At 33.4% G+C, this 69796-nt stretch overlaps 5 protein-coding genes and 1 long non-coding RNA gene across 12 annotated transcripts; 4 read left to right on the plus strand and 2 right to left on the minus strand.

The window, feature by feature from the left end:
* Positions 1-6974: 6974 nt before the first annotated feature.
* On the minus strand, positions 6975-8168 carry LOC129319433 (uncharacterized). The gene is made up of 2 exons (XM_054964498.1): positions 7704-8168; positions 6975-7609 (listed from the first exon to the last, which is right to left on the minus strand). The coding sequence occupies exon 2, from the start codon at positions 7553-7555 to the stop codon at positions 7043-7045; it is 513 nt and encodes a 170-aa protein (XP_054820473.1). The 5' UTR covers positions 7556-7609; positions 7704-8168; the 3' UTR covers positions 6975-7042.
* A 2385-nt stretch (positions 8169-10553) lies between these two features.
* On the plus strand, positions 10554-15787 carry LOC129320370 (inositol transporter 1-like). The gene is made up of 4 exons (XM_054965795.1): positions 10554-10740; positions 12049-12119; positions 13964-14299; positions 15656-15787. Exons 1-4 carry the CDS (start codon positions 10554-10556, stop codon positions 15785-15787), a joined length of 726 nt encoding a protein of 241 aa, XP_054821770.1.
* Positions 15788-24013: 8226 nt separating this feature from the next.
* Positions 24014-31350, minus strand: LOC129320133 (uncharacterized). Of its 4 annotated transcripts, none has more exons than XM_054965350.1 (3): positions 31188-31350; positions 29568-30816; positions 28994-29202 (listed from the first exon to the last, which is right to left on the minus strand). In XM_054965350.1, exon 2 carries the CDS (start codon positions 30442-30444, stop codon positions 29848-29850), a length of 597 nt encoding a protein of 198 aa, XP_054821325.1. In that variant the 5' UTR covers positions 30445-30816; positions 31188-31350; the 3' UTR covers positions 28994-29202; positions 29568-29847. The 4 variants fall into 4 exon arrangements, with proteins under 4 accessions (XP_054821324.1, XP_054821323.1, XP_054821325.1 ...); XM_054965347.1 differs by having other exon boundaries at positions 29568-31103; XM_054965349.1 differs by lacking the exon at positions 28994-29202 and adding an exon at positions 24014-24525 and having other exon boundaries at positions 29568-31350.
* A 5235-nt stretch (positions 31351-36585) lies between these two features.
* Positions 36586-51363, plus strand: LOC129320132 (PTI1-like tyrosine-protein kinase 3). 2 transcript variants are annotated; one of them, XM_054965345.1, is made up of 8 exons: positions 36586-36742; positions 37986-38151; positions 39028-39284; positions 39413-39539; positions 49708-49981; positions 50170-50302; positions 50604-50690; positions 50785-51363. In XM_054965345.1, the coding sequence occupies exons 2-8, from the start codon at positions 38064-38066 to the stop codon at positions 50899-50901; spliced, it is 1083 nt and encodes a 360-aa protein (XP_054821320.1). In that variant the 5' UTR covers positions 36586-36742; positions 37986-38063; the 3' UTR covers positions 50902-51363. The 2 variants fall into 2 exon arrangements, with proteins under 2 accessions (XP_054821320.1, XP_054821321.1); XM_054965346.1 differs by having other exon boundaries at positions 36602-36816.
* On the plus strand, positions 39560-48742 carry LOC129320134 (uncharacterized). Its single transcript, XR_008595678.1, has 2 exons — positions 39560-43077; positions 48247-48742. It is a non-coding gene; the product is annotated as an uncharacterized LOC129320134 (long non-coding RNA).
* A 1455-nt stretch (positions 51364-52818) lies between the features above and the next one.
* LOC129320815 (uncharacterized) lies at positions 52819-57078 on the plus strand. 3 transcript variants are annotated; one of them, XM_054966447.1, is made up of 3 exons: positions 52819-54801; positions 54971-56603; positions 56693-57078. In XM_054966447.1, the coding sequence occupies exons 2-3, from the start codon at positions 55757-55759 to the stop codon at positions 56704-56706; spliced, it is 861 nt and encodes a 286-aa protein (XP_054822422.1). In that variant the 5' UTR covers positions 52819-54801; positions 54971-55756; the 3' UTR covers positions 56707-57078. The 3 variants fall into 3 exon arrangements, with proteins under 3 accessions (XP_054822422.1, XP_054822421.1, XP_054822420.1); XM_054966446.1 differs by having other exon boundaries at positions 52819-53135; positions 54454-54801; positions 54971-57078; XM_054966445.1 differs by having other exon boundaries at positions 54971-57078.
* Positions 57079-69796: the final 12718 nt, after the last annotated feature.

A 69796-nucleotide genomic window follows, 5' to 3' on the forward strand; every position in this document is an offset into this window, starting at 1 on the left:
TCACAATAATGGAACCCTAGAGATTAGTTAATTTTGAACTCATTATCTTCTCATGATTAGGCTAAATTTAGCTTCCCTTTCCTCTTGACTAAAGCTGTCATAACTTAAAAAAATTATCCTAAGCCAATTAACCTAATTTGCTAACTTTCCTAGGTTTTAGATTAAAGTTCCTATTTCAATTAACCAATTAGTGAAGAAATTAGCCAAGTGATTCACACAAAATCTCCTCTCAATAGCCACAGTCAAAACAACAATGTGAGTAACCACAAGATTGTGTCAAGCTACTCAACAATACAAGCATTAACACCACAAGATTATGCAATATTAACACAAATAATTCACTAATTGAAAAACACAAGATTATGTGCCAAATAAAGAGTAGAAAAATTCAGTCATGGCTGTCCAAGGAAGAAATTAAATGAAACAATCCTCTCTCTTTACATCAACATCAAATTCAAATTAGAATTTACAAGATAAGATGATTAAACCTAGATTAAGGAATCTAACCATTTAGTAAAAAGAGAAGAGGATAGGAAACAAAAGAACTTAGCCAATTTGAAGCTCAAGACTCATCCTCCATCTTTATCTCCCTAGGATTCCACTAAAGAAATTAGCCAATCTTCATCATATTCAAGAACCCTAGTGATTGCTTGTGAAGGCCAAACTCTATAGCTCTTGAATAATGGAAATGAGCTTCAATCCTTGTGAAATTGGAAGGGATGGAATGAAAATGAAGAGAGAAGAAGAATGGTATGCATTTTGTGGAGGTTTGATGGCTGAAAATGGAGGTTAGGGTGTTGAAAAATAAAGAACAAAAGAGAAAAAATGAAGAACACTATAAACAAGAGAGAGAAAATGTGGAAGATGAATGAGATGAGTGTTGGATTCGAAAATGAGGTGTATGGACGTGCTCCTAAGTATTTCCCATCAGCTGAATACTCAATTAAAAAATGGAAAAAGAAAATAAAAAGAAAATGAGAGCCTTATCACACTTGCAAGGTGGCATCCTGCTATTGGTTGGTAGATGATTCCAATGTGTGTGTAATTTCCTATATATCATCCACATCATTTAAGCTAATTTAATCTCTCAAATAATCATAATTCACATGCAAACCATCAGCCATTGACCTCAAGGAGTTTTGACCTCAATTGCCTAATTGATGCACAAGTCACATGCCACCTATGTCACATAAATCACATAATTCAATTAAATAGCATGTGATATAATAAAATCTAATTAATGTCCAGAATTAAATTCATAATTAAAAGGGAGAATTTATTAAAATAACCAAGTTTTAGGCTACATAAAATTGTATAAAAAATTTTACACAAAGGCGAACCGAAAACTAGGCCAAACTAAGACATTTAAGAAAGTGATGACTTTTTTTATTTAATTACTCCTAAACTAAAATAAATTTTAAAAATATAATTTTACCATTCATCAACTGGACATAAAATTCACTTTGTCAATTTTTCTTGTACATTTTTTCAAAATTTCATTTTTTAGACCAAAATGCCCTTAATGCACTGAACCTAGAAACTTGGACAAAATTCCAAATCTAATGCAATGAGTGCACTTGAAGGTGATAAATCATTAATAAAAGGGTCCTAATTGACAAAATAAAATTGGGTAATAAATGTGTTCTAATCACATGTCCATGAGTAGAATCACAAGGGGAATCACTTAGAATTAAAGGCTTAAACCTTGCTTCAAGATTTGACAAATTTTCTCACTTTGACACATACACATGCACCCTTCTTTGTCATCAGCATGTAAAGCTTGAAAGCTTCTTTGAGTTTCATCTCCTTACAATAAGCATTAATCAACAAACTAAATGTCACTACATTATACATATACACATACTCTTCAAGGAAATAAAACTAGTGTAGAATTTCATTAAAATTGCATAATCTTCATACATGTTGCCCAAATGACAATCACATATACAACAAACCCATCTCATATACAAAAAAGTCATCCCATTTACAAAATAGCAACCCTTATACATGTTGCCCAAATGATAATCCCATATACAAAAAACCCATTCCATTCAACAAAAAAGCCACCCATATACCAAAAACAAGAATAAAGTCAAATATTTTAAATCAAGGTTGATTGCTCCCTAAAAGTGTTGCATTAATGGACTCCTATGTGGATAAGCCTTGTCTTTTGAGCAGCTTGATCCTTCTTTATACTACTACTAGCATTGCTTGTTTTCTCTTGCTTCTTTCTACCACCTGGATTGCTTGTTAGCTCTTGATTCTTCCCATTACCATTAGGATTGCTTGTTGATGATTCCTTGCAAGTTCATCAATTGTGTGCATGCATTCCACAACCAGAACATCTAAGACTTGTATTTTCTCTCCTTACCTTTGTTGTGTCCTCATCTACTCCTTTTTTATGCTTCTTTTAAGGGCTACCAGGACACTTGTGGTATATTGGAGGATTAATGGGTTCACCATCAATTTTATCCCACATTTTGTCCCTATTAATAGGCTCAATTACAAGGGTATAACAAGCTATAAATGCTAGAAAATTCAAGTAATTATCAACATATTAGTGTGGATCCTCCCTCTTTTTGTATATACAAGCAATTACATGTCTGTAAAGAATTATTTAAGAGACCAAGTTAAGAGACACACAGCAGTAAGACACCTAATTGATTTCACACACAACAATGTTAAAGGATGCACAGTAGTGAAAACAATAAGTTCCAACAACAGCTAACTAATAACAAAGTGATAGACATAGATCATTTCACTATGTAGAAAAATAAATGTGCAACAGAACAAAACAAAACATGAGATATACCTATATGGAATACCATTTAATTGCAACTACATCTTTTGGCAAAGACATTGACTTTGAACTTATGTGTGAGATATGAAACCTCATATCAATTTTGACCTACATATCTAACCAATCACATCCTCGATTCTTGCACTTTTTTGCCCAACCTTTTGCGAGGTCGTGGACACATCGCTCCCTTGTCATGATACTTCTCAGCCTTCACCTAATTTTTACCAAACCTTGCCATGAGATAAGTTCAACCAAGAAATGTCACAATAGGAAACTCTCTAGCCTCTAACAATTTCCCATTGAATGATTATGAGATGTTAGTGACCATATCACATTTACAACACTCTCCAAAATGAGATTTGGTCCAGTAACTTAGAGGAAATCCCATAAAATGGTCATAGGCTTCTTTCAACACATTCTTCAAGTCCTTCATTCGCTCTTCCCATTTAGCCTCATAAGTGGCTTTTGTAGCACAGAGGACTAAATCACAAACTATAGTACCTCCTCTATATTTTCTTTGATATTTTCATAGAAATGCCTCACATAGGTGCTTAGCACCTTCATGTAACTCTTTGAATGTTTGAATTAGACCCTTCCAAAAAAATTAGAGTACAAATCATTAGTTCTTTAACAAAAAAATTCATACAAATATAACATTAGATTAATATATCAATGAAAAAATAAGATACCTTTTGCTAGTCAGAGATGAACACCCATATTTTCTCTTAGATGCTTCTAATGTCATCTAATAGGTTTAGCAAAACCACCTCCATGAGTCTTTGTTCTCTCCCTAAGCCATAGCCTAAGTTAATGGAAAGTATTGGTCATTAGGATCACATGCAACAACTATAAGCAATATCCTTCCATATGGACCTTTCAAAAAGCACACATCCAACCCAATTATAAGCCTGTAGCCTACTAGAAATCCCTATTTCACAACACCTAGGCACTCACATATTCTCCTAAACGCAAGTAGGCCTTCCATATATAGTTTATCAGTCAATAGACAAAAAGTTGTCTCTAAGTTATACTTTTTACTTCATTACAATAGTCCTTCAACTTTTAGTACTGTTCTTTGTAATCACCGTCAATTATTGCCTTCGCCTATTTCCTTGCCTTGTATGCCTTCCAAACCGACACATCAACTATATAATGGTCCCTAAGTGATGCAATAATATCATTCAATTTCATACTTTTGTTTGTTCTCAACAAGCCAACTATCTTTTCAAAATCGAATGATAAGTAGCCATCTTCCCAATAATTGACACCCTACAAGTATGTTTAAACCTAAAAGTCTTCAAACGATATGTTAATTCATGCCTAACTTTACTTGCAAAGATTACCCATTTATATTCCTCAAGGCACACTTAACTCTACACCTCACCTTATCATTTTTGATAAATGCCAATTCATATCCATTAAATAAGGCATATTCTCTCATTGCATCCCTAAATTGACTAATAAAATTAAACTCCATGCCTAACTTAAACTAAAATTCTTTACACATCTCAGAGGAATTGTATTTTTCATACCTACATTCAGCTGCCTTCCCATCCTCATTATCACTACATTCACTATCTTTATGAAGTTCCTCAAATGCATAATCAAATAACAAAGCTAGTATCTCCTCCTCTGTAACCTCAAGTGCATTTCTCTCATCTGAGGATTGATTAGGCTGTGCTATCATCAATTGTGAACTACCTACAACTTCATCTAAGATGTTAGATATACCAACATCAACATATTGATGAAAATAATCATCACTAATATGTTCTTCATCACTATTCTCTCACTCTGATAAAGAATCCTCTGCACTACTTTCACTAAGATTATCCCCTTCATTTTTGTTACTAATCTCATTCTCCATATCCATACTGCACCATACAACAAATTATGAAACCTCAATATTTAAACTCAAACAAGCAAGACATTCCTAAAAATAGAGACAAAAAAATTACCAATCATAAAAACATAGCAATGGTGAAAAAAAATTGACAACAATAACTCAAAAAGATCAAATGAAATGAAATAGAAATGAAATGCACCAAAAACACAGTATGCAAAAAGAAATGGGAGATGGGAGAATGCGAACATAAACTATAGGAATGAATTTCAAACAGCACCTATATAAAATAGAGTATCTATTGATGATTGAGAAAATGTGAACGACAATGCAAACAGAGATGCCAAGAGAAATGTGGAAAAAAAGGGCTCTTCACAAATAGAAAAGGTAGCAACACATACCTCCATTATTGATTAGGATCCGATGATATTGTCTCACGTTCGATGACATCTCTAGCATCTAACTCAACTTCTCGACTGTAAGGGTCTATAAGTAGAGAGCCCTAATCATGAATGGTCTCACTCCAGTTCTGATTTTTATTCCAACTTCCCTTTATTTTATGTTCTTTTCCTTTTTTAAATCATATGCTGATTGAACTCACTCATGTGCCAAGTAGACAACTTAAATGGACAACACATGCTGACTCACCATAAGTTTTAATAGTGTTAATAATAGCTCAATAAATTTAACACCGTTAATGATGAGAGGGACTAACATTATGGACTACAAAAACTATAGGGACTGATAACAATAGAAAGAAAGTATAGGAACTAAAAGCAAAACTCCATCAAACTATAGAGACTAAACATTGTGTTTTCCCTTACAAAAATGACAATTTCAATTTAATTTAACTAAGAACAATCACATGCTACAGTCAAAGTTAGATTTTCTCCTCTACAAAGGAGAGAAGAGGAGAGACCACTGTAAATTTGGACCATTAAATTAGATTTGAAAATTTTAATTTGACAATTTTTTAAAAATATAGATTTAATTTGAATGATTCAAATTTGCAGTGAAAAGGTAATGGATAAAGAAAGTAAAGGAGAGAAACCCTCCCTACTAATGTCATAGTATTTCCTTTTCCAATTAAAACTATTATCCACTAGATTGATTTTAGAAAACGTTTAAAGGTCTACTAGCATATTCATCCAAGTTTATTAAGTACTCCCTCCATCCTAAATTATAGGGCACTTTTGAAGGCATTTCTTCATCCCAAAATATAAAACACTGAGTAGATTAAGATTTCATTAAATGCACCAATTTCAATATTACCCTTTCTCTCTCTACAATTAATTTCTGTCCTTTCTCTTTTTGATATATTAAATGATGGGTATTTTTAGAAGTTTATATTTTTATTTTGAAAAGATAAGATTGTTAAGTGTATTTAATGAGGCTTATTGATATGTGAGATTTTGTCTAAAAGTGTCTTATAATTTGAAACAGAGAGAGTACATATATTTGAAACATAGAATTGCCAACCAACAAAGCCATGTAAATAGTGTAAATTGAAACACAATTACCTAGATTCAAGTTCAACACAATGAACTTGAGGTCTCTTTCTTAACAAAAAGAGGCTCTCACTGTCTACGCATGCACACGACACATATAAATCAATCATGAGAACTAGGTAATCTTGCTTCAAAAGTTAATTTTATTTCAGCCCCTAAGTATTGCAAAGTAATTTCAAAATTCATTGGCCATTTCATAAATTTATCTTGCTTCTAAGCTCCTTTGCACTTTGTTTGTTTGAAGGGAGGGAAGGGGAGGGATTTTAATAGAGGGGAGGGATCTTGTTTAGTTCAGGAAGGGAGGGAAGGGAAAATAATTACATATAGACAATTATACCCTTATTTTATTAAAATTGTTTTTCCCTTACTTTTTTTAAATATTAAATAAAATATAAATGTGAATTTTAAAAAGATAAGACTAAAAATAGAATGTGAGCTAAATTATAATCATAATATATAAATATATATTATTTAAATGTTATAAATATATAAATTATAATCATGATATATAAATATAATTATTATTATTATATAGTTAATATATATTATTTAAATGTTCAAAAATATATATGATAATCAATTAGAAGCTGTAACCATATGCATTGAATATAAATAATAAAATGGGACCAACTAGAACTTGTAATTAATTATATGCATTAGCTATATATATTAATGGCATGATCTACCATAATGATATTTAGTCCACAAAAAGTAGGGAATGCATTGCTCAATCAAAGAGCATACAACAAAATATTAACAAAATATCAAATTCATGACATAAACAAATGTCATGATCAAAAAAAGACACCCTACTTATAGAAGGACTAAATCATGGATCATGCAACAATATATCAACAAAATAATAATTTAAACATGAAACCCCATGCTAATCTAAAAACCAAAGAACATCTTCATAATGATTTGCTTGCGTGCTCTTAGTGGGCAAACAATAACAACTCTAAGCTTGGTAAGATCATTCATGAGGAAGCAATATATATCAGAAATCTTGTTAATGTCACACCCACTTTCTTCAATCATCTTCAAAGCTTTTTCTCCTGAAATTGGTAGGAAATATTTCTCTTTAATGATAGCATTTCCTTCTTTAATTGCATTTGCAACCTCAAGCATGGCTCCTTCAATTCTAGCAAAATGTTCAAGTTCTTTCTCTTTGAGTGTTAATCCTTGTTTGCTCTTATTGTTATTTGCACTGTTTACTTCAGGGGAATGATCCTCAATGAGGAAGTTCTCCAAAGTGACATCATTTTCAGATAAAATGTTGTCAAACTTATCAATAGTTTCTGCCCTTATCTCTGGTTGGATTGATGTATGTGACCATTTCCTCATGTCAGAGGTAGTTAAGGATCCTTTTCTAGAAGCTCTATCACATCCATAAAGTGTAACCATCTTTTGATAATTAGGGAGAGGTGTATCTCTCCAATGTGCTGCTTTTGGTTTAACCTAAAAAAAAGCAAGTTATTAGTAAAAACAAGCATTCAACAACAACAATAACAATAATCAAAGCAAGTAAAACACAAATATAAAGCAATCTCACCTCAATCAAATTATCCCATGCTTAGGGTTCTGCATCCCCTTAATAAGTATTTGAATTCCAAGCAAAGCCACTCATGCCATTCTTGAAGATGTCAAAAACTTCTAAGAAGTTTTTTTTCAATGTCTTCCAATGATTTTTAACTTTCTCCTTGTCAATTTTGTTCCCAAATAAAGCAACCATTTCTTTCACAATATTGTCATAAGCATTAGTAGTAAATGTCCCATTCACTTTGCCTCCATGGTTATGCTCATAAAGAAAACAATCAATCAAATGTTCATCCATATTACTACTCCAAGACAAGTTCTGTCCATTAATGGTAGTGTTTGTTTCTGACATCTTTCTTGGAGCCATTCTACAAATTTCATTGAATAGGCAAAGCAAAATGAGATCCCCAAATCAGTCAGGAGCTGGGTATGCCCTAACTTTGCATAAAAAAACTTCATAGTATAAGGATAACTAAATTAAAACAGGATTAGGATGATCACAATAATATAAGTTATTAAATTTTAGAATCATTGTTTCTAATCAGATCAATCTAGAAAGAAAACATAAAAAAAGACATAATAATTAACTAAACACAGAGCAACTGATCATGATCCTTAACATGTAATTTGTTGCACATAAGCATTATGATCATCCTTCATAGCGTCAACTTCTCGAGAAAAGCTTTTATCATCATCATCATCATCATCATCATCATCATCATCATATGATTCAATTTTATTTATTTAGTTATGAGGCTTTTTTATTGTTAATGTACGAGACTTATCAAGGGTGAGTTTCTTCCTTATAAAAGAGCATCTTTGTATAGCTGATTAAATAATAATTCATCTACATATATCCATTTTGCTGAATTTGAGCATAAGCATCTTTTCATGAAATTAGTCAAGTTCTTCATATCTAACCTCAATGCATCACTTCATGATCAAATGAACTACATAATGAAAGCAAGTAGAGCATTTAAAATGTTAGGTCTGGCTTTTTCACCATGTCAGTCAACCAATCATATAAAAATATTGTGGAATAAAAAAAACTCAACAGAATGCAATAAAACAAGGTTGAATCCAGTGTGTGGGAAGAACGAGAGAGAAATAGCTAATAAGAAAGGCAGTCCTCACTCACGTTGGTGCGTCAAGACTCTTCACCATCATACAAAATTTCATTAAAAAAAAAAGAAAATAACTTAATAGGTTAACCACTGATGGAGGTGACAAAATGGAACAAAGGAAGCAAGAGAAGCAAGAGCAGACAAATTTTTCTTCTAACCACAAACAGAACAGAAGGGGGTGACAAAATAAAACAACGGGAGTGGCGAAACCTGATAGAAAATAGTGACCAAGATAGCAGCAGCTATAGTGGAGGTAGTGGTAATTTTCATGATAGCAACGACTGCAAGTCACAGTTATAAAGGATTGCAAGTCACGATTGGGACTACCACAAAAGCAGCGATACCATCCAAGCCTCCAAGAATCATCAGAATGTAAGGAAAATGAGTTTTATTTGAAGAGGGAATTTTTGGGTTATCAAAATATAACATGGGTAAATTATATCCCTTCCCTCTATAGCCCCCCATTTTGGAGGGAAGGGTTTGGACCTCCCCTCCATTTTCAATATCTAAACAAGGGAAGGGAAGCAAGATCCCTCCTCTCCCCCCCCCCAAACCAAACAAGGGGATAATGAAACTCACACACACACACACACACACTCTCTCTCTCTCTCTCTCTCTCTCTCTCTCTCTCTCTCTCTCTGTGTGTATTTCTGTTTTTTCATTTAATTAACTTGGTGTGGGCGTGTTAATTTAAAATGCTAGTAATTAATATTTTATTTTTTTGAAAAAAGTCTTGTTATTGAGTTGGACTATTTTTCTACCCATACCTTCTCTGGAGGAAATGAACTGTAAAATGAGAGGAAAAAAAAGAGTTGAAACTACTATCCACTTGCAATTAATTAATTAGACAATACATATATAAATATAATACTCCCTTTATTCCAAATTATAAAGTATTTTTAAAAAGTTTCTTCATTTCAAAATACAAGACACTTTGATAGATTAATGTTTCATTAAATGTATAAATTTTAATATTACCCTTTCTTTCTTTATAATTAATTTATGTTCCTTCTCTTTTCAATATATTAAATTATGGATATTTTTAAAATTTTATATTTTTGTTTAAAAAAATAATGTTGTTAAGGATAGAATTTATATTAGTAAATTTTATTTAAAAATATCTTATAATTTAAGATGGAGGGAGTATTAAATATATACTCCCTCCATCCAAAATTATAAGACACCTTTAGATAAAATCTGTCATATCAATAAACCTCATTAAATACACTTAACAACCTTCTCTTTTCAAAACAAAAATATAGATTTTCAAAAATACCCATCATTTAATATATTGAAAAAAATAGAAATTAATTAGAGAGAAAAAGAGTAATATTAGAATTGATGTATTTAATGAAACCTTAATTTATTTAAAATTTTTTATATTTTAGGATGAAGAAACTCTTTAAAAATATTCTATAATTTAGGAAGGAGAAAGTAATATATTTCGTGCCAAACCAATTCAGGTAGGAACAGTAACAGTCTCCATAGTCCTTACGCATCACAGCCGCACACTACATAATATCTTTTAAAAGAAACTTCCAAAATTTTTCTTAGCTTGGCTAATTCAAAGTTTATAAATATTTTGTCCTTTCATGTTTGATATCTCACCAATTTGATTTCAACTTTCAAGTTTCTCACTTCTTTTCTTCCATAGCTTTTATCATCATTTTAGAGAAGAGATGATCAAGCATCTCTAAATATTGAACTCTCTAACTACCTCTTCTCTTACCAACAAACAAGTCATGGTATTTTGTGAAGCGTTTTTGGTAAACGACAATGGTGAGCGAAATGATAATGACAATGAATGCTGGAAGCTCCGAATATTTAGAGAGCATCCTGAAATGAGAATGACCATTTCACAAAAACCTTATCTCGTGGGACTTACCTTCACCGTAGCCATTAGTGGCCTTCTCTATGGCTATGATATCGGTAAATAGCTGCTCTCCTGGAAACTACGAGATATGCCAGAGTCCCTAAGTCTTAAAAAATTAACAAAAGATTCCTAGACTCCTTTGCCACAATTTACTCAGATGTGAAGAAGTTGGAATAATAAGTGCTTGATTAATATAACTGTGCAACATACAAGATCGTAATGGTTACAAAGTTAAAAATGATTATAAGAACTATCTGGAAATGTAGAGAAAAAATGCTGAAAGTATTAATGGGTGTCAATGATTGATTGTTTGTTCTAGCCTTCTCTCTGTGACCTTCTTTTCCTTTTATAATGATCTAGCTGAGATAGTTGCCCCCACAAATCTAGAGGTCATTCATGAAATAATAGGGATTTAATAGCATGGCCCATGAGATTCATGGTATGATACACCATATTCCCTTGACGGTCTCATACATCTATATATCTTGAGTCTTAAGGATTAAGTTCAGCTCGTGCGTGGCACGTTCTTCTTTCCCGTAGTAGACCGAGTTATGTTCTTAGGCTCATTATGTCTTTAACCTTAGTTCTTCTTATTTACAACGTGCACAGGACATCATTAGTTGTTTATAGCTACTAGCTCATGTCCCTGAAATATTCACTGATGAGGGTGACAATCTTATGAGATTCGAGGCTTGTTGGGATCAATATCTCGTGTGAGGCAACAATCTATATAGTGGTTCCAAGTCTTAAGGGATTCAAAGACCCGAGCTAACATAATTAAGTCATTTCATCATGATGTTAACCGGTCTTATCATTATTAGATATCTTGCTGGGCCTGAAGCTTCATTCACATGACCTATTTGTCGCTTTACCCGTTATGTCCTTTTGAATAGGCGTCATCATAGTTTTAACCAAAACAATAGCTTTCTTTTATTATTTCATTCATTCCAAATTATAAGACACTTTTAATAAAGGTTCAATATCCCAAAATTGAAAATACTTTAGAAAAATTAAGGTTTTAGTATATAAGCTTATTTTAATATTATTCTTTCTCTCTCTATTCAATTTACATCCCTTTATCTTTTCAATATATTAAATAAAGCACATATTTGTAAATTTATTTTTTGTAAAAAAATAATATTATTAAGTATATTTAATGAGGTTTATTGTTAAGTGAGATTTTGTCTAAAGTCCTTTTATAATTTGAGATAAAGGGAGTATTATATTAAATAGTTAGATTCATTTTTTTTATTTATGAGATTGGTCACAATGTTTATAACTTATAAATATTAAGTGATATATAATATATTGATATATTATTTTGACGAAATTAACATGAAAGTTAACTTCGTTCAATATTTCAGGTTTTATACCAGAGGCCCTCCTCTATATTAAAGAGGATTTTGAGTCTATCAATAACAGTAGTGTTCTTCAGGTATGTATTCAATTCAAGCGGACCAAAAAAATAGTGATAATGATAAAAAGTGCAAATAAAATACATAGTTCAGTCATTCATTAAACTGTTTAGTTTCATTTTTCAGTAATTAAATTAATTCATGCTCACAATATAATTCGGAAATAAATCAAAGACAACAGTGGAAGGATTTGTATGTTTTTTTTTTAAATAAAACATAGTACTTGTATAATGTTTCAATTCTCATTAGAAGAGATGCCCACATTTAATATCCAACCATACCTTGAGCTAAATTACACCAATTGTCAATTTAAAAAAAAAACTTGGGTAATTTTATACTATATATATATATATATACACACACTCCTGCATGTGTTCAAATCAAATTAGAACATGCACCTTAAATTTTTTTTTTTTGTTTCATATCAAACATTTTGATATTTGATTATAAATTTTAAATTAAAATTTAAAGAAATCATAAAAAATTAAAAGTACAATTTTCCTTCAACATATATTCTACTTATGTTATCAATATATAGCAATTAGGTGAAGTGGGAAGGACTCATCACACGCTTGCAAAACTCTAATCTAAATATTTAAGTAAGTAAGATAAATATTTAAACCCAAGCACAAATAAAAATAACCATATACATACATACATACATACATACATACATATATTTAAACCCAAGCACAAATAGAAATAACCACACACACACACACACATATATGAGTTATATAGCACAAAGTTTTTGATTTTTTTTTTGGCATGGAAGGTCTGTATTTTTTGTCATTTTCACTGCCTGATAGAACTAGCTAACTTGTCAGTTTTGCCAATTTCTCCCGATTTATAGTCAATCTTGCCGATTTTGTCTTGATCCGCATTTTGACCAATTCAAATAGTGTTTCGGACCAAACACATAGCCAGTTCTCAATCCGACCGGTTGAACCGGCCAGTCCAGTCTAAGTTTTGATAACACTGCACTGTCAATTTGGGTTGATTTAGCCCAAAAGGGCCTGCCCTTGGAGGGTAAGGGCTTAAATAAATTGGCCCTTTTAAGCCCTATTACACTTCAAAGTTTCATTTTACACAACTTAGCCCTGATCCTCAAAGTTGAAGGGCTAGCCTTGAAGGTCACGGCTCTATTTTTTTCAATTTTTCAATTTAAAAATATAAAAAAACATATTTAAAATTTTAAAAAAATTATTATGCAAAACATTAAGTGTAGAAAAATAACTTTAAGTTAATCCACTCAACGTCAAGTTTAAGTCTAATAAAAAAATAGCAACATCACAAAATCAACCCTGATAACAATAAGGCTTTGCTAGAATCATTAATTAGGTCTTGATGGATGATGGATGGAGGAAAGGAGGGTGGCTGGCTGTGTGCTTGGTTAGTTGGCTAATTGATGGATAAGGGAGAAGGAATAAGAATGACTAAATGAGACTAGAGTTTTCTTATAGTGTATAACTATATGTAATATTTAATTTTTTTCATATTAAAATTTTAAAAAAATATATAAAAAGGCTTAAAGGGGCTGGCACTAGCCCTAAAGGGGCAGTCTTTTTATTTTTGGGCTTCAAATTATTAATTTATACTCCAAAGTAGTGGCTTAGCTTTTAATATTTTTGAGTTTAAAAGGACTAGCTCAACAGACTCAATCCTAATTGACAACTCTAGAGTTACATTCATTTAAGTTTATTAATACTTAAATTCACAAATCAACTAATGGGGATTGGGTCTAATGAAGAGGCTAATCCCTCACAATCTAGTAAATCAATATTCAAATTCTTATTGAAAGAAATGCCTATATTTAATGCCTAATCATGTCTCAAATAAATCACTAATTGTGTCATTTTTATAGGAATTAATTGCCGGCACGGCATTGATCGGAGCTATCTATGGGTTGATTGTGGGAGGTGTAGTAAATGACGGGTGGGGGAGGAAGAAGGCGACGTTGATGGCTGAATGCAACTTCATGATAGGATCATTGGTGATGGCTTTAGCACCAATCCCTTGTGTGATCATGTTTGGACGCTTTTTGGTGCGACTTAATGTTGGTGCTGCCTCTGTAACAGTTCCTGTCTACATTGTTGAAGTTTCTCCTTCTGAAGTCCGAGCAGGGTTAGCTAGTGCCAATGTCCTCTTGATTACCAGTGGACAGTTCCTTTCTTATCTCATCAAATATGCCCTAACAGAGGTAATTAATCTGCTATGCTTATTGTTAGAATATTTGATTATAAGGATTTTCCTTTAGTTTTGTTGAAATTATCTGTAAAGAGAAAATTAATCATTTAGTCTTATAGTTTTGATTTGATTATAACTCAATCCTTTTAATTTTATATAACTTAATGCAACTTAATCTCTAATTTTGACTCGAATGTAAGTCAGACCCTTAACTTTATGGACTATTATTTTTAAGGGTTAATGAGCATCCTAAATCCTAAACTAATGTAGAAATAGTATCCTACCCCCTAAACTCCTAAAATATACAAAAACTCCCCTCAACTTTTAAATTCTAAGTGTATGAAACCTACTGTTAGGGACTTAATTGTACACTAATGTAGCACTCATCTTGACCCTTAAAAATAGCAGTCATTTTTTCTAACTTAACAGCAAGGTCTCAGGCGTTTGGAATTTAGAAGTTGAAAAGAATTTTTACACATTTTAGGAGTTCAAATTTCAAGATATTATTTGCACAATAGTTTAGGATTTAGGATATTTTTTAACCCTATTTTAAATGGTTAAAACTATTGGAAATGAGTTGCAACAAGTTAAAGTTTAAAATTTGAGTTACAATCTAGTCAAAACTATAAGGATTGAGTTATAACAATTAAATCAAAATTATAGGGACCAAATGATTAAATTCCTTCTTTTTTAAAACTTAAACATAAATTAGAATGATCTCTGTTGAAATTTGCTAAATTGTATAAATGTCAATTATATTTTTATGTGCAACTTGAGTTTTCTTGCAAATGAAGAATGTATTACACAAATGTCCTCTAAAGTTTTCTAGATTACACAAGATGGTTTTCTACTTTCAATGAAGGCTTGTGTGTTATTTTAAAACTTTAGAAATTTTATCAATTACTCACTTAACCCTTTCTTCTATCTTCAAGATTGATGATATAAATGTCACTCTGAACTTAGCAATATATTATATGAATATTTTATTACCAAAAAAATTATATAAATATCTCTTAATTTTCCTTTAAAAATGAAATTAAAACACACAAGTAAACTGTCATTCTATTTTCATGGGAGGCTTGTGCCGCTTTAAAAATAGAAGGAAAAGTTTTTGCCATTTCAACAAAATATAAAGAAAATTTATACAATTTTGTTTTCGAAGAAATTTGAGCTTACATTTGAAAATAGAAATGCAGAGCATGTACTTAAGTGAAATGACAAAATAAAAAGTTCATATTGGTTTTGAAAATTGAGAAGACAAAATTCACGAAATTTAATTCTTTATAATTTACTTTATTTCAATTTTAATTGTGACATGATACTAAGTACTCTCTTTAATTGGTAATTTCTAATCATTCCACACATGCAGGTTCCTGGGACATGGAGCTGGATGCTTGGACTTGCAGGTTCATCTGCTCTCTTTCAGCTTGTTCTCATTCTCTTTCTTCCTAAGTCTCCCAGATGGCTTTATCTGAAGGGGGGTGTGTGTGTAAAAGAGTAAAAGAATAAATTTACCCCTAAACTGTAGTTCTAGTTCAGAAAAAGTCAGAGATCCTAAAATTTTTTATGCATTGTTCCCCTTTAGCTTTTGGAAATGGTGCAATCTAACCATTATCGTTAACAAAAGTTAACTTTGATCATTAGTTAAAAATTTGATTAAAAAAAAGAATATAAAAGTTACAGAAAAGGACCAAAAATGACATTAAAGGATCCAAAAATTACAAAAAAGTACCAAGAAAATATTTTTGATAATAAAGTCCAAGAAAATTTTATTGATCCTTTGTAATTTTTAAGGTCTTTTTCAATTATTTTTTGATCAACTAACAATCAAGTTTAACTTTTGTTAACTGCAGAGTCTAAATTGTACCATTTTTAAAAGTTGAAAGAAATATTGTACAAAAAATGAGTTTAGAATCCTAGATGTCCCTAAATCTATAGTTTATGGGTCAATTTGCTCTTTTACCCTATATAGAAAAGAATAAGTATACACCAATTTTCTCTTTAATTGTTTCTCTTCTTGTTACTTTATTTTAATTATCACTTTAGATTATCCATGGACTCATATATCTTCTTTAGCACTCAAGTATCAAAGAGTTTTAATTAATATATATAGGATAGAAAAGAAGAAATGGCTTAGAAACTGAATGAAAGAACTCTCGTTTTATTCTTTGAAGATTTTCTGTCCTTACATTGAAACAAGGCTATACTTACATTGTCATATGGGCAAATGAAAACAAAAAACATAGAACAAAGGTTACACACGTTATAACTGGGTTTTGAATGTTATTAACTTGGGACATTTCTAAACCTTCATTTCCAGCATGGCTGCTCTGGCTTCCGTTTCATCCATTTCATCCTCCTCGAGTTTAATGGAACTCGCCCTCGAGTTAAACTCAACATCATCATCAATGTAAGGAGATAGATCAGCAACATTGAAGGTGGCAGACACTCCATAAGAACCAAGCAATTTCACCTTATAAGCATTGTTGTTGATCTTTTACACAGTCTTGAATGGACTATCAGCGCTTGAAGATAGCTTGGTGTTTAGTTGTTTAGGAAATTTTTCCTTTTGCATATGTATCCAAATCAAGCCTCCCACATTAAAAGTTTGATACTTTCGATGCTTGTCACGTTGAGTCTTGTATCTCAAGTTCTACTTTTGTATTTGTGTACAAACTTGTTCATGCAACTTCTTGATTTCCTTAGCCCTTTAATCAACATCAAAACTATATTACTGCTTATCAAGTAAAAAGGTCAAGTCTAATGGACTAAGGGGACGAGTACCATAAACAACTTCAAACAAGCCCTTCCCAATTGCTTGGTTGACAGAGTTATTGTAGACAAATTCAACTTGAGAAAAAATGAGATCTCACTGCTTCAAATTCTTCCCCATGAAACTGCAAAGAAGATTGCTAAGAACCTTATTTATAGCTTTAGTTTGACCGTCCGTCTAGGGATGACTAGCATTACTAAATTGAAGCTTATTTTCCATCTTCTTCCATAGCTTCTGCCAAAAGTGGCTGAGAAACTTCACATCATCATTAAAAGTGATAGTCTTGGGAATGCCATAAAGATGAACAATCTCTTTAAAGTACAAATCTGCTACTTGAAAAAACATCATTAGTCCTCTGGCATGGAATGAAATGGGCCATTTTTTATAAACATCATTGCCTCTAAGTCCATGGTAAACCTAGAACAAATCTATGCTCCCATCTTCTTAAGGTGCTTTTGGACTTGGCAAAGGCATGTATAACCAAGTATTCTAACCTTTAGACTTGGCCAAGTGGCAAATTTTGCATTTTTATATATGATTGTTTACATCCTGTTGAAGTCGAGGCCAGTAAAAATTTTCCTTCACTAGGTCAACTATTTTATCTTATCAAAAATGTCCGACTAATCTATCGTCATGTGCTTCTCAAATTATGGCCTCTCTTAAAGAACCTTGTGGAATGCATAGGGTTTTTGCCTTGAAATAGAAACCTGTCATGTTTGTAGAACTAGTTAAAAGATTGATTTACAGTTACTTCTCATACTCCTCAAAAATCAAGATCATCCTGGTACAGCTATTTAACAAATTCAAACCCAACAACTTTGGCCTACATTGTTGTAAGCAACCAATGGTTAAGAGTATCAACTATAGAGGTCAAAGTGAATCATATTCTTTAGGTAGACCTTTAAAGATAAAGTCAGAAATTGGTTATCCGATTGTAGCAAGTAAGTTAGTAATTCAATTAATCTTTAAGAGGTATTCATTTGCAGAAAGATTTCCTTTCTTGGTACCTTTGAGTTGTGCCTTCAATTGATGCGCCTTAGCTCAAATCTGAGAAGGGAAGTGATGCTGAATGTGCTCCTAGATCTGTAATGATGTCTCGCATTTGACAACTCTAGTAAGGAGACCATCGATCATAGAGCAAAACATCCAGGATATAAGCAATTGATCCTATTTTTGTTGGAATTTTATTATGGATTAACATTAATTAATGAATTCAAGCAAATTGGTCCTTATGATCTTGTGTGGACTGTGATAGGTGGACCACACAAGTGAGCCCAATGGGTAGAGGCCCAACCGACAATCCAGTAGCCGTCAATTATTTCCTATCTCTTTAACTGACTGAGTCAAAGATAATAGATAATATAATTATTTAATTATTTAATAAGGCAATTAGAAATCTGATCAATATAAGTCGATCAGTTGATAACCGAAAACACACGACTCATTTTTTTCTTCTACTCTATTATCTCTGAACTCTCTAAAGGCTCTAGGGACCTGTGGGTTGTGCACCTGTCTACACTCAAGGTAATTGAGATTTCTCAAGCGCTCATGGATTCTTTAGGTATGCATACATTAATTTACTTATTTATTTGAATTGAGATATACAAAGTTAATACGTGGAGCGTTGATTTCCAACGAGCAAACGGAGAAAACGCTTGAGTATGGATTTCTGACAAGCAAACGGCGCATTAGCAACCAAAAAAAATTATTTTTTCAGTTAATTGCGTTTCGACCTCAGTTTAAATTACCTCCTTTGGCCCATAATGTCTTGAATTTACTCTATGACCCCATGAAATTTTTAGAAATTATAAATAAGTCCCTTAACTTTCAGAATTGCAATTTTGACCTAAATCTCTTTCAAAATTACTTATTAGCCCCTGATTACCTTTCAAAATTTCATTTAAGTGCTAAATTTGTTCCCTAATTCCCAAAAGACCCCAAGAACTTTTGAAATTATTTTGTTTTGTCCTAAGGTCATAAAATTTGTGACTTTGTGAATTATTGATGATGCTTTGGATCTTGTAGCATTGATAATAGACATACCTTATAAGTGTGACATTATTAATGTGATTTTTTGATGGTTGGTTTTGAGGATAGGCTAATAGCTCTCCTTTAATGTGTTAGATATTTGTTGTACCCTATAGGTATGGAAATGTTTAATGCATTATTTTGTATGAACTTTTGTATGAGCTAAATCTTTATGGTATTTGAGCCTTCTTGGTGCATGATTATAGTTGCATAATTGATAATCGCTTGCTGGGGAATTCTGTTTTATAATTATGTTATGCACACATAATTAATATTTCCCATTTTCTATTTTGCAATTTCAGTTTCTGCTTTTATGCAACTATCCTTTATGAAGGCTCTCAATGGGACTAACTATGATGACTGAAAAGAATCTCTAAATATGTATCTGACCATCTCTAAGAAAGATTTAACTTGAGAGAGCCCAAGCCTGCAGATCTCTCTTCTGAGTCCAGTACTTCTGAAATGGCATTCCATAAGCAATAGAGTGAGTCCAACCGGATCTGTCTAGCAATCATCAAGTACACAATTGAAAAGAAAATTAGGACAGCATTCCTAAAAAGGATACTGCGGTGGAGTACTTGAAAGCTATTAGTAACAAACACAAGAAGCTTGACAAGACTCAAAAGAACTACTATTTGTCACTTCTTGACAATACTCGATATGACGGAGTTTCTGGTGTTAGGGAGCACATTTTGAAGCTTGTTCATTATTATAACAAACTTAAATTATATGGGATTGATTTGGGTGAAAGTACATTGATTTACCGTGTTTTTCAATCACTGCCATCAGAGTATGCATTCTTGAGGGCCTCATACAACTCACAAGAAGCTGAATGGTCTATTAACCAGATGATATCAATAGTCATTCAAGAAGAGAAAGTTATAAAGAAGAATTCCTCTCACTCAATAAACTATGTTTCTCATGGTTCTAACAGCAAATCTAGAGGGTTATATAAGAAAAAGAAGAAGAAGCATGAGGCCCCTAAGCCTAATAATCCAACTTTTAAGAAGATGGTGATAAGAGTGAGAAGTCAAGGAAGAAACCCTTTAAGGGGTTATGCAATTATTGCAAGAAATCGGGTCACATTAAAGCTAATTGCTTCAAATTGAAAAACAAACAAGAAAGTGAAGGTAAAATTCTTCAAACTACTCCTCTAGCTCTAGTTTGTTTTGAATCTAACACCATTGAAACTTCCTTTGACTTATGGTGGCTGGATTCTGGTGCCACTGTACATGTTGTGAATTTTCTACAGGGGCTAAGAAACTGAAAGGTTTCAAGTGAGGCACAGAAGTCAGTCTTTGGTATAGCAGGGAGCAAGGTATCAATTAAATGCATTAAAACTATTTCTTTGTATTTAAATTCTGGTCATGTTTTACATTTGAACAATGTTGTTTATGTACCTTCTGCGAAGAGGAACTTAATTTTAACTTCTGCATTGGATATTTGTGGCTATTCATTCTTCCAAGAAAATGAGAAAATTGACATTTGTTTTGATTCTATTAATGTTGGTTTCACTTCCTTGATATACGATTTATATCATTGAATAATTTGGTCACTTGAATTTCCTAATCTCCATATCAGTGCTGCCATTGGGCATAAACGTTAAAGGCCTAATGATAATTCCTCCATGTTATGGCATCGTCGTTTAGGTCATATCTCTAGAGAAAGATTGGAGCGCATAGCCAAGCAAGGTGTCTTATAAAACCTTGATTTCTCAGATTTTGAGATTTGTGTTGATTGCATAAGGGAAAATTCCTACTAGAGCTAGAATCAAAGGGGCAAAGAGGTCTAAAAACACTTTAGACCTAATCCATACTGATATCTGTGGACTTATAACACCTCCGACTATAGGTAGTTTCAGATATTTCATCACCTTCACATATAATTACTCTCGTCATGGATGGATTGAACTCTTGCGTGAAAAGGGCGAGTCTCTTAATGCATTCAAGACCTTTAAAGCAGCAGTCGAATTGAAATCTAGCAAGTTGATCAAATGTGTGAGATCTGATAGAGGAGGAGAATTTTGTGGGAGATATACTGAAACTGGTAGGAACCCTGGGTCATTTGCTTTGTACCTTCAAGAGCATGGCATTGAAGCTCAGTATACTATGCTTGGCACCCCGCAGCAAAATGGGGTTGCAGAAAGGCGAAATCATACTCTCATGGATATAGTTAGAAGCATGATTAGTCACTCCTCACTGTCGGAATTCTTGTGGGGTGATGCACTTAAAACTTCTGTTTATATTTTGAATCAAGTTCCTAGCAAGTCAATTCTAAAGACTTCATACGAGTTGTATTTTAGAAGGACTCTTGCACTGAAGCATATGCGAGTTTAGGTTTGTAAAGCATAAGTAAAACCTTACAATTCACAACAGATGAAGCTTGATGTTAAAACTATTGATGGTTTCTTTATTGGCTATTGCATCGGATCTTGTGGGTACAGATTCTATTGTCCAAATCACACTACTAGGGTAATTGAATCTGACTGAGCTTATTTCTTTAAGATGCCTTAGACAGTGGGAGCTCTATACCTAGGCATATTACTTTGCATGACGAAAGCAGTATTTTGCCTATGCCTATCTTGACAACCCCTTATGTTGACAGAAATAATGTCGTGAATTAGGATGAAGCTCGAGATGAACCACCTTTAGAGGGTAATAGGGATCCGGTTGTTAAACCAAGATGGTCCCAAAGGGTTCATAGGTCTGCTATTCTAGATGATTACATGGTGTTTCTATAGGAATTTGATTCAAATGCTATTGATATTTTAGACCCAATATCTTACCAAGAGGCTATTTTTAGCTCCATTCTTCTAAATGGCTAAAGGCTGTGAGTAAAAAAATCACCTCGATGTACCGCAATCATGTATAGGAGCTTGTAGAGCTACTAAAGTGTTTTAAACCAGTAGGTTACAAGTAGGTCTTTAAAACAAAATGAGGAGGTAGAGGTGAAATTGATAGATACAAAGCCAGACTTGTAGCTAAAGGCTACAACCAGAAAGAAGGTATTAATTACACAGAGACCTTCTCTCCAGTATCCACCAAAGATGCCTTTAAAGTGGTAATGGCTTTAGTTGCACAGTTTGATCTTGATCTTTACCAAATGAATGTCAAGACTACATTCTTGAATGGTGATTTATATGAAGAGGTCTACATGACACAACCTGATGGTTTTGTTGAATCTAGTAAAGAACATCTAGTGTGCAGATTGAAGAAATCCATCTATGGGCTAAAACAGGCCTCTAGGCAGTGGTATCTGAAGTTTGATGAAGTTATCACCTCGCTCAGTTTTGTTAAGAATGTCTCAAATCAGTGTATCTATCAGAAGTTTGAGGGGAACAATTTTGCCATTCTTGTTCTCTATATTGATGATATCTTGTTATCCAACAATTCAATAAATTTCCTCAATGAGATAAAGCACCTATTATCTTGCCATTTTGATATAAAGGACATGGGTGAAGCCTCCTTCATTCTTGGGATACAGATTCATCGTGATAGATCTTGTGGTATTCTTGGTTTATCACAGACCACTTATATTGAGCAAGTACTTAAGAGATTCAAAATGGATTCATGTTTTTCCTCACCTACTCCTGTACAGAAAGGTGAGTTGTTGTCAAAGTTACAATGTCCCAAGGATGATAAGAAGAGGGCTAAAATGAAAAAGATACCATGCGCTTCCACTGTTGGCAGCCTTATATATGTTCAAGTGTGTACTCGACCAGATATAGCCTTTGCTATTGGAGTGCTGGGTCGATATTTAAATAATTCAGGTCCGGATCATTGGAAGGCTGCTAAGAAAGTTATGAGGTATCTTCAGGGTACGAAGAATTATATGTTGACTCACAAAAGGTCAAATTCTCTTGAGGTTATTGGGTATTCTAATTATGACTTTAAGGGATCAGAAGATCTTGAAATTATTGGCTTTTCAGTTTCAGATTTTGCCTCTTGTCTAGATGATTGTAAATCCACAACCGGCTACATTTTCATTTTGTCTGGAGGAATTGTCTCTTGAAAAAGTGTGAAACAGACACTTACAACAGTTTCATCTATAGAAGCTGAGTATATTGCTTGTTTTGAGACTACTCGTCACACTATATGGCTGAGGAAGTTGATATCTGGCATGCGCCTAGTTGAGTCAATATCACGTCCTCTAACCATTTACTGTGATAACAAATCTACAATATACTATGCTAATAATCACAGAAAATCCAGTCGTACAAAGCATTTTGATATCAAACTTATGTTTGTGAAAAAAAATTGTTAAGTCTCAAACTTGTGTGGTACACATTACTGGCACACAGATGTTTGCAGATCCATTTACTAAGGGCTTACCTGTAAAAGTTTTTCAAAATCATGTAACTTGTATGAGTATTGTGAATTCTTTTGATGTCCTGGTTTAGTAGGAGTTTGAAAACCCTTTATGTTACAATTTCTCTTTGGGCTTTTGTTTTCTTCTTTGAGTTATGTTCAGTTTAGTTAGATACATCTATATCATTTGTATCCTCATAGATTCAATGATCTTATTGTGATACGCTATGCATGTCACTTGTTTCCCCATAGGAATTAGTGATTTATGTTGTTATCTTACTGAGCTGTATTTGAAATAAAATTTCATATTTTATTCAGATTATGAGACATCATATCACTTATTTTTCCCATAGGATCCAGTGATTTTGTGGAGTTTTATTTTCTAAATTTTGTTTGTGGTTTATTTATACAACTTACTTAATTAATACAATCCAGGTGGGAGATTGTTGGAATTTTATTATAATCAACATTAATTAATGAGCCCAAGCAAATTAGTCCTTATGATCTTGTGTGGATCGTGATAAGTAGACCACATAAGTAAGCCCAATGAATAGAGACCCAACCCACAACACAGTAGCCGTCGGTTATTTCCTATCTCTTTAACTGACTGAGTCAGAGATAATAGATAATATAATTATTTAATTATTTAATAAGGCGATTACAAATCTGATCAATATAAGTTGATTAGTCGATAACTGAAAATACACGACTCAATTTTTTTTTCTTCTACTCTATAATCTCTGAATTCTTTGAAAACTCTGGAGACCTGTGGGTTGTGCACCTATCTACACTTGAGATAATCGAGATTTCTCAAGCGCTTATGAATTCTTAAGGTACGCATACATTACTTTATTTATTCATTTGACTTGAGATGTACAGAGTTAACAGTTTTTGCCAAAGATGAAACTCAAGATTAACAGTGAATCCATCCGCATTATCGCTCACCAGTTATTTGACTGGTTGCTATGCTGATCTGTTAATATAACTTCTCAAGTTCATGACCTCATATAGCATAAACAATTTGGTGTTTCCAGATCAACTAGTTGCTCTCGCCAAGTTTGACGGAGACGAGATGAGTAATGTGACAACATCCTTCTTGAGAGAACCAGACGAACCAGCAAAAGTGATAGACTGAGAAGATGTCGACATGGGTCAGAGATCAGAGTTGCTCTGATACCTTAAAGTGATTCAGGGAAAAGTAAACAGAGAGAAGGAAGAAGACAAAAGTGTATGAATGATCTAATTGATATTACTTCCATAAAGTACAAAAGTACGCGCGCGCGCGCATAAGACAAAAGCATGCATAGTAAGCTAAGATGTTACAGAAAGTTATAAAATTAGTTAGAAACTAATGCTAACAATAACTTTAATTATTATCTAATACTTTCCTAATCATTTAAGAAATATAACAAATACATGTACTTTACATATCATCTCTAAGCTTGGGACAAAATCCTCAAGTATAATGAAATTGTACATTTAATTCTATTTATTTATGTAAATGACATATCAATGAAACAAGACCATCCATCATAAAAATTTTGAGTCGTTCGATGAAATTCTCAAAGCCCAAGATTTGAGAGCTCATCGTTTTAAAATTCTCAAAGCACATGGTTTGAGAGCACATTATTTTGATAGTTCATTGTTTTGGTCATCAATTGCTTTCTCTACCAAACCTAATCATTCACGTATAAAATTAGCCGAGATATATTGAGCAACAGACTCGCAAATCAATTTTCATATCAAATTTTATTTTCTCTGGCTTCTTGCAAGAAATTGTCCATGAAATTTGATGTAGATAAATGACAAAAGTGACGACAATAGCACCACTGCTTAGAGGGTTTGATGTTAAAAGACAAAAATCAAATCAACTACATACCATAAGGTATGAAAGTAAATGCTTGTCATTAATTGTTTGATAGGATTATCTACTTTTATTTTATTTAAATAATGGTTTTCAAGTTTTTTTTCATGTAAATTTTTAACTAAAGTATACGAATACTTATTGTTGCCATTTTTCCATTTGAATATATTTACATTTGGGTTGTTATTTTTTTCCTCTCAAGGATAGGAAAAGATATCAAAATCACCCATGTCTATTTCTTTCTTTGTTGGGTAAATGTGTATTTTTGCATCTAAAGTATTCTCTAAAGAACACTCAGTATCCTAAACTATTGGTTATAAAACAAAGCATGTATTTTCCAATGAATGGTAAGTTTAGGCTGTTATAAAACCTCTCCCTTCTTGCTAGGTACAAGTGGAAGTAAATTTGACTCATAAGAAGAACATAGTCACTTTTGACAATGTAGCAAAGCATTTGGAGTTTGGAGACAAATGTCTTGAGGTTTATAAATCCTCTAAACAAGCATGTATAACTAATTAAGGAAGTCAATCCTTTCAACACCCATCTTGAGTTCCACAAGGGCAAGAAATTTCATAAGAAGGATAAGAAGAATTGCTCAAATTTCAAGCATGATAAGAAGTCATTCAAGAAAAAAGGCAAGAAGAAAGCTGACCTAAGCTAGTCAAATGCTACACCTGCCAGAAAATGGGCCTTTGCAAAGAATTGTCTTGAGAAAAATAGGCAAGATAAGGTACTAGTGAATTGAGGCAATTCACATATTTTCAAATGTGATTAATACTATTTTTCTAATAGAATATGTTTATTCTTCTTGAATTGTAGACTCAAGCCCCAATGACAAAAATGAACAGAGATTGAGAATCCCTCACAGAGTACTGTAGGTTACTAAATTAAAAGCAAGTGACTTTATATTGGCAACAAAGCAAAAATCTAGGAATTTTCTTTGCATGGTGAAAAAGATCAAAACTCTCTATAATGTCTTTATGATCGTTTTAACTCTAATATTAATGTAAGTAATTGACATGTTAGACTAAGACATGTAAATTAGAAAATAATGAGTATAACTAGCTAAATCAGAAATGCTAGGCTTAATTTCTAATATGAAAATGTCCTTATGCAAGAACTATCTAGCTAATAAAGCAACGAGAAAACCTTTCAGATAAGGGAACTAAAGTAAGTATTGATTATAATTCTTCCATTTTAGTTTATGTGATGTATGAGTGTGAGGGCAAATCACAAGTTTGGTAATTAACCAATAATTATTTGTGATATGGTCATGTATACGTGATTTCACAAAGCTGAATCTTTTAGGTGCTTTAGATGGTACCTAAGTGAGGTACAAAATCAAACGATCAAATAGTTAAACTTTTAGAATGTTTGCTAACTGATTGAGGTCATGAATATTTGTTTAATCAAAGGAAATAGCTTTGTGGAAAAAAAAATAGGGATAATTAAGTTGTTAAATATCCCAGGCACTTTACAATAGTGTGAAGTCGCTAAAATAAAATACTTATGACATGGTTAAATCAATAATGGCTTACTAATAGCCGCTGTTAGACTCAACCATGTGGCCTCAAAGTTAGTCACATCCACATCTTTTATGTTTTGAAAAAAAAAATGCAAATCAAATGTGAGTATCCTCAGATTATGTGTTAGCAGCATATGTTCATGATAATTCCAACCAATATGGAAAACAAATTTCATAAGGGAAGAAATTTATCTTTATTAAATACTCTATGCAATCAAAGGGTTATGTTTTCATAAGTGAAAACAAAGTTGTAATTGTGAATGAATTTGAATTCAAAGACATCACATTTCTTGATGAATGACTGTTCGAGAAGAAAATTTTTGTACTACATCTCTTCATGAGACATAGAAATAAGGCAATACAGAACAAAATAAAGACCTCAATTATCACAGCATATGTTGATATTTGTAGGAGCTATGAAAGTAATAGAGAGAATGTCCCTAAGAGCTATGAGACCTCAATTCCCCAAATATGTTGTTTAAGTTTTTAACCTATGGTTAGGATTTTAGAATAATAATGTGTCTAGGTTTGTTGATTGACCAAACTCTATCTAGGAAATTGATAATGTGAAGGTTAAGTGATTGTAAAATGGGTTTAGTTAGGCATCATTGAAGTCTGATGAGGTTAACAAAACCAACGAATAAATCAAATTTATATAGTAAAAATGAATTTTCAGGATTTTTGAGTGAGTTGGGTGGGAGGGAAATTATGATTATGGTTAGTGGATTGACAATTAGTGCCCCTTTTGATAAGTCAAGCAATGGAGGTAACAAGAAATTTAAATTCCCTCATATGCTTTTCTAAACATTTTCAGTTATGTGAAAATATGAAATATATGTTAATATATGGATGAAAAATACTATTTTTATGTTTTAGAAAAAATGTTGTAACCACTACGTGAATGATTTGGGGAATATAAAATGTGATTTGACAAATATACATTTGTTTGTGAAATCAATGAGTATAATGATTGAAAAGCATGATTTTAATGGCAATGTGAATACATATATATATATATATATATATATATAAACATCTCTCTCTCTCTCTCTCTGTGTGCACACGTGTGATTGGATATGTGAACATGATGGCATAATCTTAAAATGAAATTGGTGGGAGTTTATCCTAGAAGAAGAAAGTGGTAAAAATAAACAACATAGCATTGTCAACACTTGAGAGTGGCTCCAGTGTTACATAACAGCCATGTTCACCATTCTTTCTAACAGGAGTTTGATGTAATTCCAGCATATAGCCGTATTATTTTCCGATGAAGATTTGGTAAGCAGCAAGGGAAAGAACTCGAGGGTAGCCATTAATTATAACTATATGCATATTGTGTGGAGGATTAGTAAATATTGCCAACTAGGGGACAGTTACGTATTTTACATGTATTTTAGATTATGATTGGATGTATACACATCTACCCATTTTGGGAATTGAGCTCGTGAGGGCTTACGTTGAGGCTAGAAAATATATTGACTGGAATAGATGAATGCGACGATGAGTGCTTGTGTTGAGGCCAGAAAATATATTGACTGGAATAGATGAATGTGACAATGAGTGTAAATGATTGGTTGAGAATTAGGAATGTTAATTGACTCCGACGATGTATGCATAATTCATGGAATGCGATGATTTGTACGAGTGGGTCTAGGTCCTTGGAGTGTCAAAATCACATCGAACCAATGCAACTGATTCATTTAGACTATTGAACTGTATTTTAACACACACACACACACACTCTCTCTCTCTCTCTAAACACACACACACACACACACAAGTTCCTTGAAAAGCTGTCATTTAACCTTTAACGGAACTGATGATAGAAATTTTTAATCCATTCGCAGTCCAAGGAATTTTGCTGAGGCTCTCATGGTTAGTGTTGTGAATACACACACACGCACTAACATCTCCCTGCCAAAAAGATTCAAGGTCCTCAAATCGTTGGATCCCACACTAACTGTTCCGTGGCCGATTACTCTGAGGTCGCTCGGTTTTATGTCAAGGATACTGAATATAACAATCGATGAACCCACAAAAAAAGCACATGCTTGAATTTGTTGATTGCTTCAACCTCCAAGTTGTGATGTATGTATGTACGTACGTACGTATATATACTGAATATAAAGCTTTGACTATTGAGTTCCATGATAAGTTCAGCATTTTATTTTTTAAACACACAAGAATTTTTAGATCAGGATGAGAAGAAATTTTATAAATCCCAATTTTTTTAATTGCATGGCATCATCTGTGCCCTTCAATCAATAAACGATTCAGATCTTCTAACTTCAGAGAAAATTTACTCAACAGACATTTAAAGGATCTTCATACAAAGTAGATTATCCTAATCAATAATGATGTTGGGAGCAATATGTTTTCTGCAATAAAATTGATTTGAGAAGCTTTTCCGCAACTTCATCTACCACAAGCAAAAAATAAAACGAAAGATATTAATTTAAAAATTAAGATATAGACAGTAAATGAGAAAATATAACTAGTTTGATTATCTTTACCACTAGCAGAAGCCATCCTAAAAAATATAATTAATCCTACCAGATAAAACAGATTCAATTCATGAATTCGACATCAACAAGCCAGAGTTCAGCGAAGAGATTCAATACAACTACATATTTTTAATTATTCAGTATAACCAGCCAGTAGGCAGAGTATGCAGGTTAGTCATCAAACTAACTATAATCAAATTTCAAACTAAGCATTCAGTATAACCAGCCAGGAGACTTGCAGTAAACTAAGCATTCAAGCGCTGAGATTTGATAATAATACCTGGAAGTGTGAAGTCTGGAAGTGCAAAGTCGAAGATGAACTATAAGTTCAAGTGAAAAGGCCACGCGAGCCCACATGCAAAGTTGAAGAGACAAAGACGAACTCAAATGAGATCACTCTGAATCAGACAAAGGAGATCACTCAACTCAGACTCAAAGGAGATTAGAAGCCACCATTCCACGAATTGAGTGTATGTTCAATGCTCAAATTGAATTAACCTTATTTATGGTAGGCTTAGTTGGACAAGTATAGATCCAAAGCAACAAACACTCAACCCTCTTCATTCCTCAGTATCATCAGATATAACAGATTGCTCAAAATCAGAATCCATAATAACACCGTTCATAATATGCACAACAATCTTCCTTTTCCTAACATCCATTATTTCCGATCGAATCCTGTTCACAACTAGCATTCTATCTTTGGCTTTCGCAATGTATAATTGGAACCCTGATAGAGAATCATAGGACACTAGCTCATCAAAAGCCAAATCAACTGAAGATAGCTCCCGAGGGACAGCTGAAAATCCCATTATGCGAGTGAGAATTGCATAGGTATCGTTAAATTTCTCCGGTACCAAGCTGTCATTCACAGATAAATGTAAATCACGCTTGAAAGCTTCCTCTGAAGGAATAAAAATTGTAAAGGCAAGATCTTGAGGCAACATTTCAACCATCATTTCTCCAAATTTACCTAATTTGAAATTCTGAGGCACTTTCCTGGATTTGAATGCTGGATGGTAAATCCCCATTTCCCTATTTTTAGGTGACGCCTCTGGAAGCTTAAGAACAGTACCGATCACAATCAAAAGGCAACTAACACACACTAGCATGCCCACAAGAGCAAATGAATGCTTTAAAACCAGCCTCCTACTCATTTTCCTTAATAAATTCACGATCTTGCTGTCTTAATGGATGCAATTTTCCTTGATTTTCAGAATGCATGAACAAGAAAACGGAGAATATGAGCTTCAAATGTTGAAGGTGAAGACGACTGGGACTAATTTTAAGCCAAATCACAGTTGTGTCGTGTCTTCGGTGTCAAAGATAATCTATATGAGACCATTAAACTCCGAGTTAGGAAGTAAAAAAAATGCATACTTAGAAATCGAGACTGCATGAATCCTTGAAGAGAAAAATGAGGTCCCATGAGTCCCGTCCGATTCTGGATTGATTGATTCATGAATAGGATGCGTGTAACAATAAACTTACAGCATCCGAAGCGAAAACCAGAGATCGAGCGGAAGCCGCTGCTGGCAAGAAAGAAACAGTATTATATCTCGCTTTCCATTTCTTGGATGTTCGAAGGTCAGTTTTTTGCTAACGTCCAAAAATATGTCCTCTCTCTTGGCCCTAGGTTAATTCAGAGAAAGAAATTTCACAGTCCAACAACCTTCATCTCTGTTGGTGCTAATTTAGGTCTTTGGAGGAAGAAATTGTTGAATGGTGGTATAAAATTTTCAGGGTTTAAATACGGATTCACAAAATCAAAGCTCCCATTGAACAACCCCAATGTTCCAATACGGATTCACAACAACTACATATATATAGAAACACATCAATTCAAGAAAATCCCAAACCTTGATTGGAATTGAATCAAAGCAACAGAAGAAAATTTTACCGAAATGAAGAGAACCAAGGTGACTGATAGTAGATCTGTTGCGTCAAAACGGCGATCTCTGGCTCTCTGCTACCTACGATCTGTTTCCGACGATGGGAAGGAAAGGAACAAAACACAATCGACTTCTTTGCTCTCTTCGGCCTTGCTTAACAAAATTTGAGGATTCCCGAAGCAGAAAGAAGAAGAATTTTATATTATAAATCCCAATTTTATAAATTTATTAAATTATCAGTGTCCTTCGATCAATTCAATATTTAATAGACAGTCCAGATCTTCTAAATTTGGAGAATTTGTTGTAAATATTAAGATATTACGTAACTGTCAATTATTTTACATTCTTTAACTTTTTTATTATTATAATATTTTTTAATTATTATTATCTTATATATTTTATTTATTTTAATTAATATATTTATGTTTATAAGTAGAAAATACATCAATTATATTTTACACATTAAAATAATAAAATTCTCTATTCTATTATTCTTTTAATATAATTTTTTCTCTTCTCTCCTTTTCTTAATTTAACATCACTATATAAGTAACCTTATAATTATTAGATTAGATATTAACACTCATGCCATGAACCTTTAATAAAGATGGAGGTATGCTTCGTTGAATACTAAATAAATCTCTATCACATTGCAGAGAATCATAAAGTTATTCATATAAAAAATATAAGGTGAATTTCAAAGATATTCACATAGAATATAAAGTAAATCATAAAGTTATTTATTTATTATTATGAATACTAAAGTTATCCAAATAAAATATAAAATAAATTCTAAAAATATTCACAAAACTTAAAACTGGATCTTAAAATTATATATCTACATAATATAATATAAATTCTGAAGATATCTATATTCAATTATTTATTTATCATATGTGCATTCAATTTCTTCTTTTTAATTTATTATTTACACATATAATTTATTTATCTATCTACATATATAATTTTTAAAAAAGTAAATCATAAAAATATCTATATTTAAATATTATTTTTATTTATTCAAAAATTTTATAACTGATCAAGAATCGTAACTAGTATATCTCAATTTATTTACTTTATCTGTGATAATCATATCTCAATTTCCTATCTATCATTGTATAATTTGAGATTACCAACGTCTTATTTATATCCATGTGGGTCGTGTTGTTCTCCGTTTTTTTTTTTTTTTTTTGTTAACAATTCTCCGTAATTTCATATATATATATATATATATATATATACACATAATATAAAGCAACGTTTACAAAATTGCAATAGATACATTATCCGTTGATATTTCCTTCTTGTTTATATTTATTATAGACACAATTTTTTTTGGCCAAAATGGTTATGTGTGTGTGGGGGGGTTTGTGTGTGTCTATATATATATATTTTATTTCCTTTTATTTGTTCTTTTTAATACTCTTACAATAAAATTATTAATAGTCATATTATTTTATTTTATAAATGATCAATTTATGATCATGATAAATTATATGACCAAAAGTCATATTTAACTTTATTATTATATAGCTAGAAGCTATATTTAATTTTATTATCACATGATTAGAAGTCATATTTAATTTTATTATTGAAAGGCCAAAATCCTTTTTGTAATTTTGTCATTATATAGCCAAATATTATTTGTGATTTTATGATTAAATAGCCAAAAGCCACATTTGATTTATTTATGATTATATGGCTAAAAATAATAGTTGATTTTGTTGTTATATGGTAAGAAGCCATCTCTGTTTTTATTATAACTATTATGTGAAAGAATAATATTATAAACCTAATGATTTGTATATAAACTTTGTGAAATTTTGATGGGCATCTTGATTATTAATTTAATTATCTCAACTACCATAGCATTGAAACCTAATGATTTGTATATAAACTTTGTGAAATTTTGATGGGCATCTTGATTATTAATTTAATTATCTCAACTACCATAGCATTGAAGGCTAATGTTTCATGAAAAATTATCAAGTTTAAGAGATTATTTTTCTATAATCTTGAATATTATAATCAATAGATTTTGTGTTTAAAAAAATGGCCTACAACCATATAAACACAATGCCTATTGTTTATTAAACTTGAGGAATGCCAATTTAATTTTGAAAGAAAATATCAAAGAATGATTATGCTGGTTTAAAAAAATTTATTTACAAAGTATTACAACCAAATATTCAATTGTTATTGTATTTGCATATTGAAGCAAGCCTTGATGATATGTAAATACTCACAAAAATGAGTAAGTTATTTTTCTCTTCCAATGCATATGCATATTTGAAATTTGAAAACATATTTAATATTAAAATTGTTTTTCTCATGGCATATGAAGATCTATTTGATAACTTTTATATATGTATATGTGCGCGCACATGCAAGATATTATATATATGATGCATTTTGATTAATGACAAAGTTTTTATGAAAATATATCATATTTAGGATTGAAATAAAAGCACTTATTGTAGGCATACAAGCCACACAAGATGTAAAGCAATAAAAATAATGAATATATAAAAGTGATTATATGTGAATAATTTTCATATATTACTTTGTTGAGTGCCTTTTAAGGAAATTTTTGAGTCATTTTAAGAGTTCTTAGAAGATCAATTTTGAAAGAAATTTTGATAAAAACAATCTTTTCTCAAAAGGATTTTCTAAATACACGTATATATATTCTTCAAAGTCTTTATAGTTAACAAGTTGATTTCTAATTAGAATGGTAATATGTAATAAGTTATCATGAAAAATATGATTTGCTAAACACTTATTTTCTATCAAATAAGAATATTTTTCATAAGTGATTTGTTGTCATTAAAAAGGGGAGGTTGTTGGACATAATAACTTATGACATTATGTTTAGTTTTAGTTTTGATGATGACAAATATAAATGATTAACTATACTTATACCTAATTATTTATATATATATAATAGTTAACCATAACTGTGGAACGAGTGCTTTAAAGTATTTTTATTTATATTGGTCCATATTACATGACATTGGAAAAAATGATTTGTGTTCATCAAAGTTATTTTATACTATTATATTTTTTCTTATTTTAAATTGATTTTATATTTAAGAGTGTTCATAGTATCATCATTCGTAACTTGAATATATGCGTGCTGATAATTGAACTAACCATTTTATTCATGACATATCATTTAAGATTGTTCAAAATAAAGAAAAGAGTGAGCATGAAGAAGAAGAAATCAAAGTTATCATTAATATGCATACCACACTCAAGATGAAAGAACATAAAGAGAAGGATAATCGAAGAAGAGCTTTAAAAAAATTATTACATTCATACAAGTTTGAATACACTTTGAAAGTTTTAAACTTAATAGGTATAATATCATTACACTATAAGTCTTTATGTTATACTTATTTTTTAGGATTGTTGGGTATCTTAAGCTCTTAAGCGAAGCAATCTCTTGAATTATTTTTTAGCACAATTGCCCTTCCATTAATATATAGTTTGTTTTCTCATTTGTGCTTATGTGTTATGGTGGGGGCCTATTATCTTCTTACTTAACATCCAACATCTGCCTTGTCTTTGACCTTTTAACATGATTTTTTTAATGAGATTTTTTTTTAAAAAAGAACTCTATAGATGAACCTAGAATCTTGTTTGATGATGGAAATTTTTTTTTTAGTTTTATAACAAGGATTAAGGTGCATTTTTGCCCCTAAAATATTTCTCGAGGAGCACTTAACATCCTAATATTTTTGTTCGAACAATTTTATCGCTAAAGTTATTAAAACAGAGTATTTTTGTCTTTTCTGTCAAAATTTTAATGTTGATATCAAATGTTGACTATTAAAAATATTTGATGGAAAGAAAAAAAAAATCTTCGTTTTAATAATTTTGGAGGCAAAATTGCTCCAACAAAAACATTAGGATGTTAGATGCTTCTCTGAAAATATTTCAAGAGCAAAAATACACCTTAACCTTGTTATAAAGCTAAGGGTTTTTCCTTTTCCATCATCAAACAAGATTTGAGGTTCATCTATAGAGTTCTTTTTTTTTAAAAAAAAATCTCATTAAAAAAATCATGTTAAAAAGTCAAAGACAGTTGGATATTAAGTAAGAAGATAATGGGCCCCCACCATGACACATAAGCACAAAATGAAAAAATAAATTATATATTAATAGAAGGATAATTTTGCTGAAAAACAGTTCAAGAGATTGTCCCATTTAAAAATTTAAAGTGCGTAACATTCTTAAAAAATAAGTATATAAGTAAAATTAGACATTAACTCTATTAGAGAAATATGATGTTATAGCTCACGATGACTTAGAGCTTCTAAAATGTTTCAATTTTCCCCATACAAGTCTCCCATTCTAGTTTTCTTGTGCCTCCCTTAATATTAGTAGTACAACGTTCGTAATGTAATATTTTCATTTCATTTTGTTAATATATATAGATTGATCTTTTTTTGAAAAAAAAAACAAAATGTAATTAACATATTATGGCCATAATTGCACTATATATGTTCAAATGAGTCTTTTGATAGGAAGTACTTTGGTCCAAACCATTTAATTTGATGTCTCAAAGCATAATATATGTTCAGCAGCACAAGTTTCAGTCCAAATCAAGTTACTGAATTTTCAGCATTTTTGTTAAGATTTATTCATGTAATATCGTAGTCAAAGTTTCTCGAACAAGTTCGTTCAAAGTCCTTATTTCTTTTAGCTCTTGCTTTTGTGATTAGATCATTTGAAATTTGAAAACGATCTCTCGTAATGTAAACAACTTGCTCTTTTGAAATGAAGCAATTATTAATTTACTTTGTTTCTTGAAATAACTTTTTGATCAATATCTAGTAAACTGCTTTTTGACCGTGTCTTTAAACTTATGAAATCTGGCTGATCATTTGGGGATCATACTAAGCTTGAAGTGTCAACAGTAAAAAATAGAGAAGTTAAAGCATATCACATTTGTCTTAGTGTAATACAAACGCATACAAACGTATATATAGTGAATGAATTTTATATTTATATTCTATATATTAATTTTTTTTTACCTAATATAAGTTATAGTGACCGATGATTTATCATTCAATTCTCGTTATGAAAATTTCATTGTATTTCCACAATTTGTTGTATAGTAAAATATATCATCCAAAAAATAAAAATATAAATTATTTATAATGATAAAAATGATATAAAGTTATATAATAAAGTGAAATTATCTATTAATTAATAAATATAACATAATTTTTAAAATTTTAAATAAAAAATAAATAAAAATTATTTCATAAAGATATAATGTTAATTGTTTTAATTTATAAAATTTAATTAAAGATTAAAATAAAATAAAATAAAATATAATTGTTTTCCAATTATGTATTATTACGCGTCAGCTATTAATGCCCTCTTGTCCAGTTAGCTCTCCGTGTTTCTGCCTTGTCTCTCTTCCTCACGCCTCAAACCCAAATCAAACGTTCAAATCCATCTCTTTCTGTCATTATTCTTTCTTGCAATCAACCTATACCTACTGTGCATGAACGAATCTTAGAGAGAGAAAGAGAGGAGCGAGGGACGAAAGGTATTTTCCATTTCTGTTTCGTAATTCTGTAAATTTTGGGCTAGGATCTAGGGCTGTATTCAGTTCCCCAATCAGTTATTCCTTTTCTCTTTTCATTTCATTCCTTTTTCTCATTTCTGCCACCTTGTTCTTCATTTTTGTTTCATATTTTGGTTTTAATTTGATCATTTGGTATCTGATGTCTTCAAGCTAAAGTTGGTTTTTTAATTTTCGTGCTTAGTCATGTGAATTTTGAATCTTTTTATATTCTTTGGGCATTTTGCTTCTGTTTGTTTATTTGGAAGAATTTTTTTCTTCCCCAGTAATATGTTTTCTTGTGGTTTCATCTATAGTTTGTTTTCAATTTTATGTTTTTCCTTTTGATGGCCGGCGAGATTCTCATCATCGTCATCATTTGGTGATAATTAATTATGACGTTTTCCTGTATTTAATTGCTCATCTGAGTTGTACACGTCTGACGAGAAATTTTCATATTTTATCAGCTTTTTCTGTAAAAAGGTTTTTGTATTGTGAAGTTCGACTTCTGTGAATTCCTTCGTCCAATATCCCTATCTGGAATCCTTTAAGTGATGAATGATTTTAGTCAATGTAAGATTTTGAGGTAGTTCTGTGCATGCATATCTCATTCTGCATTCTATATGATTGATAGTGGATGTTGAGTTCGACTTGATATCTTTCAAACCAAGTGGGGGTTCTCGTAAATGGAAAACGCCACACGAGAGAGCTATTTCCTATTTGGGCCTGACCATGTTTAAATGTGGATTAGTTGATAGTAAATTGTATTCTTGTATGAACTTTTTGGGCAGTGGACCCTCTTTTTTGTATTTTTTAATTCTATATTAAAACAGTTCGAAAGTTATAAGATAACACAGACAAGGGATGAACATGGAATTTAGAAAAGATGTGTCTTCTTTGTAAATATTAAAATCTTTATGATGTAGGTGGTAGATCAAGTTTAGGGTTTGAACTGTGAAGATCATCCTGTTTTAAAAGCCAAAGAGCCATTACATGCGGAAGACAATCTTCATCATTAAAGATTACATTTATGAAGCAATTATGGTCAAATAAGTAGTAGATACATCTTAGTTTGTATCCCTTTTATTATTGGTAGTGGATATATTATACTTGATTTGTTCAGTTCCCTAGTGATTTTCCAAGATTGATTGATTATTTATCCATAATGCCATTGTTCTTTGGTATTTATACATTTCCCCCCTTTTGTTTTGCTCTCAACCCTCTATAGGCACATGCTTCTCTTCCTTGTGACTTTGCCTCAATAATATAACTTCTAAAGACATTATATTTGAGGAAGAGGACAAGGATGCGTCGGTGGCTTTGTTGTTCTCGTCATGTGGAAGATTCTTACCCGCCACATGAAAGTGAGCATCTGAAAAGCCCTTATGGAGATGGTAAGTTTCTGTAGACCTCGCTGTGTAACTTTGATAGCAATTTGTTTGGTGCAAGAAATGGAAAAATGGAGGGTAATAGATTGTATTCCAGAACAGAACATCTGATGGCTTTTTCTGTCAAAGCATTTCAATTCTACTAGTTGTATATGCTACACTTGATTAAGGGTTGTACTTGAATGTTTGTAAAAGAAGGATGTGGTAGCATGGGCATGATTAGTTCTTTGTAATTTGTGCAGTACCTTGTAACTCAATGATATTGGCCTGTGAGTAATGATATATATATTTTTTTTCAAGATGGTATTATTGCCGCTCTATCATCATTTGCCTTGAGTACCCTTATTTAAAATTTCAAATTTATTCACGTCCTTTTCCATAATTTGACAGTTACAAGCACTTTTTCCCCTGAAATATTTATCAAAAAAAAACTGGGTCTCAAATATTGATAACAGCAGTCACCAAATGATTCTACCAAACACAGATTGCTTCTCTCTCCATCACTTCATTTTGAAATTTCATTTGAAAAGTAAAGTTGTGCCAAAATAATTATCAATCATGTGGGGTACCCTTCTTTTGTTTAGGCGATTTATTTTTCCTTAATATTACATTATAATGAATTGATTTTTCTCATATTGCTTATTGCTTTAAAACAAAGTCATGTATTAGGAATGAAAGGCATCGATAGAATATTTAATTACAAAGTATCCTGGATTCTTTTACTGTTTAGGGTCTTGTTTTCTGTCCCTCATATCTTTTGACTTAATTATGTACATTACGGGTTAGTCCAAATCATTTTTTTGTGCAGAGTTCAGTATCTAAGGTAGCAGTTTTTTTTTTCCCCTTGTAAAGATTCCTCACATTGTATTTTATGCATTTTAGATGACCAAAGAGACTCAAGAATGTCAGCCCCTGTCAAACGTGAAGCACCAAAGTCTGCACCACCACCTATTGAAGTACCACCACTATCTTTAGAAGAGCTAAAGGAAAAGACTGACAACTTTGGGTCAAAGGCTTTGATTGGTGAAGGATCTTATGGAAGAGTGTATTATGCAACCTTAAATAATGGAAAAGCTGTTGCTGTGAAAAAGCTAGATGTTTCGTCTGAAGATGAATCAAATGTTGAGTTTTTGAGCCAGGTATGTGTTAGCTTATGATTTTCACTTTCAGGTGCTCGTTATTCTTTTTCTTTTTTTCTTCTGTCCTCCTTTATGTTTACTGTCAATTTTTCATTGTTAGCTTTCATATTTGATGTTCCTTATTATAGGTTTCCATGGTCTCAAGATTGAAGCATGAGAATTTTGTTGAGTTGCTTGGTTACTGTGTTGAGGGAAATATGCGTGTACTGGCATATGAGTTTGCAACTATGGGCTCACTTCATGACATATTGCACGGTATGTATGGTTTGGTTTCTTATAATCAGTATTTTATTGGAAGCCCGGATCCCATATTTATTTATTTTTTCATCTACTTGAATCTCATCATTTAAGTTTTAATTAGTTGAAATGTAAGATTAATTTAGGCGGTTGATAGGGGTTCTTGTAATAATAGCTAGTGCTATGTAGTTAGCTTCATTTATTTGGATATCCTCTACAAATATACAAATAGGCATGCACTACCTCTGCTATAGGATATTTGCTATCAGCTAGTGTTGGTTCAAAATTTAGGACACTTTGCAAAAAGTCAATAGTTTTAAATTCTTCTTTTCTGCAAATGCCCTTATTAATTGTATTATAGAGAGAGATTATATAAGAAAGAATTTGAAGGTAATTAAGATTGTTATTAATTGGGGGGTAATCTTAGAAAGTAGGGATAATTTTTTATCATTTCAATGATTCAATCCATCCACTTTTAACTACTTCTCTTGGTTCATGTGAAGTAATTACAAGTATCCTATATTTTGGACTGCAAGGAGTATGTTATTATGTCCTTCTTTGAAATTCACATATATATTTTATTGTCAAACAATGAAATTTTTAAATGGTATTAGAGCCATGGGACCTAATCTTTCCAAATGTCCAAAATCTAGCTCAGGAGAAAACGTTATGGTGGTTCTAACTGAGCCTTGTCTAGTTTCTGGACAACAAAAATAAGTGGAGAATTAATTTCAAGATTTGTATCGCTTTTATCCAGTTTACCTTGCAATTCGTATCTTATTCATGTTGCTAAGTTTTACGTTGCTGGCTGTCTTGGGATTTGGATGCATTAAGGTAATTTGCAATGATAGAGGTTCATGAGCTATATCTCCTTGATGGAGCTGGGATTCTGGAATAATTGATTCATGCTACTAATGCTACTCCTCTTTAGTGAAACCGCGCTGTGGCACTAGGTCAGGGCAGCCCAAATTTCTTTTCTATCTTTCTTTTATCCTTTTCTTTTTCTTTTTCTTTTCTTCTGTTTTGTTTTTGATTACTAGGGCCCCAACTTTCAGTACATGAAATGAGTATATTCAGAATTATGCAAAAACAAATAATATTATTTTCCAATGTGAAGTATCCCAACTTTCCAAGCACACGAAAATTTCTATCCTTCACACGAAGACATACCCCTTTGGTTTAATTCATTTTAATTTATATGGGACCAGATGGTTTATTACCTTTGATAATAATACAAGACTTTAGACTTACCTTGGTTTACCTCATGAGGGAGAAATAGAGAACACCAGATTTTCAAACAATTCACTGCCTTTGATCTAAAACAATTTCAAGCTAAAAGACTCCAAGGTCTGGCAATGTTAAAGATTGTATCAGCAAACCTTGTTGACCGTCTTACCTAGCAAGGGATTGTCCGCTGAAGTTTGTGTTGATACCCCCACCAACAAAATGAAGTGGTTTAGTGAAAAGATACTCCTAGATCTCTAATGATTATCACCAATGTTCTTAAATACTGTTGGGGACAGGCCATTCTCACTAGTCACTGGCATATACCTTGTCAATAGAATGTCATGTAAAACCATAGAATTCTAAACTCCTTATTAGAAACTTATTACAGCCCAGCCCAAAATATTAAGAAACTACAGAGTAATGAATGCAAAGAAGACAATGAACGGGGAAATACTCAGGTTTTGCTATTAATGCTTGAAGAACCAAATTAGCATTACAAAAGGAGCAGTAGTGATTCTGGCCAAAACCCTGTTCCCACTACACCATACAAGGAAAATAAAACAGAACAGAACAAGAAGGTTGTTTGCTGTTGTTTGAGGGACCAGTACTCTTTTCGCTGCTTTCTAATGTCACAAAAACATAACTGAGAGCACCCAAAACCAGATACAAAGTATTAGCAGCAGCCAAAAATTGACTCACATGGCTAGCCTGAGTCTAAAGCCACTCTATTGTATTATTGCCTATCCCTTGTAACCTAGACCTGTAGGATAATGACCTGAACCTGTCACATCTTTCTGCCCTAACCCTTGTTTTTCCTTCATTTCCTTTTATATGTTTGAGTAAAACCAGCAGCTATATCAAAACTCCTTACATTTCTTCAAACTATTCAAACATTGAAGAAATACTATATAAAATTGTGTAACAATTATATTTAACAGATGATTACATTAAATCATTGTAGAATGTTCACCAAAATTTGACATGATGGTAAAATTTCTAGTTTGGTTTTGTTTATTGATGACATTGTTGTTACAAATGATTAAATTGATGACATGATAGAGCCCTCTACTCTAACAAGCTTAAAACAAGCAAAAACCAGAAAATAGGCTACAAATGGGACTGAAAATACTGTTGCTGAATAATTAAGTTGGATTACAAGGGAAATAATGTGTAATGACTCAAGTCAATCCTATATCCCTCATACATCCTGATACAGAGGTTACAAAAACATAACAAAATACAAGGACAAAACAAAATACACAGACAAGGCAGTGCTTCTGGCTTTCAAGAGGCCCATCTCTCCCAATCCTCACTTTTCTTCAAAAGACTGAACTCCTCTCTCTCTGGCTGAATCAGAGAATCTAAAACCCAAGAAGTTATGAAATCACTGCCACTACCCTTAGCTGCATCTAATCCCTACTCCTGTAACACTTCTTTCCCCTTACGGCCACAACCCATTGATAGAAAATATGGCAGATGTTATTCTAGAAAGAAATAATTGTTTTTTTGCATTATTTAGTATTTTGTAAGTTTCCTTATAAGGAAGGAAATCTGACTTGCTTTTGCTTTTATTCTTTATATATTTTAATTTGCAAGTTGGTTGAGCTTGCTTAAGGGGAAGGAAAGCTTAGTCTATAAATAGACTAAGTTATCACTTGTACTGGACGCTTTTGAATGAGGAATGAATATTAGAATCTGAAAGCTCTCTCTTTCTCTCTCCCCTCTTCATCCGCCTCCTTCCCCCTCCACTGCTCTGCCTTCATCTTCTCATTTCTTCTTCTCTCTGTATTCTATCTTTCTCTCCCTCTCTAATCTCGATCTCCCACTCTGTTTCTGCTATGTCTCTCTTTTCCAACTTTGTTCAAATCAATATGAGCGTGTGTGTGTGTGTGTGTTTTGCATCAACTTGGTATCAGAGCAAGGCTTTGAACGTTCCTAGACTGTTTTCGCGGCTGGAGATCAGAGAAAACTCACAGGGAAGCTCAGCATACTCTGTGTTCACGCTGCCAGCGCCCAGAGCCACTTTTGTCGACGTCAGATTCGAAAACGGACGCCACCATTGTGCTCAGGAGGAGAAATCCGCTCAGAACGAGAAAAACCACCTCCGCCTACAGGCACACGCGCCAGAGGAGTTTTTGCTCGTGGTCATCGCACGCCTCACACGCTGTCGCATGCACCGTCCGTATAGTTTCACCAGGACCTGATTTTCAGCGTTTTCTTGCGTTTTCACGAAATTTCTTCAACTCTGAAGAAGCTGAGGGGCACAAGTCATCGTTTAAAACTTATTTGGGGGTAAAACTTTTTGTTTTATGCTCCTAAAGCAACGCTGGTAAGGCTGACGACCCTCTCATTTAACTGGCTTATTTGGTTATTAAAGGGAGGTGTTTTATTCATAGTTAATTCTGAAATTTTTGTTGTGCGGTACTTTAGTTTCTTTGAACAGTGCAATTTTTATTTTTTTTAATCGTGTTTTAATTTAATATTTTGAAATATATATATATATATATATAAAGGAATTTACATTGATCATTATGTTGTTAATTTGTGACTTTTGATAGCAGTATTTGTATAACCTAGGACACCTACCTCACACAATTTGGCCCTATACCTGGGTCCAAAAATTACCCTAGGTTAGTTGAAGTTTCTAACAGTTTTCTTGAAAGGTTTTTAAACCTTTGGAGAGTTCTATGAAGACTTCACTCGAGCTGTTACCTATTTAGCATATGATCCCTGTGAAATTTTTGAATTCTCAGAGGATTAGTGTTGTTAAAAAGGGACTTCACCTATTTAGGTGAGGGCAACTTGGGGGCCTTTCTTCCTTAGATTATTAAATCTACTCCAAACTTGCACTTTACTATACCATTTTTGTCATTTTATGACCATTCGTGATTTATACGATAAGCAAGCTTTATTAGACTAAGAAATTACTACCCTAAAATTTGCCACGGCCAATAACTCCCAAATCACCCAAAATCATCTTGAGGAATCTGAAAGGACTCAAAGGGCATATGTGGACCAGCGGCTAGATGAAATTAAATGAACAATAAATTTGAAGAGATAATGGGTGCAATTCAGTTAACATACAGACAAGATACAGGGAAAACAATTAGAGGAGAGTCAAGTCTTAGAAATGAGCAATTCCCAGTCCACAATCAACTTAGAGGTAATTCCCTTAGGATTGGTCATTCTCTAGAGCTATGGGGGAAAGACACAATAGACCATCTCCTTATGAATTTACCAATCATCATTCTGATAACATAGATGATACTTGGGATGGACAGGGGCCTGAAGAACAACATTATAGACCATACCAGCTAGTCCATAGGAATGGTGGAGGAGGCCTTAGAAGGACACATACTGATGACATCACCAAAAAGGTTAAAGTTGAAGCTCCTGAGTTTGATGGATGATTGAATCCTAGTGCGTTCCTAGATTGGTTAGCCAGTATGGAAGATTATTTTGAATGGTATGACATGAGAGATATTCAACGAGTTCGGTTTACGAAGAGGAAGCTCGTGGGATTTGCTAGAAAATATTGGAAAAATGTCCAAAGGAACATTGAGCAACAAGGTTATCCACTGATTGAGACGTGGGACGAAATGAAGGCAAGCTGAAAGAAAAATATGTGCCAACTCATTATAAGAGTCAACTGTATGACAAATACCTTAATTTGAGGCAAGTCTCCACAGCTTCAGAGCATATTTCCCGATTCGATAACCTTATGATTAGATGTGACGTGAATGAAGAGGAATGGCACACCATTACCAAGTTTGGTAATGGACTCAAGCCATATATACAGAAGGAACTCAAGTTAAACTTTTCAGAGTCTCTCGAAGAAGCTTATCATAAGACTTTGGAAGTAGAGTCTCTGTCACAGTACTCGTTTGCAAAGCGTATCAACATGCAGAGCAATTAGTTTAGACAAGCACGAACTTCTAGTTTGTCTGAATGACCAACAAGAGCACTTACATCTAGGCCTAGCTCGTCTTTTACACCTATTCAAGCAATTGGGTTGAAGGGTAATACTTCTAAGCCTAGTGAGGCTATAGTTCCTGCTTGCTACCCTAACAATTCTTTTGTCGAGTGTTTTTGCTGTCACTCAAAGGGACACATTGCGTCGAAATGCCCATAGCATACTCCAGTTATTGACTAACAATGTGAGGGTGAGGAAGACAATGCAAATGCTGATATTGTCATAGATCTGATTGAGTGTCCTTCAGATGTCAATGAGGACATCATCATTGATGAACATAGGTGTGAGACATGTCGAGTTGGAGTTATGCGATGCATTCTATCTATCCCTCTGCCTGGTGATTCATGGAAGTGAACAAGTATTTTCCACACTTTTGTGAAGTGTGGAGATAAAGCTTGCAAATTATTGATTGATGGAGGGAGTTCTAGAAATGTTATTTCTCGTCAAGGAGTAGCCCGACTCGGCCTCAAGACAGAACCTCACCCAGAATCTTTTCGTGTTGCATGGGTCGACAAGACTTTACCAGTCACCCAACAGTGTCGCGTTCCTCTTCACTTAGGTGACTATAAAGAAGAGATTATTTGTGATGTTCTTCCAATGGATGTTGCTCACATTTTACTTGGTCGACCATGGCTTTATGATCACAATGTTATGAATCATGGTCGTGAGAATACCTATGTGTTTAAGCATGGAGGCAAGACAATCCTGTTATGTCCTGCTAAGCCTGACAACGAAGGCAAATGCTCAAGTAAATCAAAAGGCACATAACCCAAAACTCACAACTTGCATCTTCTGATAGAAAAACAATTTGTACAAGAAAGGAAAGAAAGTACGATTGTGTTTGTTTTGGTATTCAAGATCTCACAACGAATTGCTACTACTTCAGAAATGCCAGAAAAGGTGCAACAGCTCTTACAACAATTCCGGGATATCACTCCAGATGAGCTTCCATCTGAATTACCACCAATGAGAGATATCCAACATGCAATTGATTTCATTCCAGGTTCACACCTCCCTAATCTACCGTACTACAGGATGAACCCTAAAGATAGGGCAGAGCTTAACCGACAAGTCAATGGATTGCTTGAAAGGGGTTATATCTAGCATAGTATGAGTCCTTGTGCAGTACTTGCTCTTTTAGTCCCAAAGAAAGACGGCTCTTGGAGAATGTGTGTAGACAGCAGAGCCATCAATAAGATCACCATCAAGTATAGGTTTCCCATTCCTAGACTTGATGACATGCTTGATTTAGTGTCTGGATCTAGTTGGTTTTCAAAGATTGACCTCAGAAGTGGTTATCATCAGATCAAGATTAGACCTGGAGATGAGTGGAAGACTGCTTTTAAAATGCAAGATGGGTTGTTTGAATGGCTTGTCATGCCTTTTGGGTTATCAAATGTCCCAAGTACATTCATGAGAGTAATGACTCACCTCCTTCGCTCATACTTAGGAAAATTTTTGGTGGTATACTTTGATGACATACTAGTTTTTAGCAAGTGAAAAGAAGAACACTTGGAACATCTCGAGTTAATTTTTCTCACTTGCGTCGAGAACAGTTTTATATTAACTTGCCTAAGTGTTCATTTCTTCAAAATCAAGTCATCTTCCTGGGTTTTATAGTTTACGAAAGGGGTTTAGTAGCTGACCTTGAGCAAGTCCAAGCCATTCGAGAATGGCCTAAGCCACAATCTCTCCATGAAGTACAAAGTTTTCATGGCCTTGCTTCTTTCTATAGACGCTTCATTTGAAACTTAAGTACCATTATGGCTCCTATCACTGATTGCTTAAAACAAGATAAGTTCTAGTGGACTTCTACAGCTTTCATGGCTTTCCAAGATATTAAGAAGAAGCTTTCTCAAGCTCCAGTCTTGTCTTTACCGGATTTTACAAAGTGTTTTGAAGTTGCTTGTGATGTGTCTGGGACAGGAATCGGAGATGTACTAAGCCAAGAAGGTCACCTTGTGGCTTTCTTTAGCGAAAAGCTTAATGATGCCCAACAAAAGTATTCTACTTATGACAAGGAATTTTATGTGATTGTGAGATCCCTTGAGCATTAAAAGTACTATTTTCTTTCGTAGCAATTTGTTCCTTACACTGATCATCAGGCGCTTAGGTTTATCAACTTAGCGGCACTTAAATGCTAAACATGCTAAATGGGTTGAGTATATTCAGTGATTCACTTTTGTGGTCAAGCATCGTTCAGGAACAGAAAATACAGTGGCTGACGCCCTGAGCCGACGGATCAACTTGTTGCACACTATGAGTGTTAGTGTTGGTTTTGAAAACTTGAAGGAAGACTATGCTTCATGTCCAGATTTTGGATAATATACCAAGAAGTTTGTAGTGGTAACTGTCATGAGCATGTTGATTTCATCCTTAAAGATGGTCATCTCTTTCGTGGAAGCAAGCTGTGCATCCCACATACTTCTATGCGAGATTTTCTTATATAGGAGTTACACGCTGGAGGTTTAGCTGGTCATTTCGGGGTTAATAAGACAATGGCATTAGTTAAAGATAGGTTCTACTGGCCTTCACTCAAGCGTGATGTAGCTCGCATAGTGTCTCAATGTCGGAATTGTCAAACTTCTAAAGCTAGGGGACAGAATACCGGTTGGTATGTTCCTTTGCCGATTCTCGAGGCATCTTAGAAAGACTTGAGTATGGATTTTGTCTTAGGATTGCCTTGCACAGCTAGAGGTCATGACTTTGTATTAGTTGTTGTGGACAGGTTTTCAAAGTTGGCTCACTTTATTCCTTGTAGCAAAACTACGGATGCTTTACAGCTGGCAAAGTTGTTATTTAAGGAGATTGTGCATCTGCATGGGTTACTTATCAATATTGTATCCGATAGGGATGTTAAGCTTGTTAGTTACTTTTGGAAGACCCTATGAAAACTTTTTGGTACCCAATTGAAGTTCTCTTCTGCTTTCCATCCCCAAATTAATGGGCAAACTGAAGTCACTAATCGTAGTTTGGGTAATTTGCTTCGGAGTTTAGTTGGAGATAGGCCGAAGAACTGGGATTTGGTTCTACCCATTGCAGAGTTTGCATATAATAATTCAGTGAATAGGTCTATAGGCATGAGTCCCTTCCAGATTGTTCAAGGTTTTAATCTTAAACAGCCTGTTCACCTCCTGCCAATCCCGTTGACATTTCGCATCTCTGAATCTGCAAAATCCTTTGCCAATCGCCTTCATGAATTACATGTTAAAATTAGTCGCACATTAGTGACGAGTAATGATCAATATAAAGTATTTGCTAATACGCATCGCCAATTTCAAAGCTTCAATATAGGTGATTGTGTTATGGCTCGCATTTGTCCAGAATGTTACCCTAAACACACTTTTAAAAAGTTGTATGCTTGAGCTTTGGGACCTTTTTGCATAACAAAGAAATTAGGACCTAATGCTTATTTTTTAGAATTACCTTCTGATTTGGCCGTAAGTCTAGTTTTTAACGTGGAGGATCTTATGCTTTATTGGGGAACTTTGGAACCTTCCCCTTTGCTTTCTGATGATTCTGCAGGTACTTAGCCTTCACAGGTGCCAATTCCATCATTGCCTGCTGTCTCACCATCAGTTGACGAAATTGAGACCATTATGGATGATCAAATGGTCTTTACCTCTAAAGGGCCCCTCCGTCGTTATTTGGTTTGTTGTAGAGGTCGATTTGATGAAGATGTCACCTGGATTTCAGAAGATGAATTCCAACAACTTAATCCGGCCTTGCTAGAAGCCTAACAACTCTCTACCTCTCCGGAGGAGAGTTCTTTGCAGCAGGGAGAATTGATAGAAAATATGGCAGATGTTATTTTAGGAAGAAATAATTGTTTTTTTGCATTATTTAGTATTTTGTAAGTTTCCTTCTAAGGAAGGAAATCTGACTTACTTTTGCTTTTACTCCTTATATATTTTAATTTGCAAGTTGTTGGGCTTGCTTAAGGGGAAGGAAAGCTTAGTTTATAAATAGATTAAGTTATCACTTGTACTGGATACTTTTGAATGAGGAATGAATATTAGAATCTGAAAGCTCTCACTTTCTCTCTCCCCTCTTCGTCTGCCGCCTTCTCCCTCCACTACTCTGCCTTCATCTTCTCATTTCTTCTTCTCTCTGTATTCTGTCTTTCTCTCCCCCTCTGTTCTTGATCTCCCACTTTGTTTCTGCTATATCTCTCTTTTCCAACTCTGTTCAAATTAATATGAGCGTGTGTGCGTGTGTTTTGCATCACCCATAGTATAATCTTTGACCCAGCGGATTTTGTTTTGCCCCCATCTATCTTTTTCTTCTTAATTTGCTCTTATAGCCATAGCCACTGATCAGCTCTATCATGAAACAAGGAGGCTAAAGTGTCCTCTTGGCTGAGAATTTGGAACTAAGGTTTAGGAATGATGCAAATAGGAGTCTTGAGGTTTATATATGCATTTTGTGTCGGTTCAGTTACTGATAGGAGATCTACCAAGTTATTGCATATTTGTGTGGCAACCTTAGTAATGTGGAAAAGTAAAAAGCCAATCTGTTGTGTTTAGGAGTAGTACTGATGTTTAGGAGTAGTACTGAAGAAGAGTTTAAGGCCCTTTCCACAAGGTGTTTGTGAAAGAATTTGGTCCAAAGACTTATCAGAGAATTTGGAATCACCATAGAGGTATGTGTTAGTATTTATGGCAACAATTCTGCTACCAACACTGAGAAATCTATTCATTATGAGAAGATAAAGAACGTGGAGATTGATTGCCGGTTCATCAAAGAAAAGTTGGAATCTCGTGTAAATGAAAGTTAATATTTGTAATTATTTAGGTAGTTTATATGTGTTCACCTTGTAATAATCACCAGTGATTTGCAGTTAGCTTCACGTATTATGACATCCACTATAAATAAGCATGAATACCCTTCTTTTAAATTCAGATCAATGCATTATCCTCTAACATTTGAAATTCTTACTATGTATAAGAAATTATTTCAATGATTTTGATAGCTTGTGCGCTACAGGTAGAAAGGGAGTTCAGGGGGCACAACCGGGGCCAACTCTTGACTGGATGCAGCGGGTTAGAATTGCAGTGGATGCAGCCAAAGGATTGGAATATTTGCATGAGAAAGTTCAACCATCAATTATACATAGAGATATAAGATCGAGCAACGTGCTTATTTTTGAAGATTACAAGGCAAAGGTAGCTGATTTTAACCTTTCCAATCAGGCACCTGACATGGCTGCACGTCTTCATTCTACTCGAGTTTTGGGAACCTTTGGTTATCATGCCCCAGAGTAAATTTCTGAACCTGCAAGATTTTTCTTTCTGTATCTGTATTACCAGCATGTTGTTGGATTCATGGATATGTATGATGTATTAAAAGAAGGAATAGTTATATGTTTTAGGGCCTTGTGTATGTTATGGTCTTTTTTGTTTTATTGGTTCTCCGTTCTTAGCATCCATTGTCCTGTCCAAATTACAGGTACGCAATGACTGGCCAATTGACACAAAAAAGTGATGTCTACAGTTTTGGTGTTGTTCTTCTTGAGCTTCTCACAGGAAGAAAACCTGTTGATCATACCATGCCTCGTGGACAGCAGAGTCTTGTTACATGGGTGAGTGAACTTCAAGGTTTACTGTGCGCAGGCAAGCATGAAGCATATGTTATATTTATAATGCTGTTCAAGGTTTACTTGTTGATAAACTAATTTAGAATGTTACGTAACTAATTTTTTTAATTAAAGTTTGGGTTTCTTGTACTTCAAATGAACAAGTTTGAGCATACTAGAGCTTGTCTTCGATTACAGCCCCTTTTTTCCCCAAAAGGGGGGGAACGTAGGAAACCAGTTTGCTGTTATCTGTGTCGATGGTTTTGATTTGGATTTCCAAGTGTTGATGTAGATATTTTTTCCGCAGGCTACACCAAGACTGAGTGAAGATAAAGTTAAACAATGTGTGGACCCAAAATTGAAGGGAGAATACCCCCCCAAAGGGGTCGCTAAGGTCCCCCCCCCCTCTCCTGTCTCTCCTGTCTTAACACTCTTTGGGTCTTGAGGTTGGAACTTAAGGCTGACCATGCTTAATTTTGACTATGTAGCTCGCGGCGGTTGCAGCACTGTGTGTGCAGTACGAATCTGAGTTTAGGCCGAACATGAGCATCGTTGTTAAAGCCCTTCAACCACTTCTGAAAACTCCTCCTGCCCCAGAATCTTGAAGCAAAGAAGCTTTAGCAAATGCAATCTCTCCTCTTGGGGTTCTGCTTTTGTGCACAGTTTGATTTCTACAACTTCGTGATTACTCCAGATACTGCAAATATATATCTATATCTATTTATATATATATATATATATAATATTTTTTTTATCCCATGAGTTTGAATTTGTAGGGTTGGGTTGGCCTGTTTTACATCTCTGCTAGATTTCCATGTATTTCTCCTGGTCATGAAACTTGAGAGCTGACGTTTATAGATACAAAATGCTGAGAACAGGTTTGGGTTTTGTGGTAGAATTGCCTCTAAATCTTGATGTACTTCTCATTCAAGGATGATCCACCCCTTGTTCTTCTTTATCATTTCAATTATTACCATGTTATAATTTTTTTAGCCCTCATGAATTCTGTAGTTTTTACTAGAACTAGTGGGGGGCCCCTAACTATGCAATAATCAGAATTTGATTCATGTGCCTGTGCATTCATTTATTTTGGTCGACTCCACTTTGTGAGATAAAGTTTGTTGTTTTGAATTTGATTTTCTCTTAAATTTGAATAATTTTATTTTGATATAGTAAGAGGTAAAATAAGAACATTAATTGCTTAATTATCAATCTATAGAAGGGAAAATACAATAAAAAAGCTCATTTGTTGAAAGTGCATTTGGTAAAAGTTAATTAAGTGAAAGTCAATTGTTATAACAATTTATATTTGGATGTATTTTTTTAAAAGTTAGTCTGATAAATTAAAAATTATTTGGATTAATGATGATTTGTACTTTTAAAATATTTTTTGAATATGTCATAATCAAAAAGAACATTAATTTATAATAATTTGAAATTTTTATTATAAAAATGTCTTATATTAAAAATGTTTAAAAAATGTGAAAAAATTAAAATAATATAAATTTAATATTTTAAATAATAAGAATAAAAAATATACTCCTTCCGTTAAAAATGTAAAGCATTTTTAATGTAATACCATCTCTCAATAAAGTAGTTATTTGTTATAAAATTAATTCTATAATTTTACATTGATTCTTATGTAATAGGGTGGTTCACCTTAAAAAGTAAACATAAAATGATTTATTAATATGAGTATTTTTGATAAAAAAAAGTAATGATTATGTTTTGAAAGATTAAAAATGTATTAACTTTTTGAATATTCAATCTCTCAGAAAGTGCCTTATATTTTTGAATAAAAAGAGTAGATATTATTATCATTTATAAAAGCAGGCACAAAATTATTTATAAGGGTACCATGGTCATTTATAAAATTAAGTACAAAATTATTTCTCTCATAATTGTTCTCAACTTTCATTTGCAATTTGAAATCCACTAGAAAATAGAGTTTTCAAATTTACATTTAAACCCATCTCAATTTGCATTTAAAAAGTCATTTTGCTTACTTAAAAATCACTTAAACAATTTCAAATGCTAAATGTTGATTATCCAAATGCACACTTAGTTTTGTTTTTATTCTCTGTAGTTTTTTTTTTAGTATTTTCAATCTCTATGGTTCTAACAAGATTGAGTGATATTTTCTATTCAAGTTCTTACAAGGATTAAACACATTGAAAAATATTACAAGGATTAAAAACAAAATTTAATAAAATTATAGGGATTAATGATTGTATTTTTCTTTTATAAAAATGATTTAAATTTTTAAACAAAATAAAAGTGAAAAAAATGCATAAGTCAAATATGAACAATCTTTTGACCCTTAATGTAAATAAAAGAAAGAAATAATAATTATTAGAGTAAAATATCTTAACTTTCCTTCTATTTTTCATACTTATATGAACTTCTTCTAGTATGATTAATTACAAGACACAAATATCCTTTCTATTTTTATGATTTTATTTAAATCCATCCAATTGTTAGTTAATTATTTGTGCTTAAAAATCATTTAAATTACCCAAAAAATATGCAGATAAAAACAAAATAGTATGATGTTGATTGTTAAACTTAATGGATTGGGAAATGTTGATTTTTTTTAGGGAGAATGGCATTAAAGGCCCTAAAAACAGAGTTTATCTCACTTAGGGCCTAAATGAATTTGAAATTTCTCTGCAGGCCTTGAAGCCTCAAGTGCAATTTTTTTTAGAGCGAAAATACTTTTTTGCCCTTAATGGACAGAAATGAAATCCAACATAGAGAAAGAATGACAAACATGGGGATGGGTATTCAGCTGGAGAATGGGAAGGTTTCTGATCTCTAATGGAGAGGAGTAACTTTCAAGGTGCATAGATTTCGATATCTCTCCATCTTAAGCAGTGCTTTGATGATTTCATGGTTTGAGGTGGAGGTTTCCTGGTTTCTGACAGTGTTGCAGCAGAAATGAGCTGAGATTTTTACTATTCTTAATGTAGAAATGAGAGGCATCCATTGTTGCTGCATAAATCATTTAAGGGTAGAAATAATTTAAGATTTTCCATTACTGGATGTGAGTTACTGGTGAAGTGGCGATAGAGATGATCTTCACTCATTTAATATATAGTGGTTCATTTAATGGAAGCATTTAAGGGGGTTTTACATGAGATAGTAGGGTGCATATGAGATGGATTTTTTATTGTACAAAGTTAAATATGATATTGTTGAAATTGAAATTTTATTTGTGATTCTACTGCTGATATGAGGTAAAGGTTGCTGAACCATTTTGGCCATGATAGATGAACTTTTTGTTTCACAATGATGATGGTTGACTTATTTATATTGGAGTTTTACACATGAATTGAATGAAATATGATCCAATATGAAGAAAATCTTCTGCCAAAAATGTTGGAGTATTTGTTGTGCAAAAATGAACTTTGAGCTGTTTTTTTTTTGGATGTTGAGATGTGCATTATGTTAAGCGTAGTCTAATGATAAATTGGAATCACATGACGTTTAGGTGAGAATATATGAACTTCGTGTTATACATAGTGGATATTATGTTATGCCTTGTTTTCCTACCTTGATCATTCCTTTCGTTAAGCTTAGCCTAATGATAACAAACAAACAACAACAACAAGCCTTTATCCCACTAGGTGGGGTCGGCTTAGCTTAGCCTAATGATAAATTGAAATAATATGATCTTTCAAGTGAGAATAAATAAACCTTATATTGTGCATAGTGAATATTGTGTTATACATGATTTGCCTACTTGTGCAATTTGTTGAGGAAGCCTAAGCTACTGATATAAGCTAAAGGTTGCTGAACCATTAAGTTAGTTCAGGTAAGAATATATGAACTCTGTGTCGTGCATAGTGGATATTATGTTGTGCTATATTTGCCTAATTTGAGCATTCTATTAAAGCTTAGCCTAATGATAAACTTGAATAACATGGACTTTTAGGTGAAAATATATGTACAATATCTATGGTTGACTTGTTAATATTGAATTTTGACATGCGAATTGAATACAATATGACTCCCAATGTGAAGAAAATTTGCTGTCAAAGATGTTGGAGTATCTATTGTGTGAAAATAAACTTTAAGTTGTATCTGTTGAACTTTGTGTTGTGTAAAATTGGGCTTTTGTATGTGAACATTTAAGTAGATTAATTTCTTCATTGCAGGTTATTATAAGAGATGGAAAGTAATTCTAGAGAAAAATTGTTTTGTTTCTTCCACTGTGGCGGTGAATTTGTGAGGAGTGCTGATAGTGGTATGAAGTATGAGGGTGGAAATGTAATTGCAAGAACCATAACAAAAGGAATGAAATATACAAAGCTAAGATCATTTATATCTTCAGAAGTTTGCCATGGTGATAATGGAAATGACGTAAAGTTCACTGTTAAGATTGATTCAAGCACATTCATAGATCTGCTTGATGATATTAGAGTTGAACAATTGTTTGAATACAATGGAAAAACTGCTCATGTGTATGTTGCTAGATGGGCTGCACTTGAAGATGATCCTGAAGAGTAAGTACTGACATTCATGTCATTTGGGTCAAAAAATGCATTGTCAGGAACACTGGATTATATAATATGCAAACATGAATATTTACTTGTTTATATTGAATAGTTAGTTGTTTAAAATATAAGTTATTAATACAAAGCACTAATAATGTGGTAACTTTTGTAAATGCAGGATAGACCAATTTTTACCATTTTCAGATGGAAGTTCGCGATCTCCTTAGCATTGGGATATTGATTTGGAAGGCTTCAGCTTATGCAACTCTAGAGGAGGCATTCCAACAGAAAGTGGAGAAGATAATTTAGCTATCCAATGCATTCCTACCCCTATTTCAAAGATGAATGCTAGCAAGTAGAAGGATTTGCTTGTTGGAGTAGGACAAATTTTTGCTCATGCTGTGGCGTTTAGGAAGGCATTATACAAGTATAGCCTAGCACACAAGTTCGAATACAAATTTTTGAAGAACAAACTAGGTCAAGTTATTGTGAAGTGTACAGTTGGGGGATGTCCATGGTATATTGGAGTATACAAGTTAAGTCCCATAAAAGTAGATCAACACTAACGTCATCCATAATAATTGATGATTTGAGGGCTTCCATAAGCAAGTCTCCTAATGATATTAGATGAGACATTTATAGGGAGTATGGTTTGAAACTTAGTTATTATCAAGCATATAAAGGCAAGGAGAAAGCTTTGGCTAAAATACATGGTCAACCGGATCAATTATATATGTTAATTCCCTGGATGTGTCAAAGGCTAATTGAAAGTGATCCGACCACAGTTGCAAAATGGATAGCTGGGCCGTGCAATAGATTTCAATGTTTGTTCATTACATATGGATGTAGCATAAAAGGTTTCATGGAAGGTGCTTGACCCATACTATATATAGATGGGTCTTTCTTGAGTGGACCATATAAGGGAACTCTACTATCAGCATGTGCATATGATGCAGATAATAAGATGTTTCCTATGGCATATGCCGTGGTAGGTGGTGAGACAGTTGAGGAGTGGTCATGGTTTCTTCAAAATATTAAGAACATAACAAAATTGCGAGAGATAGCACTAGTGTCTAACAGACATAATTCAATCATTAAGGCTGTACAAGCAATATATGGTTGTGACAGGCATGCTTTCTGTTATCATCATGTGAAAGAAAACTTTGGGTTAGAGTTTTTGAAAGTCACAAGAGGTAAGAGAAAGAATGGAGTGACAAAGGATGCAGCATTCAAGCTCCTAGATGCAATAGCTTATGCAAGACTCCCTAGTGAGTTTAATGTTACAATGTCAAATATGATGAATTTTTCTTCGGATTTATTGCAATGGCTTGAAACACACAGTGACATAGATAGATGGGTACTTAGCAAGTTTCCCTATAGGAGGTGGGATAACATAACGACCAACATTACTGAGTCCTTTAATTCTTGGGTTGTCAAGGAAATGAAATATAATATTGCTGTTTTTATGTACGAGCATAGGGAGAAATTAGCGAAGAAGCTACACAACAGCAAAGTGGCATTGGAAAAATGGACAAATGGTATTGGACCAAATGTGGAGACCAAGCTAAAGGAAAATGTGTTAAGAGGTGATACATTGCAAGTTGATTTTTATGCATTGAACACTGTTAGGGTGAAAACATTAAATGGAGATGTGCGAGTAAATCTTGAATTACGTGAATGCTCTTGCCTGGCATGGCAGATGTCTGGACTACCATATCCTCATGCATGTGCTGCCATAAAGCTTTCATATGGCAATATATATCAATATGTTGAGGAATGGTATCATTTAAGTTGTCAAGAAAAAATCTATGGTAATAATATGATCTCGATTGAGACTTTTGACATTCCAAAGCCTGATACAGCAACATTAACAGATAACTTATCACAAACTTTCTTGCAGCCGCCTTTAGCTAGCCGTCCTCTCGGGAGGCCAAGAACAAGGAGGATAGTCTCAATTCCAAGATAAAAAGATTTATCATTGTTCAAGATATGGGGAGGCTGGATACAGTCACAAGACATGCAAGAATCCTAACCCATCATGACAAGTAGTTACATTATACTTCTTTAGTGTGCATAGCTAGCTATAATTATGTATATGGAAGCATTCTCAATTAATATTTTTTTGGGTAACTGGGAATGACATATATTTTTTGTCTGTATATAGAGAAGCAATTGTTAGATGTTTTGCATACAGTGGGTAACTTTTTATGTATGTCAAACTTGAAATATGATGTCAAATTTCATTTGGCTAGTACCAACATGAAATTCTTATCTGATGTAATTGTCCTTATTAATATTAAAAGTGCATGGACTTTTCATTGTCCATTCACGAACAGTGTCTTATGTATACTAGGTGGTCTTCTGTGTATGGTCTGTGTAGCCATTTTAGCAACAGAATTTCTAAAAATGTATGGACATTTCATTATGCATACATGGCCATCGTATAGTTCATAGTGGGTATTCTGCCGTGCATGGTTTTGCATAACCTGTCTCCAGGTAGTGAATTACTGAAAAATCATGGATTTTTAGTTGTGCATGTATGGACATGGTCTTGTGCATAGTGGGCCTTTTGCCATGCATGGTCTGCGTAACTTTTCATTTTCTCCAGGCTAGTGAATTATTGAAAAATCATAGATTTATAGTTGTGCATGCATGGACATAGTTGTGCATAGCTGAATTCTCAACATCATGGATTTATAGTTGTGCATGCATGGATATCGTCTTGTGCATAGGGGGTGTTGTCCTATACATAATGGAAAGGTTGAGACTATAGCTTTCATTTTCTTTTTGTGCAAATATATACATAATTCCAATTACAAACAAAAAAATATTTCCAAATTACAAAAAAATCTTCAAATATGTACACAATCTTTGTCGAAGAACCTAATTATACAATCCTACATTTGTCTTTTCATGTGCTTATTTCTACAAGTGAAAGTGGACGGTCATGGATGACATTGTTGGGATGCTTCACTAGCCAACATAATATGTCACACCTCATGGCTAATAGTTCTTGTGTTATGTATTTAGGCATGGTAAATGGAGGATGATCAACATTAACAGTATTGTTCCAGAATTTGAGCCACGTAATGAGATGAATTCCACAATCATCACTGCACAATGAAGGCAATAGAGTGAGATATGAATGAAGGAAATAGTGAAAAAGATTATAACATTATACCAGCATAACTTACTTGTTCTCTTGCTTGAGGACTCGCGGATAGAGCATGTCAGTACTGTATTCGACCTGAGATAATTTTGGCTTCACCTTAAGCAAAATTGATCTAAAATGCTCCCCCTGTAAAGGTAAATGGTCAGCCAACAAACACTAAAAAGGTGACAAATTCAAAAGCAAGTGTTCATAATTTAAAGCGTACAATATTTGCACCCATCATTATTTGGCCCTTGTATATTGGATCCTTCAGGCATTTTTTTTGCCAACTTCCCTTTCCCTTTTCTTCCTGCTTTTCTCATATCTTCCTCCTCAGCCTCTAATTGCTCATGATCAACCATAGAATCAAGAATATACAATTTCATTATCTTTGGCTCCAGGACAAAGCAGAACCAATGGTTTCCAACAACCGTAGGCCTAAATATGAAATCACAGTCACCTAAGTTATATCCCAAATGCTCGGGATAATATGCTTTGCATTCTCATCTATATTCCACCGTGATGGATTCTTTGTCATCCTAGCCATGAATTCAGCATAAAAAATATGACATGTGACATGAGATGACTGCTCCTTCTGATCACCTACAAGAGTCCTGTTGACCATAGTAATTACCTACATGGACATATATAGACATTTAGTTGTTCATCTATGAACATGCAGTTGTACATATATGGACTTCCATTGTTAAATAAAGGTTTAAAATTTTTTTATCCAATTGCTTATCCATTGTGCTGGTCCAAGAGAAACGTAGCTCACTCCGTGTAAGATAGTAGTCATACATTTGGACCAATATCTTGCAGCATCCAACCAAAACAAATAGTTACGATGCTTTGTAGTAAAGAACATTTTTTTTCAATTTCTTATGACAGTAATTTTTCACTTACTCTCCACCATCATCTGTTATACACCAATCTGTGCACAATTTATATAGCCGTTGCTTGTCACTAACTTTTCTCTTCTTCTGGTAACAAGTGGCGTCCACGAAGATTTAACAACAGCCTTCTTCTTCCTCTTAGATCTCCTCACTGGAAGTTTCCCTTTCTCTTCGATAGCCACTTTGTGTTCAGATGCATCTATGTCTGATTTCTCTGCTTCTTCTACCACTTGATCTCTATCTTTCTCTTTATCCTCCCCACCTTCTTGTTTGTCAACTTTCATGTTTTTTAGATCCTCCACCTCTCCTTGTTCTTCTGTCTCTATGTATGCATCATCCTCATCCTTATCATGTTCCCCCTCCTCACCCTCCTTGTCATCCTTGTCATTCTCACCTACCTCATCTTCATCCTCTTCCTCTTCTATGACAGCCCTCTTTGATTGCAACTCTAGCAGCTCATTGGCCATGTAAGACATGACTCTCTCTTGTACTTCCTTTATTTCCTACAAAACATGAAATGTGCACTTATTCACAATAATATGTTCTTGTTTCATAATGAAATGTTCACAAATTAACATTGGCAAAACAGACCTTCTGCATGTAAGCTTTCACTCTTTCGTACACATCCTTTATGTCCTGCACATCAAAAGGTTTACTTGTTCTGAACTTAGGGTTCACTTACTCATAACTAAAGGATCCAAAAATACTATTAGGTTAAGAGTATACAACATTGTCATAAAAGGCAGTAATTGAAGGCAGTTGTGTCGAGGCACTAAGGTTGGCATCATGGTGGGCTGGTGCTTTAGTGTACAACAGGCCATGGCAGCTCTACCGCTCAACCTTCACCATTTCATTAACTCTTTCTTTAGTCTAATACCCTATTGCTTCACTGGCTGGGGGTACAGCTTTATTCAGAGTAAAATTTTAGAGATAGAAAATCTAAAACATCAATTCAATGTAAGGATAGCTGTAACAACTAAGGTTCATGAGAATAGTAAAAATAACTTAGCTTACTAATAAGAAGTAGAGGAATCCTCCAATATATTTGGTTCCCTTTGACTTTCTCTTCTTGACATGCTCCTTGTAGAGCTGAATCTCTCGATTCAACTCCTCTAACATAAAAGTAGCCTAATCAAAATCAGACCATGCATCATTCGTACATGCCAACACCTTCAACGCCTTATCAGTTACTCGGGGACTTCCACTAGAAACAAAAGAGTTCCAAGTGTCAACAATAAAAAATAGAACTCGAACTTGTCATTTTCATCATTTGAAGTGATCTTGTTCTTCAAGTCATTTAATGACATTGATGTATAATCACTCTTCAATTCTACTACCAACTCCTTGTTAACATTCAACTCTACTACCCTTGTAGCATTAGGTAGCCCCATAATAGCCTGTAAGTCCCCTGCTCTCACTAATACCATTTTCCCCCTTATTGTCATTTTTGAGTCGGGGGATCATAAGATCGCATGATCTCACGGCACAACTCTCTTTGGATTTTCAAGCCTTCGATATCCAATAACTTAGAAAACACAATTGCCTCAACTTTCTTTTTTAAATGGCCATTCTCTTTTACGAACTCAGCAATTTCTTTAAATTTTGCTCGAGAGCATCGAGTGTGGAAAGGAATGTCATATTTTTTCTACATTTTCACCTCTCTATTTTCAGTCACCTTCATTCTATATGGCTCCCTCTCTCCTCTATGCTCATTTTTTTCCATATCTCAGCTGCAGCCTCATTTGAATCGCCTACCTTTTTGTACTTGCCTTTATTGATCTCCAAAAATTCTCTTCTAAAATCGCACCATCCCGTAGTTGATATTGCTTTTTGTGGTTTGTTGGAAGCCATTTTATGCTTAGCACCTGCATAAATTAACTATGATTAACAGAAGAGAAAAAATCAAGGATAGCAAAACAAATCAAGAAAAGTGGATTTACTAATAGTGATATAATAGTGACATAATTTCAAAACCAAAATGAAACAAGAAAAATATAAAGATAGATTCAGTTCTCATTCATACACAACTACAAATCCATGAATGTTGAGTAATTTAGTTACCATATTGGCTGAAATGGCTACGTAGACCATGCACAACAGAAGACCCACTATGCATAAGACCATATCCATGGATGCACAACTAAAAATCCATGATTTTTTAGAAATTCACTAGCCTGGAGAAAGACAGGTTATGCAGACCATGCACGGCAGAAGACCCACTATGCACAAGATTATGTCCATGGATGCACAACTAAAAATCCATGATTTTCTAAAAATTCACTAGCCTGGAGAAAATGACAGGTTTATGCAGACCATGCACGACAGAAGACCCACTATGCACAAGACCATGTCCATAGAACACAACTAAAAATTCATGACTTTTCAAAAATTCACTAGCCTGGAGAAAATGACAGGTTATGCAGACCATGTATGGCAGAACACCCACTATGCACAAGACCATGTCCATGGATGCACAACTAAAATTCCATGATTTTTTAGAAAATTCCTAGCCTAAAGAAGACAGGTTATATATAACCATGCCCGGCAGAAGACCCACTATGCACAAGACCATGTTCCATGGATGCACAATTAAAAATCCATGATTTGTAAAAATTCACTAGCCCAGAGAAAGACAAGTATGCAGACCATGCACGGCAGAATACCCCACTATGCACAAGACCATATCCATGGATACACAACTAAAAATCATGATTTTCTAGAAATCACTAGCCTGGAGAAAATGGCAAGTTATGCAGACCATGCACGGCCAGAGACGACCCACTATGCACAAGACCATGTGCCATGCCACAACCAAAAATCCATAATTTTCTAGAAATCACTAGCCTGGAGAAAATGACAGGCTATGCAGACCATGCACAGCAGAAGACCCACTATGTATAAGACCATATCCATGCATGCACAACCAAAAATCCATGAATGTTGCACTACCAAAAATTTGCTTACCATATTGGTTAGAAATTCACTAGCCTGGAAAAAATGACAGGCTATGCAGGGGACCATGCACAGCAGAAGACCCACTATGTATAAGACCATATCCATGCATGCACAACCAAAAATCCATGAATGTTGACTAATTTGCTTACCATATTGGTTAAAATGGCTACGCAAACTATGCACAACAGAACACCCACTATGCACATGACCATGTCCATGCATGCATAACTAAAATCCATGAATATTGAGTAATTCGATTACCATATGGCTGAAATGGCTATGCAGACCATACACGATAGAACACCCACTATGCATAAGACCATGTCCATAGATGCACAACTAAAAATATAAAGACAGATTCAATCCTCATTTACTACTCATTTTATTACTTGTAACATTGTGTTTAGGTAAAGGGTTGTTTCACTGCTAATGGAACAAACCATGGAAAGGCAAAGTGCAGACTACCAAACTACCATATGCAAAGTGAAGAAATTACAAGTTTCAGGCAAACAATAGAAGAATTACCAAAGCCGCAGACACCAAAGGGTTCAGATGCATAGTGACAGTGAGATGGGAGACTGGATTTGACCGTGTCACAATGAGAGCTTCAGACGACCAAAACGAGACTCTAACAGAATTTTAGGGTGAAGTTGCAGGAGCGTTGGTGATGAACGGTGCCGCCGACGAATGGATCAGGCCGACCGCGAGCAACAATGAAGAGAGCACGAAGGCACGTGAAAAGACGAGCACTACTTGAGCAACCAAAAACAGACAATAGATAAGGAAATCAGAAGCTTTTCAAACAGTGGTGAAATGAGAACAGAAAGGAAATGAGAACTGAGAACTGCCATCAGTTTTTTCCTCTGCCAGAGCAAAGAGAACGAAGGAAAATAGGGAGCAATGAGAATAAGGGTTCGCATATTTTTGATTCAAATCAGACAAGGGCAAAAAAGTATTTTCGCTCTGAAAAAAAATTACACTCGAGGCCTCAAGGCCTGCAGAGCAATTTTAGATTCATTTAGGCCCTAAGTGAAATAAACTCTATTTTTACGGCCTTTAATGCCATTTCTCCTTTTTTTTATGGAGTAAATATTAAAATATATTATTTATTAACTTAAGAATGCTAAAAGTTTATGGAAAATTTTTTTTGAGTATTTCTAATTTGCACCTTATTCCTTTACTTAAAGATTACAAAGAGTTGAGCTTTACATTAGTCTTGAGCAAAGACGAATAAAGCTGAAATTCACATAAGAAAAAGCCCAAGGGAACACAAGCAAAACCAAGAAGAAAAATAGAGGAAAACAACTAGAAACACAAGAAAAATCAAAGTCTGCTAGTCTTGAACATATAATTCAAGCGAAGATGAAAATGAATAGTCCTTTGTGAAAAATACAGGAACGGGACATAGTTATCTTGTGAAAAGGTACCACCAAGGATATTTATTGAAGAGGACTAATCGAGACAAATCTCATAGCCTTTAAAGATGATAGAAGTTGTCAAAAATTACCATGCGTGAACTGGAGGTAAGAGGTAATCACCCAACACCAAGATGCAAGTCTTCAATTAGAAACTTAACCAATATCGCATAGCAAAACTTGAAATGACATAAAGCCATAACAAGTGTAACCTTATTAAAAATTAAAATTGAAAACAAACCCAGTAAATAAAGTAAGAACAAAAGAGGCATACAACAGAGTAGCCAACTATAATAATCAAGACCTATAACACTACTCATTTCATAGATGTGGTTACAGGAAATTATCATGATAAATTGCCAAACAAAATAAGAGGACTAAGAAAAGCAATAAACCTAAGTTGGGTTTCTTGATTGACAACAATGAAAATGTGTGTCGGAAATAAGGAACCAACGGCAGAGTGAAACAAAGGTAGATGGAAACAACGATAGTGGAAAGACTGAGGAACGCATCATAGATTGGTGGTAAAAGCTTGAATTGAAAAGCTAAAGTGAAAAATATTTTTAAGCACTGTGAGAATCAATATATCTAACAAAAGAGTACCAACACGATGTTGCAGACGTTGTGGCTGCTCTTATACAAAGTTACTATTCATAAAAATGTGTAAGCCACATTGTTTATTGAGTTTTATGGGATCATTTTCATACTGCTTTATATATTATAGTTGGTTCCATATGCACATTAATTTAGCGCATCACTTGCAAAAAGAAACTGAAGCTAGCTTTCCATTTTATGACAATATTCTTATAGTAGAGGGAATAAGATATAATATAATATCCGAAAACTTTAAATCTGAAAAAAATGAACTAATTAAGGGATAAATTAGTTAAAAAATGATTAATTAATTTAATTATGTTTTTGGGTTGCTAATTGGCTTTTTAGTTCATATTTGGCTCTAAATTGAGTTAGGATGGAAGTCGGATCAAGTCGGATGGCATCGGGTTTTGCTCGCTGTGTCATGAGCTGCGGCTTATGTGGCATGCATTGCGACGCACGGCACAATAGGCAACTTAAATTTTTAAAAATCATCAGAAAATGATAGTTTTTGTGGTAGGAAACCTAGAAAACGAAGGGGAAAGCTTTGAGCACTACTAGGGCATCATTTTGGGAGGATTTTGAAGATAAATTAAGCCTTCAAACTCTTGAGTAAGTTTTCTACCCTTCTCCTCTACCTTTTCATCTCATTTTCCATGGAATTTGAAAGTGGGAGAATTTTCTCTGAATGAATTAAGCTATGAGTCTATGTTTTAAAGGTTTTTATTGACTCTAAAGGTTTTATTTAGGTTTATTAATCTTGGATATGTGGTAATATGAAGCTACTTTGTTATTTGGTTAAAGTTGGATTAACCCCTAACTTGATTATGGGGTTTTGAAGTGTGATAAGTTAAGATATTAAGTGTTATTGTGATAGAGTTAGAGAGAGGAGGCTTAAAGAGATTGTGTGAACAAATTGTAATCTTAACAAACCTCTTATTGAGAATATGAGTGGAGAAGTGGCAGAATTGGGAGGTTATTAGTAGCTAATAGTGCTTGTATTAATTGAAAATTAACATATAGTACTTGTTGATGTAGATTATGGTGTGGAAAGATTTGCCTTAACATAAGAAGAGATTTAGTACCACAAGTAACTCTTTTAGTAACAAAAAGATTGAGGTAACTAGATAATTTACATTATTTATTACCTTGTATAAGTTATTCTCAAATTGTTCTTGCATGATTTGTTATGTATATATGTATGAATTTTACAAAAGTTAACTATTTTAGAAAATGAGGGAGTATTGATTTGTAAAATGTCAAGTTTTTGAAGTAAGTAGTAATATTATTATATTAGTTTAGAAAGTGGATTATGCATGGTCAAGTGAAGATATGTAGTGAAATGTGGCATATTAGAGGGTGGGAGGTCACCCTAGTGGAGTTAGTGAAGATTAAGTCGATATGACATTGCTGGTACTTCAGGACGCCAAGTGCAGCACTTACTTTCCTTAGTGCTGAAAATGGGTTATGGTGTTGGAGACTTACTTTCCTTAGTATCCAAAAAGGTGCGAAGTTGAAGAGATATGCTTCTTAGCATTTGTAAGATGCGATGTTAGAGTAACGACACTCTAATTACCTGTAATGGGGGGGGAACGAGTAGTCCATAATTAGTTTAAGACTCCTTAGCTGGGTAGTCCTACCATGGATGGTGAGTTTGGGGACCACATATGTGGTTTGGTTTTGTAAAATAGCCTATCAGTTCAATCGAGAGTACTGGAGGACCAAATGGTTAGGGATCATGCATGCAACATGTAGTGATTTTATATAGTGTGTTTATTTTACTTGATTTAAGACTTGTTTATAACTTCGCATATTAATTAATAATGCAAATTATCTTAGTTATTGAGATTTTTATCTCACCCCGTGGTTATCATTTTATAGGTTCTACCACTGAGACTGAGCAAGGGAAGGAATCGAGCAAAGGCTAGCATTACTGCTACATTCTCATTGTAAAGCCCGATTTTATTTTAAGTTGTGTACATAAACTTATATGAATGATATTATATGGTGCCAACTAGGAATGCATATCAGTTTGATTGGTTGCACTTGTTTCATACTATGTTATTTTGTATTTTAGCCCAATATTATATATGATGTGAATATGTAGTAATTTTTGTGGTGGTGGGCTAAAATACTAATACAAGTACAAGGAATGTTTTATCTATGTGGTGACAATGTATATGTAGTGTATTATGTGGCAATATAGGCTAAATAGTGTATATGGTGTTGATTTTGTATTTTGGCCATACTGGGTGTGAAATGGGCATTAAGTGGCCAAATTTTGTGTTTGGTATATTTTTGTGTGTTTGAATGCTCAATCAAGTTTATTTTGGTTCATTGGACTTGTTCATGCCTCAAAATGGTTTAATGATATAAGTTTTGCGTTTTGGGTACTTGGATGCTTGAAAATACTTTAAAATTGACTTTTACATCCGAGTGTCTAAAATTCTCATATGGTTTGGATCATAATGAAACTTGTACCATTAGTTAGCTTATTGAATAAGTTTTGCATGGACGCTTCAATCACTCCAATCGGATATTAGATGTGAAAATGGTACGCATTCGAAGTTCGTCTAGAAAAAGATGTCATGACAGCATTGCTATCATAGACATGTGCGCCGGTTACAGCAAGCAAACTTGCCTTTTTGTGCCACACGCCGCGGTGCATGGACCACGAACTGTGCGTATAGACCAAAATACTCAAAAATGATATTTTTGGCCCTGTTTTGAAGTGTTTTGCTTTACAAAACTTTTCCATACTTCCAATACCTTTATAAACCATTAAGTTTGAGCTCAAACTATAAATTTGAAGGGTTTTTATGGGATCCTAAACATTTCACAATTACTTTTAAAAATATTATTAGTTTTAACCCTTATATATATAATATGAGCTTAGGAGCAAGGATTGCTCCTAATTATAATTGTTTGTTATGATTGTATGGTGAATTTTGATAATATCAAGATAGATATTACACATAACACTATAGGCAATTGGAGTCGACAACAAAATGAAAATGACCTCTCTCCCTCACGACTTCCTTCTTTTCTTCTTTCTCCTTTTTTCCTAGAGGAATATCATAAGGTTCTTTTTCTCATACCTCGATTCAATAATACAAAGGCCACAAAGGGGGTTGCAGTTGGTGTTAAGATTATAATGATGACTGCTATGTCAAAAAGTTGAGACTTATTTAGCTTGCTTAAGGTGATCCTTTTTATTTCCACAGCTTGACAAGTTCATCTATGCAAGAGATATTTTGCTTTATATGCAAGAGACTACTCAGCACCTAGGTTGCAAAGATACAGGTATGAGTATCAGATATAATATGATATGATATAGCGATAGGATAATTTTTAAAAATTTAGAATACAAGTACAAGGATATATATAAATTTTATATAAATGTAAGTAATAATTCAATTATTAAACATACATAGCAATTCAAAAAATACATTACATTTCATAATAATGAGGATAAATTTAAATTATTTTCCATTTTATTATTAGTCTCTCCTATAATTTCTTCATCTAAAATGGGCTCATCAAGTGACAAACTTACAACCTCAAGACTATTAACACTATCAAATTGCTCCATAGTGTCTATTAATATCACACATTTTACTCTGTCTAGTGTGATATTTTTTCATTTTTCCTTGACAAGAGATGAAGATTAGTATGCACATAAACTAAGTCTTTGCCTCTTTTTAGAGTGATTTTGTTCCTCTTCAATGAATGAATGAAATAGTAAGTGCTCCAATTTCTTTCACAATAAGAGAAAGAGCATGGTTGACCAAGAAGTTTCAATGCAAGCCCTTAAAGAATAGGGGTGAAAGAACCATAATTTAACAATCGCTCTTTATATTATGAATTCCACCTATATTTGTAAGCAATTAAATGATGAATAAAAGTATAAACTTCCAACAAATTTTGGGGGCTCTTTTGGGGGCTCTTGGAGGACTATCTTTCTTTCTTCAGGATCACTAAAGTACCTCTGAAGGCATGTTACTCTCTCAAATGATATTTTAGTATCTAAATGAAAAGGAACTCTATTGGGAGCACCATTAAGCCATTAAGGTGTATAATACATACATACATTTTGAAAAAAAGTATTAAGAACAAAAATATATGATTCATGAATGATAAACATTATGATATTACTATGACTAACCTAGGATTCAATGAATTCGCAAGACAATGAAGAGGTGTGTAGCCCTTTGTCCATCAGTCAATAATGATTTTATAAACAACATTATAGAAACTTGAATACTCAGGAAGTTGTTTATTCACATACTTGTAAATGGACTCATTCACTTGTTCTATCATTGAATCACAACATTTCATAATTCAAATGAAGTGTATGCTTATTTGTATCAACCATTCAAAGAATGTCATAAATTGATATTGCAAAGGAAAGTATATAATCAACATTGTCCCACCAAGAGTTATTAAGAGTCAAATTTCAACTATGATTGCCTTTCCAATATCATCTTCCTTATAAGCATTCCATGCTTTTACTTATCACCATTGTGTGAAGAAAAATTTTAATGAGCTCAAGTGTCTTGAGCATAACAATTGTAAATGCAAATTTAGTGTCAACTATGACAAGTAACTTCAATAGTATAAATTCACTAAAAATTGCCAATGGCATAAGATGACACATGATAAATGTTTTAATAAAAAATGCATCATCCTTAACCTCTCCAATCTAATGATATTCATCATAATCAATTTCATTTGTCTTTGTGTTTTTTACTACACATATATTCTTTAATGCAAGATTGAGAGTGTGCATGACACATGTTGTCCAAAAAATGGTAGGATACTCAGCCTTTACAAGTCCACCTATTAATTTGCAAACATATACATTATCAATGATTATTTGAATTGCATTTTAAGACTTGACCTCTTCAATCACTTGACGCATTTGATTATCCATAAAATGTATGTATATATATATATATATCTTTATATTCCTTGGATCTATCAATTGCCTTAAAAAACATAGGATCCCCATCAGATATAGCCATAAAATTAATCAAAGGCCTCATTTGAGAATCTATCCAACCATCTATGACTGTACTCACCCCTTTCTCACTCCAAGTCCCTTTAATTGACTCAAGTAGCTTCTCTGTGTGAGCCCTTTCTCTTTGCAATAAGGGGCGACGTAGAGCATTATAACTAAGAGGTTCATATCTAGGAATTACACTATTGGTAGCATATTGATAGGAGCTAATAAAATATGAATTGCGTGCCAAATGAAAAGATAAACCACCTATATAAAACATTCTTGCAATTCCAACATGCAGATTTTCCCTAGCTAAGAAGGTTCTTTCTAATAGGTTTACTACCCTCCTCTTGCCTTAGTTATATTTACTTAGAAAAGGATTTAAAGGACAATAGCCCTCAATTGGGGATAGTAATAGCACTTGCTTTGGCTTTGTTTTATCATCAACCTCTTTTTGTATTTTTTTTCCATCTTAGCTACACAATAATCATCAACCTTTGGGCACACAACAATGCCTTTGCCAAAAGTTTTTAGCTATTGCCATTTAACTCTAGAGTAAGAGCCATTAAATTATTTGTTACAATAATTACATTTTGAATATCTATTTCCACCCTATTATATTTTCCTTTGTTCTGTTTTTATATATTCACCAAAGTGACATAACACCATAAGGGAATACCATCTTTTAATACCTCATTTGTAAAAGAATAATGTGTTGTTGAATTAACACTCCCCCCTAAACTACTAGTCACAGCCATATCTAATTTAAAAAAGAAAAAAAACAAATTCAAATAAACTAAAATCAAACAAAAACATAACTGAGTTTGAGAATCAAATTGAGCAACATAATAATATAAAAATAGAGAGCAACATAATGGGTTTTGCACACATGTAGAAATTAAAAAAAAATAATATGAGAATAGTTAAACAACATAATGGGTTCAAAAGAGATAAACATGATAATATAAAAATAGAGAGCAACATAATGGGT

This window comes from Prosopis cineraria, unplaced genomic scaffold, assembly GCF_029017545.1.
Source record: "Prosopis cineraria cultivar Desert tree isolate PC_DT_omini unplaced genomic scaffold, ASM2901754v1 PC9, whole genome shotgun sequence".
Taxonomy (NCBI): domain Eukaryota; kingdom Viridiplantae; phylum Streptophyta; class Magnoliopsida; order Fabales; family Fabaceae; genus Prosopis; species Prosopis cineraria.

Bases quoted from the DNA above. Each gene is read 5' to 3' on its own strand.
- LOC129319433 (XM_054964498.1), bottom strand. From the start codon at position 7,555: ATGGTTACACTTTATGGATGTGATAGAGCTTCTAGAAAAGGATCCTTA.
- LOC129320370 (XM_054965795.1), top strand. From the start codon at position 10,554: ATGGTATTTTGTGAAGCGTTTTTGGTAAACGACAATGGTGAGCGAAAT. The intron at 10,741-12,048 runs GTAAATAGCTGC...TCAATATTTCAG, and splicing joins TCTCTATGGCTATGATATCG to GTTTTATACCAGAGGCCCTC. The intron at 14,300-15,655 runs GTAATTAATCTG...CCACACATGCAG, and splicing joins TCAAATATGCCCTAACAGAG to GTTCCTGGGACATGGAGCTG.
- LOC129320133 (XM_054965349.1), bottom strand. From the start codon at position 30,444: ATGAGTAGGAGGCTGGTTTTAAAGCATTCATTTGCTCTTGTGGGCATG.
- LOC129320132 (XM_054965345.1), top strand. From the start codon at position 38,064: ATGCGTCGGTGGCTTTGTTGTTCTCGTCATGTGGAAGATTCTTACCCG. The intron at 39,540-49,707 runs GTATGTATGGTT...TGTGCGCTACAG, and splicing joins ACTTCATGACATATTGCACG to GTAGAAAGGGAGTTCAGGGG. The intron at 50,691-50,784 runs GTCCCCCCCCCC...TTGACTATGTAG, and splicing joins CCCCCAAAGGGGTCGCTAAG to CTCGCGGCGGTTGCAGCACT.
- LOC129320815 (XM_054966445.1), top strand. From the start codon at position 55,757: ATGTTTCCTATGGCATATGCCGTGGTAGGTGGTGAGACAGTTGAGGAG.